This window comes from Xenopus tropicalis, chromosome 8 (genome assembly GCF_000004195.4).
Source record: "Xenopus tropicalis strain Nigerian chromosome 8, UCB_Xtro_10.0, whole genome shotgun sequence".
NCBI lineage: Eukaryota > Metazoa > Chordata > Amphibia > Anura > Pipidae > Xenopus > Xenopus tropicalis.
In genome coordinates, this window is record NC_030684.2 from 122089933 (window position 1) to 122162021 (window position 72089).

General features: G+C 39.0%; 5 protein-coding genes across 5 annotated transcripts in view; 3 read left to right on the forward strand and 2 right to left on the reverse strand.

Moving 5' to 3' along the window:
* LOC116406817 (vomeronasal type-2 receptor 26-like) overlaps positions 1-4614 on the forward strand; it is an 8956-nt gene extending 4342 nt beyond the window's left edge. Inside the window, exons 4-6 of the mRNA XM_031891731.1 lie at positions 1306-1527; positions 2839-2962; positions 3725-4614. Of these exons, the coding sequence (XP_031747591.1) occupies positions 1306-1527; positions 2839-2962; positions 3725-4614 (1236 nt within the window). The remainder of the gene's footprint in view (positions 1-1305; positions 1528-2838; positions 2963-3724) is intronic.
* Positions 4615-10167: 5553 nt separating this feature from the next.
* Positions 10168-11484, reverse strand: LOC100498180 (olfactory receptor 1020-like). The gene is given in 2 exon segments (XM_031891732.1): positions 10168-10234; positions 10595-11484. Coding segments are annotated over 2 exon segments (957 nt in total).
* Positions 11485-28910: 17426 nt separating this feature from the next.
* Positions 28911-43409, forward strand: LOC100490995 (vomeronasal type-2 receptor 26). The gene is made up of 7 exons (XM_031891733.1): positions 28911-29161; positions 30217-30359; positions 35823-35974; positions 37160-37972; positions 39780-40001; positions 41521-41644; positions 42407-43409. Exons 1-7 carry the CDS (start codon positions 28911-28913, stop codon positions 43294-43296), a joined length of 2595 nt encoding a protein of 864 aa, XP_031747593.1. The 3' UTR covers positions 43297-43409.
* Positions 43410-43429: 20 nt separating this feature from the next.
* Positions 43430-47558, reverse strand: LOC100491161 (olfactory receptor 1019-like). Its single transcript, XM_031891734.1, has 3 exons — positions 46648-47558; positions 44148-44181; positions 43430-43546 (listed from the first exon to the last, which is right to left on the reverse strand). The coding sequence occupies exons 1-3, from the start codon at positions 47556-47558 to the stop codon at positions 43430-43432; spliced, it is 1062 nt and encodes a 353-aa protein (XP_031747594.1).
* A 14417-nt stretch (positions 47559-61975) lies between these two features.
* LOC100491331 (vomeronasal type-2 receptor 26) overlaps positions 61976-72089 on the forward strand; it is a 16737-nt gene continuing 6623 nt past the window's right edge. The window contains 2 exon segments of the mRNA XM_031891735.1: positions 61976-62226; positions 66720-67011. Coding sequence (XP_031747595.1) covers positions 61976-62226; positions 66720-67011 — 543 coding nt within the window.

Consider the following 72089-nt stretch of genomic DNA (forward strand, 5'->3'; position numbering starts at 1 on the left):
TAGGTTTTGTGTATTATTTTTGATCATTTTTTTTCAATATCCACAAACGCCAAAGGCTTGAATACCATCACTAAACAATATTTGAAACTTAAAGCCAATAAAGCATTCAAATAAGATATCAGGCGAGCTAAAATAGAGATAGAAAGGGGTATTGCAAAGTAAAAAGGAATCCAAAATTATTTTTTAAATATGTAAATTATTAAAAAAAAATAGCAAGAAGGGGTGCAGGGGTCAGCTGGTTGATGAAACGTCGAAAAAGTAGAAATTCTGAACTGAATTCTGAGCAGACCCAAGAACATTTTTACTGGATAAACCACTTCTAAAGAGCAATCAATCTGCCCAGGCTTTAATCAACCAAATACTTACAGAAACCCACCTATCCATTGCAAGTGGAAAACACCCACTCCTCCTACCTTACGCAAATTAAAAGAAGGGCGAACAATAATATGATGTTTGAATGTCATGTTGCATGTTTGTATGTTCCATTGGCTTAATGTAAACTGAAAAAAAAAATACAAAAATATATATAATGAGAGTATACATTGAAATGATAAAAATAAATGTCAATGAACAATTAAATTAACTCAAACACTTTTATGCATTAAACTATGATATTGTATGTATGTATGTATGTATGTATGTATGTATGTATAACTTTATTTATAAAGCGCCACAAGGGTACGCAGCACTGTACAATCTTACAATATACAGAATTACACACAGGGAGGACAAGTGTTATAATAAATACAATAAATAAGTATAAATACACAGGGAGTAAGTGCCATTTGGTATGAGACACAGTAGGAAGGGGGTCCCTGCCCCGTAGAGCTTACAATCTAAGTGGTCGGGTAACATACAGGCACAAACTGGAAGGTAAGAGTGCATCAGGTATGGGCATTGGTCCTTAAGCGCAGGACTGGGCAAAATAATGTTTTAGTGCTCAAGAAGGTAACAGTTGAGTTTTATCTTAAAGAGAGTGGGTGATATTAATCTTTAGGGTACTGATACTAATAGTACATAAAAAAGTTCATAGGATGCACAGAAGCCAATGCAGCAAATACTTTAGAAGTGGACTGGGTATCTCAGAAGATTTACAATCTATTACAAGGCATGACTTTTCTTACACATTGGGATGCAAATGCACTGTTAGCTCACCTTGAGCAGTTTAATTGGAGGGCAGTATAGTGCCAGTATGCCACAGGGCACCAAGGGCCGTCTTTAACCATTTAAACCTTTTAAAAATGTACACTGACCCATAATTTCTAGAATAATGCATTCTTTCAGCATTACTATTTTGTATTGTAGTTAAACCAGCACCTCAAGAAAATCCATTTCAGAACAAACCCTGGGAATGAAATTTTCTTTAATGAGAAAGGAGAAGTTCTGGGGAATTTTGATATAATGAACTACAATGTTTTCCAAGATGTAACAGGGACTGCAACACATGTTGGGGCCTTCATTTCATCTCAGTCTCCAGGACTCACCATTGACAAAAAGGCCATCCTATGGGCTCCTCACTTTAATGGGGTACTGTATACATTTATATGGGATATGATAGGGATATAAATAACATAGACTTTGTAATATATTGGGCAAAAGAAGCATTAATAAATGTTTAAGATAGAGGGGGTTGTAGGGAGTGTGTGTGTGTTTGTATTCAAAATAGATGGAAACCTATACCGGCAATCTAATATATATGCAATATAGGAAATGTTGGAGGCTAATGACATACAGAAGTAGGACAATATGAAGGATCTATGATAAGGACACAGTTTAAATACATTTGCCAAGGGGTTGCATGTTAAGGGCAATATCACATGGAAAGATTTGTTGCCTTTGGTAAATCTGTTCTGCCGTGGGTGACAGAAAATGCCTTTGCCTAATATTTGGATCACCACAAGTAACATGTATTACTCACAGGGATCAGACTTGATCATGGGAAATTACCTTCTTTTGCATTTTCCCACAGTTAAACTGGGTCACAGCGAGTTTTACTAGCAGCAACCGAAATGTTAGGCAATGGCCGGGCAATTGTGGGAAGTGTTTGTGTCATTACTCCAGTTGTTTCTTAGAAAAACAATAGGAATAAAGTATAGCTGAGCGGCAAAACATCAAATCCATCAACACCTCTGCTACTGATCCTGTAAGGAGTGGTTTCACCTAGAAACTAAAAAAAAAAAGATTTTTCACCCTGTGCCTTAAGGAACAGTCTTTCTATTCTATTTATTTGAACCTGTACTCGCCTGTTTCTGTGCAGTTTGCTGAAACAAACAGAGTATAGCAAAATATAACGAGCCTGAAGATTATCAACACCCTAGGCAAACCAGTAAGCTGGCACTTGTATGTGTAGTATATTATACTGCTAAATCAGTAACTATTGCCGGCAGCAGTCAACTCTATTCCAGTTCAATTAAATTCATTTGTTTCTCTTTCTGCCTCTTCCATCGAGGAGTGTGGCTAGATAAACAGATATGGATAGATAGATCGATAGATAGATAGATAGATAGATAGAGATAGATAGATGATTGATAGATAGATAGATAGATGATTGATAGATAGATAGATAGATAGATAGATAGATAGATAGATAGATGATAGATAGATAGATAGATAGATAGATAGATGTTTGATAGATTGATAGATAGATAGATAGATAGATGATAGATAGATAGATAGATGATAGATTGATAGATAGATAGATAGATAGATGATAGATAGATAGATAGATAGATAGATAGAGGAGTACACTGTTAATCTGTATGATATTAAGGGTTATGGTTTTAAAACATGAAAACAGAAAATAAAAGTTTCAATAAAATATATTAATTAAATCTTTAGATTCCTACCTCAAATTGCAGTGCCAGCTGCCAGCCAGGCTATAGGAAAGCTTTTGCGGAAGGAAAACAAATTTGCTGTTATGAGTGTGTCCAGTGCTCAGAAGGAGAAATATCCCCATCGCCGGGTAGGTAATGGTGACTGGATATTGTGTTAGAAAGGAGCAATGGCTAGCAAAGCCCAATATAAATGATAAAGATTTGTATATATCTGCTGTACTGACCAGGACGTGTAAGAATCCATTAATGCTTCCAACTTTTATCCAGAAACTTTGATCTATAACTGGCTTTTGGGTCTTGCCTTGTTTTCAGCACTGGCTTTACCATTTTCCATAGCGTAGGTATTCCATAATTTTCACATCCAAGTCACACATAAGTAAAAGAAGAGGTACAGGGGAGAAGGGGAAACCCTATGAGTCCCCCTGTTCATTTCCATGAATACAGTGTTGCTGAATACAGGCAGTGCTACAGTATATGTTGGGGGATGTGCAGGGCCTTGTGCTCCATTGCTGCTCCTGTGGGTGCTATTGGACCTTGGCCTGCCAATGGTAACTGCCCCTTAAGTCTCCAATAGGGAACTGTAAGATTCTTTATGACTTTTTGCTGATGGGTAAGTGTCAGTTGAGGGGCTTGATGGGGAAAACTACATGTGACATTCCCTGAGTGCCAAGTGTGGTTTGGGGAGCACTGCATTGCTGATGCCTATTGCTAGTTATAGTCAGGGCTAATTTACTCACATGCAGTCATATCATATCCCATTCCATTCATTGTGAAAATAACATTGTAACAAGTACACCAACTTATGACTTTTAGAAAGATTTTAAAAATAACAGGTTGGACATCTGTATTGTTTGCTAACACATCATTATGACCATTTCTGTTTTTTTCAGATATGGAAAATTGTATAAGATGTCCTGAAGACCAATGGTCCAATGAGAGGAGAGATAAATGCATCATTAGACTTGTTGAGTTCCTTTCTTACAAGGAGCCTCTTGGTGTGGCCCTAACCACCACTGCTCTAGTTCTGTCTTTTTGCTCAGCTGCAGTTTTTTGCCTCTTTTTAAAATACAAGAAGAGCCCCATTGTGAAAGCCAATAACCAGGAGCTCAGTTACATTCTTCTTCTTTCCCTCATGCTATCCTTTCTTTGTTCCTTACTATTTATTAGAAGGCCTACAAAGGTCACCTGTTTGTTGAGACAAGCTGTGTTTGGGATCATCTTTGCTATTTGTATTTCTTCCATCTTGGGGAAAACCATTACTGTTATTATTGCCTTCACTGCCACTAGACCTGGAAGCCGGCTCAGGAACTATGTTGGTACCCGGGTCCCTAAATATATTCTTCTACTATGTACACTTCCTGAGGTTTTCATCTGTGCACTTTGGCTCATAATCCCCCCCCCATTCCCTGACTATGACACTCACTCTGCAACAGGAAAAATCATTTTGCAGTGCAATGAGGGATCACCTAGTGCATTCTACATAATGGTTGGTTACATTGCCTTGTTGGCTTTTGTGAGTTTCTTTGTTGCTTATCTTGCCCGTAAATTACCAGACATATTTAATGAAGCACAATACATAACCTTCAGCATGTTGCTGTTCTGCAGTGTATGGATCTCCTTCATCCTGGCCTATGTGAGCACCACAGGCAAATATTTAGCAGCGGTGGAGATATTTGCCATCCTTGTTTCCAGTGCAGGACTTCTTGGCCTTATATTTATCCCTAAGTGCTATATTATATTTTTTAAAACACCAGTAAGCACTAGAGCTCATTTAATATAGGAAAACATGAATTACATCAAAAATAAATAAATAAATAGGTATTGGGTAAAGAGCTAATTATTCAATTAAAAACTTATTTAGCAGACTCAGCTTTGGCACGTTCTGATTTGTTTTCACAGTGCATCCGTAACATACGCTACTCACCATGTTTTTCATCGTCAGTGCGGTCAACAGGGGGAGTTGCATGTAACGCAACTATACGCATTGTGAATTTAATTTCTCTGCAATGCATTTTCCCTGAATTGTTTGAATCCTGTCTGAAAAGAAGCCTTGTTAAATGGGAAACAGCTGAAATTGCTAGGAATTCAGCTGGATTCCTCCAAGCAATATTTAATTTTTAACATAAGGACTTATTTACAAATAAAGGACTATTTGCAAAAAAAAGTACCCAAATACTTTTCACAAAGTACTCCAGAAACAATTTTTTTTAGTCAGAAATTAATATACAAAATAACCATTGTCTACCACAATCTATAAATGAGCACGGAAACATCATGCTTGGTATCCAAGATCTAGTCACTATTATGGATATTCGACTAGTGATGAGTGAATATGTCCCATTTTGATTCGCTGAAACATTTGTGAAATGTGGCTACCGCACGACTTTTATGACGCATGCAACTTTTTTTATGTGACCGCTACTTTTTTGACATGACCGCGACTTGATGTGGCCATGACTTTTATTAATTTTTGCGGCAGTTTCGTGAAAAAAAAATTGCAAATGGTTTAATTTCACAGCGAATCCATGCCTGTCAAAAAAATTGGCTCATCACTATATTCGACAGGAAGCCTTCGGAACCGACCAATAGAAATGGTTTGAGATGGCCTTTGTACCCAAGAACATGTATGAGATGGCCTTTGTATCCAAGAACATGTATGAGATGGCCTTTGTACCCAAGAACATGCATGAGATGGCCTTTGTACCCAAGAACATGTATGAGATGGCCTTTGTAACCAAGAACATGTATGAGATGGCCTTTGTACCCAAGAACATGTATGAGATGGCCTTTGTACCCAAGAACATGTATGAGATGGCCTTTGTACCCAAGAACATGCAAGAGAAGGCCTTTGTACCCAAGAACATGTATGAGATGGCCTTTGTACCCAAGAACATGTATGAGATGGCCTTTGTACCCAAGAACATGTATGAGATGGCCTTTGTACCCAAGAACATGTATGAGATGGCCTTTGTACACAAGAACATGTATGAGATGGCCTTTGTACCCAAGAACATGTATGAGATGGCCTTTGTACCCAAGAACATGTATGAGATGGCCTTTGTACCCAAGAACATGTACGAGATGGCCTTTGTACCCAAGAACATGTACGAGATGGCCTTTGTACCCAAGAACATGTACGAGATGGCCTTTGTACCCAAGAACATGTACGAGATGGCCTTTGTACCCAAGAACATGTATGAGATGGCCTTTGTACCCAAGAACATGTATGAGATGGCTTTTGTACTCAAGAACATGTATGAGATGGCCTTTGTACCCAAGAACATGTATGAGATGGCCTTTGTACCCAAGAACATGTATAAGATGGCCTTTGTATCTATGAATATGTATGAGATGGCCTTTGTACCCAAGAACATGTATGAGATGGCCTTTGTACCCAAGAACATGTACGAGATGGCCTTTGTACCCAAGAACATGTATGAGATGACCTTTGTACCCAAGAAAATGTATGAGATGGCCTTTGTACCCAAGAACATGCAAGAGAAGGCCTTTGTACCCAAGAACATGTATGAGATGGCCTTTGTACCCAAGAACATGTATGAGATGGCCTTTGTACCCAAGAACATGTATGAGATGGCCTTTGTACCCAAGAACATGTATGAGATGGCCTTTGTACCCAAGAACATGTATGAGATGGCCTTTGTACCCAAGAACATGTATGAGATGGCCTTTGTACCCAAGAGCATGTACGAGATGGCCTTTGTACCCAAGAACATGTACGAGATGGCCTTTGTACCCAAGAACATGTACGAGATGGCCTTTGTACCCAAGAACATGTACGAGATGGCCTTTGTACCCAAGAACATGTATGAGATGGCCTTTGTACCCAAGAACATGTATGAGATGGCCTTTGTACCCAAGAACATGTATGAGATGGCCTTTGTACCCAAGAACATGTATAAGATGGCCTTTGTATCTATGAATATGTATGAGATGGCCTTTGTACCCAAGAACATGTATGAGATGGCCTTTGTACCCAAGAACATGTATGAGATGGCCTTTGTACTCAAGAACATGTATGAGATGGCCTTTGTACCCAAGAACATGTACGAGATGGCCTTTGTACCCAAGAACATGTACGAGATGGCCTTTGTACCCAAGAACATGTATGAGATGGCCTTTGTACCCAAGAACATGTATGAGATGGCCTTTGTACCCAAGAACATGTATGAGATGGCCTTTGTACCCAAGAACATGTATAAGATGGCCTTTGTATCTATGAATATGTATGAGATGGCCTTTGTACCCAAGAACATGTATGAGATGGCCTTTGTACCCAAGAACATGTACGAGATGGCCTTTGTAACCTAGAACATGTATGAGATGGCCTTTGTACCCAAGAAAATGTATGAGATGGCCTTTGTACCCAAGAACATGCAAGAGAAGGCCTTTGTACCCAAGAACATGTATGAGATGGCCTTTGTACTCAAGAACATGTATGAGATGGCCTTTGTACCCAAGAACATGTACGAGATGGCCTTTGTTCCCAAGAACATGTACGAGATGGCCTTTGTACCCAAGAACATGTATGAGATGGCCTTTGTACCCAAGAACATGTATGAGATGGCCTTTGTACCCAAGAACATGTATGAGATGGCCTTTGTACCCAAGAACATGTATAAGATGGCCTTTGTATCTATGAATATGTATGAGATGGCCTTTGTACCCAAGAACATGTATGAGATGGCCTTTGTACCCAAGAACATGTATGAGATGGCCTTTGTACCCAAGAACATGTATGAGATGGCCTTTGTACCCAAGAAAATGTATGAGATGGCCTTTGTACCCAAGAACATGCAAGAGAAGGCCTTTGTACCCAAGAACATGTATGAGATGGCCTTTGTACCCAAGAACATGTATGAGATGGCCTTTGTACCCAAGAACATGCATGAGATGGCCTTTGTACCCAAGAACATGCATGAGATGGCCTTTGTACCCAAGAACATGTATGAGATGGCCTTTGTACCCAAGAACATGTATGAGATGGCCTTTGTACCCAAGAACATGTATGAGATGGCCTTTGTACCCAAGAACATGTACGAGATGGCCTTTGTACCCAAGAACATGTACGAGATGGCCTTTGTACCCAAGAACATGTATGAGATGGCCTTTGTACCCAAGAACATGTATGAGATGGCCTTTGTACCCAAGAACATGTATGAGATGGCCTTTGTACCCAAGAACATGTATAAGATGGCCTTTGTATCTATGAATATGTATGAGATGGCCTTTGTACCCAAGAACATGTATGAGATGGCCTTTGTACCCAAGAACATGTATGAGATGGCCTTTGTACCCAAGAACATGTATAATGATAAAAAGGAGCGTCTTGCTCATTTTGATTAGCATGTGACCTTAACAAAACACATATGGTTTTCTGTGGTAAACGTACTAATATGGGCTTTTGTGGCACATAAATGGCAAACTGTTTATGTGAAAGTTGCAGCCTAATATATATGTATGCTATATATTTATTTTAAACTTATAGTTTAAACTATTAGGGGTCATTCACATGGGCATTTCACATTGCAGGAGAACTCCACCGCAGGGAAACCCAGGCAAAAAACCCATATATGAACCTGTGTATGAGCCCTTAGTATCTAGATTTATCAATGGCTTTTGCCAGTACAGGTATGGGACCTGTTATCCAGAATGCTTGGGGCCTGGGGTTTTCCGGATAAGCTATCTTTCTGTAATTTGGATCTCCACAACTTAAGTCTGCTAAAAATCATATTTGATATCAAAATTCTTGCTACAGACAATCCACTTTTTTTTCATTTTGCCTTGCAGTCTAAATTTGCTGCAGGTCTCTCTGCCCACCCTTTCAGAGCACAGAGACCTGTGGCTTCTTCAGAAATACCTTATTCACCTTATTCACCTTAGCTTTGACTCTCCATTAACTAATGTAAATATGAGAGAGAGAAGTAGTAATCTCTGCTGCATGCTGGATAATGCACGGAGCTTATCAGGTACATTAGGGGAGCTGCAAGCTATTGGGTCACTCGGGAGGAAAGAGAGACTTGAACATGTAAAGGTAAACAAAGGTCCAGGACTGGATGGGATTCATCCCAGGGTATTAAATGAGCTGAGCGCTGTGATTGCCAAACCTTTTAACTTAATTTTTCAGTATCCATTGAGGTCTGGCATGGTGCTGAGAGATTGGCGGATTGCTAATGTGGTGCCGTTATTTGAAAAGGGATCCCGTTCTCAGCCTGAAAACTATAGGCCTGTTAGTCTGACATCAGTAGTAGGAAAACTTTTGGAAGGGGTAATAAGGGATAGGGTACTTGAATACATTGCAGTTCACAATACTATTAGTTTGTGCCAGCATGGTTTTATGCGTAACAGATCTTGCCAGACTAATTTAGTCGCCTTTTATGAGGAGGTGAGCAGGAACCTTGATGCTGGAATGGCAGTTGATGTCTTCTACTTGGACTTTGCTAAAGTGTTTAAACCAGTACCTAACAGAAGGTTAATGATCAAATTGAGGAATATTGACCTAGAACATAATATTTGGATAGATATTTCTTTCTTTTTTTTTTCATACCTGAAGGTAGACTTTCTTGGGGATGGCAGCTAGCAACTCAGGGGTGATGTCTAAAAATAAAATAATACAATGCAAGTATGAGTGTAGTTCCCTTGCACAGAACACCACCCCCAAGAGCCAAAAACTTACAGGTAGGGCAGAGCAGACCCGATGAGCAGGGCAGACTGGTTGCAGGCTTGCTACTGGCAGCACCCACGCACCTGTTGTGTGCTTCCCTTTAAGCTGCCCTTAGCCAATCCACGCTCATCTGCTGCTCGTGTTTTCATGCCACTGCGCCTACCTGGAACCGGAAGTGACATGTGTTCTACCACCTTGCATTCCAACACCATCCACCCCTACCCGACGCTACTGGAGCACTAGGCTCACTGTACTCCTGTGCCACCGATCGCATTCCTGCAGACCGGGAAGACTCGTTAGGCAGGCAGGGAACAGATCCTTAACTGTGCCCGTTGCTAGTAAACTCGTATCTGATCTGTCATGTCTGAGGAAAAAAGGTCCCGTGACCAAAACCCATACCCTGGACCATCTTGCTGACAGATCCTGCTACCTTTCAGGATAAAAATTTACTCCTTCCAAAAGGAGTTGAGTGAGAAAAACCAAAAAGACGCAGGTATGGGTGACAGGTGGGATATTTACTGGTTGGGAGGGTTCTTCTTAATTGGAGTGGGAGGAGCTAAACCCAGATAGTGCTGACAGAGAGAGGACCAGGGAAATAGGATAGGATATTCAAACGTAAATGCTGCTCTGACCAATTCTAAATTGATGCCTCTATTTTCTCAAACCCAGAATTTTTTTCCTAAAAAGTTTTCGAATGGAATCCTTAACATCTTTGTTTCTTAAACTGTAAATCAAGGGATTTAACATTGGAGTTATCACATTGTGAAAAACAGAGAGCAAAAAAACCATATATGAACCTGTGTATGAGCCCTTAGTATCTAGATTTATCAATGGCTTTTGCCAGTACAGGTATGGGACCTGTTATCCAGAATGCTTGGGGCCTGGGGTTTTCCGGATAAGCTATCTTTCTGTAATTTGGATCTCCACAACTTAAGTCTGCTAAAAATCATATTTGATATCAAAATTCTTGCTACAGACAATCCACTTTTTTTTCATTTTGCCTTGCAGTCTAAATTTGCTGCAGGTCTCTCTGCCCACCCTTTCAGAGCACAGAGACCTGTGGCTTCTTCAGAAATACCTTTGTTTGTTTCTTAAACTGTAAATCAAGGGATTTAACATTGGAGTTATCACATTGTGAAAAACAGAGAGCATTTTATCATGCTGTAGTGAATGACTGGATTGAGGCCTAAGGTACATGAGGATGATTGTCCCATAGAAAATGGAGACGACGGTGAGGTGTGCCGCGCAGGTTGAGAAAGCTTTCTTCCTGCCCCGTGCAGAGCGGATTTTAAGAATAGCGGAAATAATTTAAATGTAAGATATAACAGTTAATAAAAATGATGCCCCAGCCACCACACCACCCAAAGATAGGATGACAATTTCATTTAATGTTGTATCTAAACAAGATATTTTTAATAGCGGGGGCATGTCACAGAAAAAATGACTGACTTCTCTAGAACGGCAAAATGATAAACTTGCAGTGAGTATGGTGTGTACAGAGGAGTAGATAATGCCAGTGATCCAACAGCTGGAAGCAAGACGGATACAAGCATTCTTGTTCATAATTTGTGGATAACGAAGAGGGTGACATATGGCCACATAGCGATCATATCCCATAATACTTAGCAGTAAACATTCAGCGCAACCTAAGAAGTGATAAAAATAAAGCTGAGTGAAACACCCATTATAGGAGATATGGCATCGCTCTGACAAGAGACCAACCAGCATCTTGGGGACAGTGACTGATGTAAACGTGATATCCAGGAGAGACAGGCAGCAAATGAACATGTACATTGGAGAATGCAATTCTCGTATCACACTTGTTAGTATGATCAGGGAACAGTTGCTTGTCAAAGTGGTGGAATAGACAAAACAGAAGAAAATTAAGAGAAATCTTTTTACTCTGGGGTTATTAGAAAGTCCTAATAAAATAAAGTCCTTTGGCACTGTTTGATTTTTTGAATCCATGGGGTTATTTGGTGAAAACAAAAACAATACATGCTATAGATACATCATTTTTAAAAATAGTAATACATTTATGTAATAATAATAGATATTATTTAAATAGGACCTTACTCAGACCTGTGCAGATATAATCCAGTAGCCTCACTGGGGTCATATAAGCATCAGAATGTATATTGTTAACAAACTAATTCCTGTTTAGCTTTAATACTAACCTCTGCTACCCATGCAAGCAGACCTAGGCAGCAGATCATTCCATGCAGGTCGGCTAATACTAAAACTGGAAATCAAAACTATGCATTGGCTAATGTCTCAATAATTCATTGTTAGCAAAGGATTTCATGTCGTTGGTTGGGCAACATTATTTTAACAGTATGTATATTAAAAAGTACATATTTAAAAAGTTTGTGAATGCAGAATTCATCTTCAATTAAGATTACTGTGACACGTATCTATATAGGGCTGTAAATGCACACAGTGCCTCCAAAATACATTACATGTGCATAATTTAAAAAGCAAACTTGAGGGGATTAACTACTGAATACCTATTAATATAACATATATGAGTATTTTCATACTCAGAACAGGTATCGGACCCCTTATCTGGAAACCCATTATCCAGAAAGTTCTGAATTATGGAAAGCCCATCTCCCATAGACTCCATTGTAATCAATTCACATTTTTAAAAATGATTTCCTTTTTCTCTGTAATAATAAAACAGTACCTGTACTTGAACCCAACTAAGATATAATTACCCCTTATTGGGGGCAGAACAGCCCTATTGGGTTTATTTAATGGTTAAATGATTCCCTTTTCTCTGTAATAATAAAACAGTACCTGTACTTGATCCCAACTAAGATATAATTACCCATTATTGGGGGCAGAACAGCCCTATTGGGTTTATTTAATGGTTAAATAATTCCCTTTTCTCTGTAATAATAAAACAGTACCTGTACTTGATCCCAACTAAGATATAATTACCCCTTATTGGGGGCAGAACAGCCCTATTGGGTTTATTTAATGGTTAAATGATTCCCTTTTCTCTGTAATAATAAAACAGTACCTGTACTTGATCCCAACTAAGATATAATTACCCCTTATTGGGGGCAGAACAGCCCTATTGGGTTTATTTAATGGTTAAATGATTCCCTTTTCTCTGTAATAATAAAACAGTACCTGTACTTGATCCCAACTAAGATATAATTACCCCTTATTGGGGGCAGAACAGCCCTATTGGGTTTATTTCATGGTTAAATGATTCCCTTTTCTCTGTAATAATAAAACAGTACCTGTACTTGATCCCAACTAAGATATAATTACCCCTTATTGGGGCAGAACAGTAGAGATGTAGCGAACCTCACAAAAAAAGTTCGCGAACCCGTTCGCGAACTTCTGCCAAAAAGTGCGAACTTTTGCGAACTTTGCGAACCCCATAGACTTCAATGGGAAGGCGAACTTTAAAAACTAGAAAAGCCATTTCTGGCCAGAAAACTGATTTTAAAGTTGTTTAAAGGGTGCCACGACCTGGACAGTGACATGCAGGAGGGGGATCAAGGGCAAAAATTTCTCTGAAAAATACGTTGTTGACACAGAGTTGCGTTTTGTGCTGTAAAGGGTAGAAATCACACTACATTTCTAAACTTGTGTAATAAACTTACAAGGACTATTGGGTTACAGCAGATGATCAGCAGGACAGCTGTCCCCAGCAGCTACATACAGAGCAGTAGAAAGTAGATTACTAGTCAGCAAAGCTACCTAAACTGTCCCTCAAATCCCTGCACAGCTCTCTCCCTATGCTAACTCATCAAGCACACACAGGCAGAATGTAAAATGGCAGCTGGGCTTTGGTTTATATATGGAAGGGAGTGGTCCGGGGGTGGTCCAGGAGGGAGAGCTGCCTGATTGGCTGCCATGTATCTGCTGGCTCTGGGGTGAGAGGTCAAAATTTGGCTCCAGCTAAGGCGAACCCAAAATTGCGAACATCGCTAAAAGTTCGCGAACTTGCGAACTTGCGAACACCCGATTTTCGTGCGAATTAGTTCGCCGGCGAACAGTTCGCTACATCTCTACAGAACAGTCCTATTGGGTTTATTTTATGGTTAAATGATTTCCTATTTCTCTGTAATAATAAAACAGTACCTGTACTTGATCCCAACTAAGATATACTTACCCCTTATTGGGGGCAGAACAGCCCTATTGGGTTTATTTAATGGTTAAATAATTCCCTTTTCTCTGTAATAATAAAACAGTACCTGTACTTGATCCCAACTAAGATATAATTACCCCTTATTGGGGGCAGAACAGCCCTATTGGGTTTATTTAATGGTTAAATGATTCCCTTTTCTCTGTAATAATAAAACAGTACCTGTACTTGATCCCAACTAAGATATAGTTAACACTTATTGGAGCCTAAACAATCCTGTTGGGTTTAATTACTGTTTAAACATTTTTTTTAGTAGACTTAAGGTAGGAGATCCAAATTACGGAAAGACCTCTTATCTGGAAAACTCCAAGTCCCATGCATTCTGGATAACGGGGCCCATACCTGTACAGAAGTATCACCAAGTGATATATGGAACCAGAACTATGTTGTAGTAACAAAGTAGCACCAATATACATTTTAAAAAGGTCAGTAAGTTATTATTAGATGAGTGAGTAGTTATATATTTTGCTGAGTAAAGAAGAAGAGTTTTGTAGAGAGCCCCGATCAAATGTGATGGCTTAGAATCAAGTACAAGTCGGGGGGGGGGATGGCAGTAATGGGGATTTTTAATTCTGTGCCAAAGTACAGTTGAATGGATTCCTCTATGGTTATAAAGTCAGTTGTTGAGTTCTTGGTTTTACAGACAAAGTTACAGACTGAAGCAGATATAGTTATGATGATATTTAGTTATAAGCCTTAATTTCTGTGAATTGGAAAATATACCGGTACCTTGTACTTAATCCCAACTGAGATATTATTAATCCTTATTGGAGACAAAACTAGTTTATTGAGTTTTTTCAATATTTAAATTATTTTTAGTGGACTTAAGTTATGGAGATCCAAATTACGGAAAGATCCCTAATCCGGAAAACCCAAGGTCCCGAGCATTCTGGATAACAGGTCCCATACCTGTATCATGTTACCTTACCTTTCTGTGAGTGATTTTTAAATGTAGCAAGTAATTTCTGCCTACTATAAATATCTTTTAAGAACATGGCTAAGTCTAATTAATTAATCTAAAAGCTTGTGGCATCAATTTGTGCTATTAAAGTGATGTAAAGTTAATGATTCAAGGTCTTTGCATTTCTTATGCATTTAGGCGCCTGAGTGTTGCTTCTTTTTTAAAATAAGGAAAAATGTGTGCTTTCTAAAGTTGTGAATTTATTTAAGTTTAAAGAAAAACCTTCTAAAATTATGCAAATCGGAATTTTGACTAATCTCCCCATAACATCTGATCAATCAAAATTCAAATGTATACAGGGGTTTTACTTTTTTGTTCAAAACTTGAAAAACATTTGAAAAACTTGAATGGAAAAGTCATGTAGAAGTCAATGGGAGTTGTACTGTATAAAGCCTCTGATCTATTGTGTTTTACTCCATTGTCCCCTAAGATTTTCCCATTAACATTACAGGTTTATACAAAGTCTAAGGTGGTGTCAAATAATGGCTTCCAATATGGCACTCAGACCACTTAAAAGTCATACAAGCCATACAAAGCCATACAGTGTAAACTCAAATGCCCTTGGAGTGGGATTTTGATTGCCCCCCCAATGGGCTTTTATTTTTCAAGACACCCTCATTAGGGCCAAAAAATTTGACTAGATTTATTGACACCCATCATAGGTAATCCTTAAATGCCTATCTGGGGGGATAGAGGCGTATTCATCAAATCTTAGGGGCCCATTTACTAAACAATTTTGAGATATTTTCGTATTTTTTCTAACTCATACAACCTTTCGGAATGTATGCGAAAAGTTAAAAATTTCCCAAGTTTTTTGTGGTTTTCAGTAAATTTCCACAAAAAAAATCGTATTTTGCACAAAGAATCGAACATTTCCGAATTCGTTAACGCTTTGGTTACACTTTCATCGGGATTATATTTTCCCCAGGTTTGATCTACCGAGTACCATTGAGTCCTATGGAAGGCTTCCAAAGCCGGACATGTAAGGCATCAAAGCCAGAAAGGTTTTCGTAGCGTTAACAAACTTTTCGGCACAAAAACTTTGTGACTTTCGGAACTCAATTATGATATTTTCATACGAAAGATAAAAGCATTGTCAAAACATTTTTCAGAAATTGAGAAATTATTGTGGTTACTTTGAATTTATACCAAGAAATGTTTATACAAACCCTTGGCCTTTCATAAAGGCTGTTGATGAGCGCTATTGTTGTATATGATACTGTATAATGATTTCATTTAGACAGGATACTATATGAACCATTTTATATATAAACTAACAATGCTTTTAGCCTTTTTAATAGCTTTATACAGGGGTTTTTAGTTACAAGTTTATGATCATAAAATTGCCAAGCCTCCATACCACATTAAGGGAAACCCCATTAACTCAATATACTTAAATTAAAAGTAAACAAAAATATACAAAAGAGAGGCTTAAAAAAGAGATTTTATGATCATAAAATTGCCAAGCCACCATACCACGTCAAGGTAAACCCCATATGGTGGAAAAATATATAAGGATATAATATATATCCTTTGGTGTCTGAAGGCAGTGATCCCCATTTTTTTTAATTGTGAGCCACACTCAGATGTAAAATGTTGGTGAGCCAAACAAGCATAAAAAAAAGTTGTTTGGGGATGCCAAGTAAGGACTGTAATTGGCTATTTGGTAGCCCCATATAGACTGCTAGCCTGCCGGAGTAGAACTTTGTTCTTCCAAAACTTGCCTTCAAAGCAGATTAAAATTGTGCATCTACTGTGAGGCCACTGGGAGCAACACTACAATGGGGTGGTGAGCAACAAGTTGCTCTGGTTGGGGATCACTGTCCTGGGGTCATAAATTTGATCATTTTCCAATCTAGATAATCTAGATATTGTGCAAAAGAAACAATTTCTTCTACTCTCCTATGTTAAAAGTATAAGGACTGTCTATGTGGAATGTTAAGGAGACAGCTGTAGGTAGACCTCTCCCATGAAGCAAGAGAACCCCTGTCAGCACTGGTCTTCACCGACGCCCTTTTGGGGCCCCGGAACTTTCTGCTGCAGTTCTGACAGGGGAACCTACAGGCTTCAGAGGCCAACCGGATAGGAAAGATATAGCCAATGGTGAGATGAATAGCGAAGCCAGCAACTGAATTGCCACTGGGCAAATTGTCTTTCTGTTCTGGAATCTGAAGTTTAGCTTTGTGCTCAGCAGGGACACTGGCATTTGATACACTTAATTAAATCTTTTAGGTTACAGAATTATTAGGCTTTGACTTCTGGGAAACATTCAACATTACTGCCTTCTGGTAGGCAATACATGGGCTATTCATGGTGTTTGACTGTGTGCACTGTGCAGACAATCATTTCCTCACAGAAGCAATGGTATTTGAATTTGTACTAATTTCTTCAGCTTGAGTTGAATAGAGTCTATATTTACCCCTCATACATTCATCTTTTTGAGCAGTAATGGAAATCCATCCCAATCTCCCATCCAACCTCCCATTCTATTGTGAGTAATGTGCCTTAAGTTTGTTTGCTACTGCTCATCAAGTAGTAGAATCCATCCATCTTTTCTATACAACTGTGCTCCAATTTTGGGTGGAAATAGATCATCTGATGCACAATCTTCTTTGTCTTTTGTACCTGCTGCGTTTCTGGCTTTGTCTCTCACAGATACCCAGAGCTGGTACAGTTTTCTTCTAACAGAAGCACCAGCCTGGGGTAAAACTTCAGCTTGACTTGAATAGAGTATATATTTACTCCTCACGCCTTCATCTTTTTGAGCAGTAATGGAAATCCATCCCAATCTCCCATCCAACCTCCCATTCTATTTCAAATAATTTGTCTTTTGCTTGTTTGCTACTGCTCATCTTAAGCACTCCATTATGGGTCTGGGTGGAATACTTATGTTTTGGTATAGAGTTGTGCTCATAAATCAAATACAGTGGTGAAAAAATGCCAATGTCAAAGCTATCAATTGTATTTCGTGTCTTTTGCTTTTCTTGTGCATTTCTTTAATGCTCTGTATAAGTATATTTAATTTGAAGGGAAATCATCTTTTTTTTCAGACTGCTCAGATTTTTTTTGCTCTTTCCTCTTTTTTTCTTCTTCCCTTGCCCTTAATCTTGCAATTATTACTGATCTGGGTTGAAATATATCATCTGATGTACATTCTTCTTTGCCTTGTACATTCTGTGTTTCTGGCTTTGTCTCTAGGGCTTTGGGACGTACCCTAGGTCCTCTGCCCAGTCTCAGCCTGAAACGCTTGGGGTTCCATAAAGCTACATCATCAGGGTAAGTGTCCAACTTTCTTTTCCGTGTTTCAGGAATTGGGTTCCTAAATAGAGGGGAATCTTCATATGGGCACTGTCTGAGATGTTCCATTTGTTGTTGTAGAGCAATCTGCTGCTGATGTGCTTGAATGGCACGTTCCCTATCACTTAGCTCTATATATTCATATATTCCCCTGGTTGTAGTAGAAGGATTCTGAGGGGCTGTGGCATTATTTTGAACATTGCACTGATTGGGTTGCATAATGTTACATTGCTGTTGACTAGAATTGTCTTTCTGGGCCACAGAAGAACTAATATTTGGATTTCTGGTTTCTGTTGCTGGTAATTGAATTCCAGCAATATTCCCAGTGTTAATGTTCTGCAGTTTAAATCCATCATCGATTCTCACCAAAGAGCTAGTACTTGGTATTGTGCTAGGATCTTTGGTGACAGTCATTACTGGTGAAACAAATGTCGGGCTAGTGACAGCGCTTGTGTTTGTTTCACTTTTTGATATTCCAAGAGCTTTGGCAACTGCATCCTGGAATAATTTGAAATCACTAATCTGCTGCCGCCTATATGGGCTGGGCTTTCTACCTTTGGTAGATTTCTTACAAGTTGGTCTGCTTGTGTTTGTGTCATTTTTATTAGGTGTATTGTCTTCCTCTTGCCTTTTCCTCTTTCCTGGCTGTTCCTCATTGGAAGAAACTCTTTTTCTCCCAGAGGAGCTGGTGCCTGGCATTGCCTCTGAACTGCTGGCCAGGCTTGTAGATGGCACAGGAGATGAGGCAACTTGTGTACCTGCTCTTGCAGTGCTGGTACTTGGCGTTGCCTCTGAATGGGAACGAGACCTTTTTCTCCCAGAGGAGCTGGTACTTGGCGTTGCCTCTGAACGGGAATGAGATCTTTTTCTCCCAGAGGAGCTGGTACTTGGCATTGCCTCTGAACTTCTGGCCAAGCTTGTAGATGGAACAGGAGATGAGGCAACTTGTGTACCTGCTCTTGCAGTGCTGGTACTTGGCGTTGCCTCTGAACGGGAACGAGATCTTTTTCTCCCAGAGGAGCTGGTACTTGGAGTTGCCTTTGAACTGCTGGCAACTTGTGTCTCTGCTCCTGACGTGCCAGTAGCCGATGAGATTCCAAGGGCTCTGGCAATTGCATCCTGGAAGACTTTACTAGCTTGTGCCTCCTGCTCTCTAATGCATCTTCTCATCTCCCTATGTTTCCTATTTTGTCTTTTTCGTCTTTTTCTGGCACTATGGGCCCGAGAAGAACCTCTTTGTTCTCTGTTTAAGTCTGAGGTGCTACCCTTACCGTCACGATCTTTTCTGTAACGTTTCTTACTGTCAGTCTGGTCCTCAGGAGAATATGCTCTTTTCCTTTTGGAAGAGCTGGTCCTTGGACCTGCACTGGAATTGCTGGGCAAATTAGCACTGGATGATTGACCAGTCACAATGCCAGCATTGGCTCCAACTGGAGCTGCAACAGGATTAGTACCTGATGAAATGCCAAGGGCTCTTGCAATGGCATTCTGAAAAACAGTCATTGCTGTTTGTTCAAAACAATTTCTTTTCCCCAAAGGGGAACTAGTGTTTTTGTTTGGATCCATATCACCTGGATCCATAACTCAGGAAAATGGATGGTCACTGTGTACTTAGCACTGAGTACTAAGAGGTGACCGCATCCGTCGATGTCTAGATGTCAAATGACAGCTGTGAAGCCATAAACTCTGTTCTTATCTGATTAACTGATAAGGTTGTCATGGTAACAGAGTGTTACCATGACAACCTTAGCAGGGGTTAAGAGACCTCTGATTGGTTGTCATGGTAACAGAGGTGGTGTGATGCTAATTAGCATAAATCTACGTGGGTGGTCTAACAGCTGTGAAACTTGACACCATGCAAAACCTCTGACCACTGATAAGGTTGTCATGGTAACAGAGGTGGTGTGATGCTAATTAGCATAAATCTACGTGGGTGGTCTAACAGCTGTGAAACTCAATAGTATAGCGATGGTTGATGACCACAAAATAATTAGTAAAAAATCATGATGACACTACAATTGTTACCATGACAACCTCACGATTGGTTAATAAAATTATGCAAAAACTGTGCTCACAGTCCCCAGTTTCACAGTTGTTTGGCCGCCCATACTGAGTTTATTTAATATTTGAATGGTTCTTAGTAGGCTTTCAGGGGAAGATTTATGTATAAGATTAGCGCTCATCCCAGAATAATGTACTCACTCTCTATTCATTCCTATGGGAAGTCTATTTATTAGTGATGAGCAAAACAGTAAAACAAATTTTTTTTTACGTGCCAACAATTTTTTGTCGCTCCCTAAATTTTTCCATGCCAAATTTTGTAGCCTTTTTCGTGAAAAAAAAACCACCAATAGCGAAACACGGGAAATTCCTCGCAAACCCATGCCTGGTGAATTATTTCGCCCATCAGTATTTATCAAATAGTAAACTCTAACTTTAATCATTGATAAATACAGTTCTAAAAATCCCATAGGAATGAATAGAGGGTGGGGGAATCTTTCTGTGGGGATTTCACACTGTGATAACTATGTCCCAAAGCCCTTAGCTTTCCTAATTATAAATAAACTCTGGATAAACCCCAGGTCCCAACCATTCTGGGTAATGGATCCCCTACCTGTATATATGAATTTTAACTGCTGCCATTCTCATACGTTTAATGTCAGGATCCCCAAACTTTGCAGAGTTTGTCAATGGGTGACTATGTTTCAAATTTAGAAAAGTGGGTGGAGCAAACAACAGCCAATCAGATTTCATCCATAGACTTCCATTGTTAAACTAATGCCGTTCCTTAAATATTAATAGCAGAGTCCCCAAACCTTGCAAGGCTAGAAAAAGTGGGTGGGGCCACCAACAGCCTATCATATTTCACCTATTGACTTTCAATGGGGAAAATGAACCTGCTGCCCTTCTCCCATTAACCCCAGGGCCTTCACAGTGTGTCACTAGGGGACTGTAATTTTAGCTTTCAAAAAGCGGGCACACCCACCAACAACTACGTATTAATAGTAATGGACGGAGCCACCAAAACCCAATCACATTTCTTTAATTGATTTCAGTGGGGAAATTTTAACTGCTGCCATTCTCACATGTTTAATGCCAGGGTCCCCAAACTTTTAACAGTTTGTCGCTGGGAGACTGAGGTTAAAGCATAGGAAAAGTGGGTGGAGCCACTAACAGCCAATCAAATTTTCTCACACTGTTTATGTCAGAGTGCCCAAAGTTTGCTCAGTTTCGAAAAGTGGGTTAGGCCACTAACAGCCAATCAGATTTTATCTATTGAATTTCATTGGTTTAAATTTAAAATGCTGTCATTATCACACTATTTATGCCAGGGTGTCCAAAGTTGGTCACTTGGGTACTGCAGTTTTAGGTTTGAAAAAGTAAACAGAGTCACCAACAGCCAATCAGATTTCACCTATTGAATTTTATTGGTTTAAATTTAAAGGTGGTCCTTTTGACCCAAGGCCCATAGGATTGTACCTTCCTGTACAGACTGCAGCTTATCAGGAACCTCTGTTAAACTACACCACCTGAACAAAGCCAAGTGCAAGTGTTTTAATGGTGTAGGGGACTGTTAAATGATGCCCCTTTATCACAGGCAGTCCCCTAGTTATTTAGATGGCTATAGGGGGTTCTCTATACAATGGGAAGGGAGTAGGGTTACTGCCGGCCCTGTTTCCCCACTTTGAGTTTCTCCACTCATTGAGTTTGAAGTAATAATAAAACAGTACCTGTACTTGATCCCAACTAAGATATAATTACCCCTTATTGGGGGCAGAACAGCCCTATTGGGTTTATTTCATGGTTAAATGATTCCCTTTTCTCTGTAATAATAAAACAGTACCTGTACTTGATCCCAACTAAGATATAATTACCCCTTATTGGGGCAGAACAGCCCTATTGGGTTTATTTATTATTTAAATTAATTTTAGCAGACTTAAGTTATAGCGATCCAAATTATGGAAAGATCCATTATCCGGGAAACCCCAGGTCCCAAGCATTCTGGATAACAGGTCCTATACCTGCAGTACATGTGTTTTAAGCCATAGTGTGTGGGTATTTATTGCTTTGACATATTCATTCAATTTGTGAACCTAAAAATGTCGGCAGTAGTGATGAGCAAATCTGTCCCATTTTGCTGAAAAAGTTGCAACACTGCAGAAAAATCCAAGAAATGGCGAAAAATTGGCAAAATGCGGGTACTTTTGCGGGTGACTTTTTTGATGTATGCACCTTTTTTGACGTAACTGCAAATTTTTTGTGGCAAAATGGTGAAATGCGGAATTTTGTTGCGAATCCAAACCTCACTCATCACTAGATCGGCAGGATTGAACTGATTGTTAATGGAAATAAATTAACAATCAGTTCAATCATTGCTTGCCTGTTTCTCATCAAACAGGCCTGCCCAATTGTACATTTGGCTTGTCTCAAAGTAGGCCTTACGACAGGCAAACCCTTGGAACGACTTTCAGCATTGCCTCCCCACTGTGCAGTGACCTGCTGCTGTTTGGGACGCCTTTTGCCTTTGCGGCCTGACGCAGTCGCAGTTAAACACTGGCAGATGCCAGAGTTTGTGCTCCAACATCAAATCCACACAGGCAAATACAGGTATACTGATACTGCATTTTCACTCACTGACTATGGCAAATGTAACATGGGTACCCGGGAATGCAAAACATGACAGACTAAAGTAAACCAACCAGGAAACATCTCTCAGTTTCATGAGTTTGGGTCACGTACACACTTCCACACAACGTTTCTCCCAAGAAACCTACATGACCCCTTTCTCCTACAGTATCCAAGCTCCACACTCCATGCCTTCTCCAAAGCCTCCTCCTTACAGTGCCCAAACATCACCATCTTTATACAGATCCTTTTCAATGGTGCTACCCTAATCCTACATATTTAAAACAATCACCACTGGAACTTTATCCCAATTACGAACTCCTCATGGGGACCCAAGCTGTCCTTACTAGCTAACTTGTCTAGCTCTCATTCCTAGAAATAGCTAGTGTCTCCTCTCTATCTATCCTAATAAGGTTTTGGGTAGCCACCTGGATCCAACTTAGTGACATTTGTCTCTCTGCATATCTTGTCAGGCCAAAGGAAAAAGTGCAAGGCTAATGTACTGCTTTATATAAGCTCTGCAACTTAATTTTTCAGGGTTCGTTGAGGCCTAACATGGTGCAAAGAGACTGGCGAATTGCTAATGTGGTGCCCTTATTCAAAAAGGCACCCCGTTCTCACCAAAAAACTATAGGCCTGTTAGTCTGATATCAGTGGTAGGAAAGCTTTTGGAAGGGGTAGTATAGGTTTGTGCCAGCATGGTTTTACGCGTAACAGATCATGGCAGACTAATTTAGTCGCCTATTATGAGGAGGTGAGCAGGAACCTCAGTGCTGGAATGGCAGTTGATGTCATCTACTTGCACTTTAGTAAAGCATAGAACATAATATTTGTGCTTGGACAAAGAACTGGCTGAAGGATAGATTACAAAGAGTGATGAGCGAATTTTTTTGCCAGGCATGGATTCTGCATTTCGCCATTTGCGGTTGTGTGAAAAAAAAGGGATTTGGGGATTTTTCACTTAATAAATTCAAGACATTTGAGTTTTTGAACCATAACTTGAATTTGAGTTTTTTAAGACCAAAAAAACTTGAATCGAGAAAAAAAATCAAACTCGACCATTATTAAACCCCCCCCCTAAATGGTAGTGAGTTAGGGGGGATCTTTAATTGGGAAGGATCTGGGGATTTTTCCTCAGTAGCTACAAAAGCAAATCAGGGCAGGGATTTGCAGAAAATTTTGCCATTGGGGGATTTTTTGACAAAATGGGCGCAAAAGTTCGCAGTAGAAAAATTCGGTGTGCAACAATTTTTTGTTGCTCACTGAATTTTTCCGCGTCAAACTTTTGCGTCCATTTTGCAGCAAAATTTTTTTTTTTAGACGCATGTCATTTTCTGCTTTTCACAAATGCTTCGCTGTTTCAGACAGATTCACTCATCTTTATTTATCATAAAACCTATGTATGCCCTTCCCTGGCTTCTGTTACTCTTTTGGCTATATTCCTTCTCGGCTATCAGATTCCCCTGTGTATGACCCAGCCTGGAGAATTACAGAATAAAATAAAATAAGTAAAAGCAGTGTCTATTTTCAGTCACAATCCTCTCCTTTCCAGACTATATAAATGAGCTCATTGTGCATTTAAAAAGAGAAATTTCAGTCTTGATCACTTTCCACAGAGCTGTATTTCATGATTAGCAATACAGAAATATTGGTTCATTGGATGAATGGAAGGATATGAAATGAAGGTGAACAATTCAATAGAACAGTTGATGTCTTGTGAGCCTGATTGCTCTTTCACAGGGATCTGTAAGTACCAGGCTGCACAGGAGGGAACAAATGATTGAGAAGCTGCAGATTTAATAGGTATACACAGATATAAAATGTGCAGAAGACTTAAAATAGAGCCTAGAGTAGAGCTTTCTTTTTGCTTCAGCATTTGTAAAGCTCCTATTAGCTCATAATGAGATACTAGATACATAAATAATGTTCATAAATTCAGCTCAACTCATATAAAGTGTTCAAAGAGTATCCAGATTATCCTGAATAATGTTCAGGCCTCCCTTCCACCATCCAATACTTGTGTGCCTATTGTTTGTGAATCTCTAATTACAAATGCTTATACTGAAGTCAGACCTGTCTTTTAACATATAATTTCAATATATCGCTTTGGTTACTTTTAATTAAATATGTGCATCTTACTGGATAAAGGATCCCAAGCAATGTTTTTGAATTAACTGAATATATATTTACATGCAGACATTTCCCCACACAATGTTTCCCTTTATAATGGATGTTGCTTGTGTTTCCGAAATGACTATTTCTTTTCTCTGAATAAAACTTCAGCAGGAGGAGCATCAACTTCATTCTGCTTTCTGGACTGGGGGTCATATACAGGTCTGAAGAAGGGATTTCAACATATTTTAGGACCATATTTTAATAGTAGGGACCCATTAAACAAGGTATGTTGTAAAGTAATCAAGTAATTACTCTGGATGGCAGTATTAGTGATGGGGTATGTGGGTTCCCCCTTCTTTCCTTTTGCAGCTCAGAATGAAGCAGTAGAAGGATCAGGTAAGGGTCTCAGCATTACACTTATGTTCTTTTAGACACAATGCAGGTTTGTTGGCTTCAAACTAACTGCTTTTCTCAATCAGAATCTGTCTAATTTTAGAAACTAGGTAACCAGTGTCCTGCAATGTTAACAATACTCTGTTCAGCCAGTAATGTATATTGGGATAGGGGCTAGCCTGGAAATGGCAGCCAGTTAGAATGTGTAGCACTGGGCTCTTTAGCAGAGTGTTCTTGGGCTTGCTTTATATATTAAATAAACTGAATACGTATGTTAAAACATTTCAGTGGGTCTGGTGTTAATGTAACAAGCAAACCTCAGTGCACAGGTTACACATCTCTTTGGTTCTGGTGTTGTTTAGTGAATCAACCAAACTGAATGTATGTGCTGAAACATTTCAGTGGGTCTGGGGCTGTGTAATGGAACAACTAAACCTGAATGTAAAGGGCAAATCATTTTCTGGTCCCGGCAATGGTTACTGTAACAACAAAATTAAATGTATATGGTAAAACCTGAATGTACAGTACATGTTAAACATCGATCTGGTTCTGGCGCTGGTTAATGTTACAACTAAACTGAATGTATATGCTTAACATCTCAGTGTGTTGGAAGCTTAAAGCAATATCCAGTGCTTGTGGTTATGCTGTTATGGGTCATATTTGCTAATATAGCTTCCAGGTTTGTATGTAAGTATGTGTAATACACATCACGGATCCAGTGTCATGTTTGCTTTACACTCAATTCAGTGTGAGAAGCAGAGAGAGAGAATCTGCAAGAGTGTTGTGTTTGGTGCAATTATCATCCCAGAGCCCCGGTCTGTAACCTGCCCCCCTGCATGAAGATGTTTAATAATGTGTGCCTGGTTCATCACAACCGTGTTACTTCTTGTAACTGGATAAAAAAAGAATGATGAACTGAACCTCAGTATCCAGACTAAGACTGTTTTGCAGAGGAGCCATGGTTTAGCCATATGGCAGGGCACTGAATTAGAGCCTAACCAATAAGGTTCTGTATAGTCAAAAATGATAATCATTGTCTCTTAGTCTGGATACTGAGGGTCAGTTCATCATTCTTTTAGTCCAGTAGTAAATGTGCACATGGGTTTAAGCAACCATTTGTATATATTAATTAAGTATAGTTTTCTGTTTAGGCACTGGGGTTATACTGCAACTGTTGCATTTTAAGGCCTTGCTTTTAGGTAAGACTATAGCACAGGCTGTCCAGGTTTTTTCATGCACAATATGGGGCTGGTTAGCTTGTGACAGGGCTACCTGTGGCTGGCAGACACCATTACTGTCAAATGCCTGTACATGGCCTTTACTACAAGAAGTAAGCATCTTCACATGGTTGTGATGAACCAGGTACACGTTATTAAACATCTTCATGCAGGGGGGCAGTCTCTGTGAACATTATTGATAGAATAACGGGTGGTACACATTCAGCTGGCCATGATAAAAATCATTGGCTGTATTGCTTGCCCATATATTGTACTCCCTTTGTCTGTCCATTTATTGTTTTCAGTATTTCCCTATATAGTTATTTCCAGGTAGGCCCAAGTTGTTTTGCTGTCCAACAAGGTTTTCTCTATGTGGGTACTCTTGAATTCCCTTACAGTGTTCTTGTTTAGAATCCTGAGTAGAGGGTGTATGTAACTTCTGTACTGGGGGTTCCCTCCTTAGCTAGTAGCTTTCTCCACGTTATCTCTTGCATGGTGCATGGGGTTTTGGTACAGGAAGTACAATGTTTTTTTTATTTATTCTGTTGATTTGAGTGTTGGAGAGACACATTTATCCATGTTATACAGATGCATACGTATTTGAAGGTGGGAATAGGATGGCTATCTGCAATAGTTCATACAGGTCTTGTACAGGTAGAATGTTAGTGACTGTATGGTTTCGTTTCCCTGCTAAGTCTTCTCTTGCAGCTGCCCATTACTTAAGTTGTTTCCAGTAGTGATCCTTTAGTAGGAGCACATTTATTATAGGTGTGCTGTGTATACTTTATTATTGACTCTACTATCCTCTTTCAGTGAAGTTATTAGTTATTTCCCTCTAGGCGAGAGTGCCAGGCTGGTTATATACTCAGTGGCATTACTTTGGTGTGAAATTTGTCTTAAAAGAGACCTTTTCCTTACTCTGGCTATTAGCACTGGTCGTGTCCTCTCTTTTGGTTCATTCCAGGTTTTTTCTGCAGAAATAGAGTTCTCAGGTTTGCACAATATGTTTGTTTCTAGGCTCCCCTGTGAAGGTTTTGGATTTATCTGAAATAGTTTTACATTCTGGGATTTAGATTTCAGGAAAATCACACTAAGGGGCACATTTACTAACCCACGAATCCGAATTGGAAAAATTCCGATTGGAAAACGAACATTTTGCGACTTTTTCGTATTTTTTGCGATTTTTTCGGCGCCTTTTTTTACGACTTTTCGGAAATTGTCGTGACTTTTTCATTACCAATATGATTTGCGCGAAAAAACATGAGTTTTTCGTAGCCATTACGACTTGCGCAAAAAAACACGCCTTTTTCGTTGCCATTCCGAAAGTTGCGCAAAATCTGGTGATTTTTTTCGTAGCGTTAAAACTTAAAAGGCGCAACTTTTCGTGCAAGTTTTAACGCTACGAAAAAATCGCAACATTTTGCGCAACTTTCGGAATGGCTACGAAAAAGGCGCGACTTTTCCCGCAAGTTTTAACGATACGAAAAAATCGGCAGATTTTGCGAAACTTTCGGAATGGCAACGAAAAAGTCGCGACAATTTTCCAAAAAAATCACAAAATGCCGATCATTACGAAAAAAACGCAATCGGATGCATTCGGCCCGTTCGTGGGTTAGTAAATGTGCCCCTAAGTATGATATCATTTTTCTTTATCTCACTGTTTATTGGATTCTATGGAAAAAAAACTGTAATTGAATTAGGAGAAAAGTTTTTTTCTCTTTCTTCTTTCACGTAATAAACCATAAAATAAAGTTTTCTCAAATAAGGTTTTGTTATCAGATTATGGGTCAGATTCAATAAATAAGAACATGTTATTTTATGGTTTATCAAAACTCATGGGCGAAACCTTTTATTTCAGTGTCAAATGGCTTAGACCATGTGTGCTCAGGGGAAAGTTTTATAATTAGACTGTATCAGGAGATTACTCCTTGTGGTGGGCAGGTGTGGTCTTTAAAGGGGTGGTTCACCTCTAACTCAGTATGTTATAGAATGGCCAGTTCTAAGCAATGTTTCAATTGGCCTTCATTATTTATTTGTAATAGTTTTTGAATTATTTGTCTTCTTCTTCCAACTCTGCAGTTTCTAAATGGGGGCAGCCAAACAACTATTGCTCTGTGAGGCTACAGTTTCATTCTTATTATTACTTTTTGTAACTTTCTTTTCTATCCAGGCCCTCTTCTATTCATATACCGATCTTTCATCCAAACCACTCCCTGGTTACTAATGTAACTTGCACCCTAGCAACCGAATAGCTGCTGAAACTCCAGACTGGAGAGCTCCTGAACAGAAAATGAAATAACTAAAAAAAACTACATGGAATAAAAAAAGAACAATTGCAAATTGGCTCAGAATATCAATCTCTATATCATACTCAAAGGTTACTACCCCGTTAAGGATATATACCAAATTCCACAATAGAAAAGGAAAGTGTCAGTACCACTTTAAGTGAGAATAACTGCATTGGTTAGCTCTTGAATTAAAACTACAAAATATATATAAATGTTGATGCTGCTATTCATTTTTCAAGTTCACATGATTTTGATTTTTTTTACATAATTCACTATAGGAGCAGAATAATGAGCACACACTGACCAGTTATCACGGTTGGATAGTGAGTATAATGAATATACTGAATGTATCAATGAAAGCTACAGTCGGCCTTGCTGTTACTTGGATGTTAGTAGCAATAACCTGCAGTGCAATGATTAACCCCAATCTCCCTGCCTGCTCACTGAATGGGGGATATGAGGAAAGCTACCTGCAGGAAGGGGACATCATGCTTGGTATTCTTGTTGATATATTTGGTTTATTGAAAAATGCCCAGGAAACCTTTGAAGAGCGCCCTAAGAACACTTTTTTAAGTTTTTCTAGGTGAGTATTGCCAGTCTCAGGTTACTATTATTTGTAACATTAGTGTTTTATTCCCTCCTCTCCTGCCAGGTAGAAAGAGAAGAGCTATTTTGCTGCTGGATTTCAGTATATCTAGTAAAAGTACATACTTATATTGAATTGGACTCTTTAAAGGAGATTAGATTAGATTCGCCACATTAGTGCAAGCTAGAATGCTATATTTATTCTGTAGAAAGCTTAACCATACCTAAGTAACCAGCCCTAGAAGCTGCCTCTGTTTGATTAAGTAAGATAGCAGCTGCCATTTTAGCTTGATCTCTGTAGATTCTGTGCTGCAGCTCTAGATACTGGTAGCTCAGATTACACAGAGTTAGGAGAGGGAGCAAATTCTTATGGGAGGGGGAGAAGGGAGGGGAAGAGGCAGGGGCGGATTTAACTTTGCGGCGCCCCGAGGCCGCCCCGCCCCCCCCCCCGAGTGCGCATGCGCAATGGCGCGGCGCCCTCTCCCCCTGAGTGCGCATGCGCAATCGCACATTTAAACTCCCATACGGAGCAGTGGGGAGAGGTCCCGACTGCTCCGTATGGGAGCCAAATTTTAAAATTATGTTGCGGCGGGGCGGCATGCCGCCCCTAAACTTGTGCCGCCCTAGGCCCGGGCCTTTGTGGCCTTTCCACAAATCCGGGCCTGGGAAGAGGCAGAGAGAAGAGAACTGCGCAGACTCGTGCCATGCCCTGAAGAATTTTTCTGAGAACAGGAAGTCTGATACCAAAGAAGAAAATGAAATCCTGTGTTTCTTTTGAAAGAGGACTCAGTGCAGTCTTTCTGTGAGTGCTTATGGCTGTACTTACATAGACCTACTTATATTACTTACTAAGCTTACTTAGTTTTTACCTTTCCATCCTTCTCATTTAACAAATTTTGGTTTGGAAGCCGGAATATTTCATGCCTCTTGTGTATTAAAACCATATATAATTTGTAGCTGCCCACATAACAAGGACAACAAAGTTAAATTATAAAAATTAAATATGTAAAAACTGTAAATATTCTTACAGTTTTGTAATTTTTTTTGTTCCAGTTCCTCCTTCCAATATTATCGTCACTTTCTGGCTGCCATTTTTGCCATTGAGGAAATCAACCAGGACCAGAACATTCTGCCTAATGTGACCTTGGGATTCCATATCCATGATTCCCGAGCCAATGAGAGAAAAGCCATTAGCAGTACATTTAGTATGCTGACAGGGAGCAGTGATTATGTGCCTAACTACAAGTGCACCCAGAACAGGATTCCCAGTGCATTCATAGGGCACCTACTGTCTTCTGTATCTAATGTCATGTATCAGATCACTAGCATCTATGGCTTTCCACAAGTATGCAAAATAATGATACATCTTTAGTGTTAGTATATTCAAAATCCCCTTCTCTTTACACATGTCAACCTTCAGGTACAGCAAATTCAAAGCCACATTATTACCGTCCAGATCTACTGACAAGTTTTATACATTGGGGCTGTAGACTGGAAAGTCATGATATATGGTAAAATGTGGTTGGTCTTAACTAGATCTCTTTTCCCAGTTTGCTTTGCTAATGGCGCAATATATGTTTGGGTTTGCTATGCTTGGATGCTGATGTGCCGCAGACACAACTGGATTTACACAGCGCCGGCTCTCAGACAGATGAGTACCACAGAGCAACTGAAATGGGGCTGGAAATAATGGACACGCTGCAGCAACAAATGCCAAGAATTGGGTCTACGGAGCCCTTATTTATTTTTTTTTTTTTTAAAAAATTACTATTTTCTATTTTAAATAAACATGTTTTTTGCTCATTGGTTACTAAAGCAATTACTCTTAATTTTGTCTCAAATATATAGGAACTTTAAAATGTTGACAATAGAAGTTAAATAGAAGACAAGTTTTGGAGCTATTCTCCATTTAACTACAATGTACATGAAGGTGGTGAAAAAACTTCTGATTATTAACCCCACCGTGACTATTCATGGAACATAAAACTATTTCTGATTTAATAGGTTTAGCACACAAATATATGGCTCATTCATTTTAATGTCTGTAAACTATAAAAGGTACATTTTTGTTGAAAAGGAAAACACTAACAACCAAATACAAAACTAAACACCAATGCCATTTGTGTAAGAAATTGCCAACATGGGAACAATATATATATATTTTTATAAATAACATCTTTAGCATAGTGGAAAGGAACTTAACCGCTATCATTTTTTTCTTTTCCCTTTTCTACATCTTTATATGTCTGCTAATAATGTTTATGGTTTTACAACATAAAAAAAAGAAGAAACCTCAACCAAATTTCTTGATTAAATTCTTATAGCCCTATCTAATGGTGAATTGCCAGCCCACCAGGCTGTAGGAAAGGAAAACAAGTCTGCTGTTATAAGTGTATTAAGAAATATCCCCATCACCAGGTAGGTAATGCTGCCTGACAAATGTTTACAATTGACAATGGCCAGTAAAGTTGGCTTTATCAACTAGGAGGTGTAAGAGTAACAGGAGAAATGTATGCTTAATGTTAGCTCCCAATACCAGGTAACAACTGTATAAAGGTCTTAAAAATATTCTTTATGTTTGCTGCCTAGTAACTGTGTTTTGGACACTACAGGTGGCATTATGTATGTGGGTAGGTGACAAAAGGGATGTAAGTGCTAAAGCACTAAAAAAGGGAAAATTATGTGCATGTTCAGGAAACAGCTGGTGGTCAACAGGCCGTCTTGCCTTTACCATTGTGCATCTGAATGAATATACGGTATAGATAAGGGGCAGAAAGGGAGAGCTCATGTGGTTTCCTTCACTCAACCTTGAATTCAGGCACCAGAATGGATGCCCCTGTGACGGCTGGAAGGACCTACTTCTTCAGCATCTACAACCCCAACTTGGCCAGTCTTTCTTCATAACTGAGACTTTCCATACCCTTTACCAGCTTAGTTGCCCTTCTCTGGACCCTCTCTAACTCAGTAATGTCCCGTTTGAGCACTGGAGACCAAAACTGAACAGCATATTCTAGATGGGGCCTTACCAGCGCTCTGTAAAGGGGAAGAATAACCCCCTCCTCCCGTGAATCTATACCCCTTTTAATACAGCTCAAAACCTTGTTTGCCCTTGCAGCTGCTGCCTGGCATTGCTTGCTACAGCCAAGTTTATTATCTACAAGGACTCCAAGGTCCTTCTCCATTATGGATTTGCCTAGTGCAGTCCCATTAAGGGTATACGGGGCTTGCATATTTTTACATCCCAGGTGCATGACCTTACATTTATCCACATTGTTGGTATGTGTCTAAGGGTGTGTGCTGGGGCTCACTTGGCAGGGTTAAACTTAATGGACTTTGGTCTTTTTAGCCCAACCTAACTATCCAACTATAACTTTTTCACTAGCATTTTAAAATAAAATGTAGTTTATTCGAACTGAAAACACCTCTACAATTCACAAACTGGAATGTTTGCTTGTTTATTAAAAAATTCACATTTAAAACATTAATTGAATGAAACTGTGGAAAAATGTTCTGACTGTATCAAGTTTGTGTCCTCCCAATCATTTGTAATGGGTTTACATACTCTCAAAAAAGTTTTGAGGTTTTAAACCATAATCTGAATTTGGGAGTTTTCATGCAAAAAATTTTGGAAACATTGTGGAAAAAATTTGAATATTGATAAATCCACCCTTTAGTATGCTGCAGATGGATACAATCCAATAAATTCTGTAGTTTGTGTTCCTTTTTGTCTGTTAGGATTCTCCTAAATGATGAATGATTCCAATTAGTTGACAGCAGACAAGAAGCATTGCTTCTAAGTGTTGAGGGTTGGGCCCCTGTTTTACCAAAGTTACAAGAGTAACCTATCTGGCTTAGTCTAATGGTAAACGTTTGAAATTGTTTATAATTCTTTGTTGTTAATTAGAAATCCATATGTCAGCCACTTGCTTAACTGTATTTCCCATCATTTAAGCTGGTACCCTAAAACTAATACTCTGTTCCATTGTTCTCATAAAAATAGCTATTGGAATTGTTTGACTGCTATGTTTTCTTTTGAAAAGAAGTAGCCTGAGACAACTGCCTTGTGACTGCAGAAGAGCAGATTTATCACAGGCGGCTAATAACCATGTGTGCCAAAGGCCTAAAGGAGAGTCTGTTATATAGTATATTAGGGCAAATGCTGACACTATGGGAAACAAGTTTTTGGGCCCAAACTAGTCAGTTGTCTCACATAGCAAAGTCCTTTCTATGCCTGAAAAGGGAGTGGAAGACACCTTCAAACCAAATTGTTACTTTAGTATCCTCTGGGTTCCTCAAAAGAATTCCTATGCTAAATAGCATTTAAATTAGTGAAATATATGCCAAAAATATCACCAAACATTCTATGTATGAAAATAACTACAGTACATAAAAAAGAAAAAGAACAAAAGAAGAAGTGGCTATAATGCATTCTTCAGCAAATACTATTGTCTATTGGAGAGTCTATTGTGTAGTACACATGTTAAAATAGAGACCTAGTACTATGGCAAGATATAGATGGGCGAAACCACTATTCTTTTCAGCGAACTAGATGAATGATACCAACACACCACATCTCAGTGTCCTCCCTGTCCCTCAAATGAATTCCAATGACTACTGAAGGAAAGACAGCACTTGACTTAAATATTGCCCAGACAAACCAGACTTTATGAAAGGATAGCAAAGAAAGACCACCTGACCCACATTTCATCCTTTGTAATACATGAGTGAAGCTCACACTCAATTTTGTTTGCTTTACCAGCTCTGGGCCCATCATTTACTATTACAGTTATTGATATATTTTTTGAGGACAACAGAGTTGAAACTCTAAACAGGGAAAGCCTCTTTAAAGTCATAGGAATGGACAAAAATTGGAGATCTAAACTGAATGAAAAATAATACTATGCACATAGGCCAAAAACATAAAGACAACAACAAGAGATCCTCTGCACTCACCCATTATCAATATATAGAACATTAAGACATTCGGTGCATTAAGCTACTAAGAAATGCCCTCCCCTTTAAGCAAAACAGGGATTGTTTGTCCATATATTGCAATATACTTCAAGCTGGCCAACTGCGTCAGAGTCATCCCTTCTGGCCAGTCCTACACTGACTTAAGCGATTCATTATGAATTCTACTGCTTCAATATACGTTTAGCCAAGGGACTGAGTTTTACCTGGAACATGCTTGCTTTCAAGGTTAAAACCCCCAAATGGCTGCCCTTTTATTGGCTCCACTGGGATCACCCGACTGCAGCTGGGAAGGGTGGGAGCTACAACATGGAGCTGGCCACTGCTCCTGTATAAGCTATAGCAACAAAGGGAAAGTTGTTCCCAACCACTAAATTTGAAACCATTAGGCGGGGTGCAATGAGGTTGTGACCACAAAATACATATAGACAACAACAAGAGATCCTCTGCACTCACCCATTATCAGTATATATAGGACATAACCTCTGTAACTGAAATTCATCCTCATCATTAATGTTTTAATAAATATGAATGATTTTATTGATGTTGCTTGAGTTCCATTAAAATATTGCGATTCCAGTATAGTGTTATTTTTTTTTATTACATCAATAAGGACTTTGACATTGCAAAAGACAGAAACAATTTGAATGTTCTTAAATATGTACTTCTAAAATTAATGTAGACTGATGAAATTTGTCAAGGTAGTTAATACTACAACTTTTTGCTATAGAAACAAAACAGATTCCCATGTTGTCAATTTCTTCCAAACCTGCCCCAAAAGCTACTTAGATAGATGGGGGCTGGAGAAGGCCCTGATCCCATTGGGTCAACATTCCCAAAAATGTTTGCTGATCCCTAGTGATAGTGAATTAAGGGACAAATAGAAAAGGCAGGCAGGGATGTTTGTAAAAGTAGTATGCCCCTTAATGGAATAATAAGGAATAGTAGTAATGTGGTTTAACCTTGACCCTTCTTATCTAACAGAAATGAAAGTGCAACTCATTCCTAGGCTTGACTTTTTTGTCAATAAAGGGCCAGATTCCAATTAATAAGAAAATGTTATTTCATGGTTTATTATGTGAATACTTATAGGTGGGATTCAGTTTCAGTTTTCCAATAGACTCAGATTTTCATGTGATAAAGAACGCGATAAGTTTTTCTCATTAAATAGCTATTGGAAAAAATCTGTAATTAAATTAGGAAATAAGCTTTTCTCATGAAATTGAATTTTACCCTAAGGGGCAGATTTACTAATCCACGAACGGTCCGAAGGCATCCGAATGCGGTTTTTTCATAATGACCGGTATTTTTGCGACTTTTTCTTCGCTGTCGCAACTTTTCCGTATGTTCTGCGACTTTTCCGTCGGTGTCGCAACTTTTTCTTATATGTTCTGCAACTTTTTCGTCGCCATCGCGAAAAAATCGGATTGGTTTTTCTGCCGTTTACAATGGCTCAATATGAAAAAATGATAAAATAGTCACGCAAAATACGATGAAGTTGCGGCGTCAACAAAAAGTCGCGACAAATACAAACAAGTCGCAACGGCGACGAAAAAACGGCGAAATTTTCGTTTCCAATCCGAATTTTTCCATTTCGGGATTCGTTTTCGTGGATTAGTAAATCTCCCCCTTAGTGTGCAGTTAGTACGTCTTATCAAACTTATTTGATAATTGAAATTACATTGCAGTGAATATTAGACCCGACATTCACTCTTCATTTTATGATGTTCTACGTCTTTCAAAAGAATTTGAGAAAACAGCCAGCACGGGTCTTCAAGAAGCGGAATTGACTTATCGAATTGGACTATTTTTAACAAAGTTATATTTCCCACTTTTTGGGGTATGTTAAATGTTCACCACGTGATTAAGGGCACTATAAATTAATTTTTAACATAGTGGTGTGTATGTCTGATGAAGGGGCCCACCCTTGAAACGTCAATAATTGAAATAAAGATGCAGGGTTAATCCCGCTGCTTAAAGATACGTTGTGCCGGCTGTTTTTTCAAATTTTCTTGATTACAAAGGGGTGCTGTCCCCTGTCATACTTGGAGAGGCCAGGAGTGCTGGTAATTTCTTCTACGTTCTACATCTTTCTTCATGTTTTGTTAGAATCTTACTTTAATGAGCTGGGAAGGAATTTTACAATATGCGTCTACCTTAATATATAAGCCACTTATTAAAGGAACAGTAACACCAAAAAATAAAAGAGCTTTAAAGTAATAAAAATATAATGCACTGTTAAAACCCTGCACTGGTAAAACTGGTGTGTTTGCTACAGTAACACTACTATAGTTTATATAATAAGCTGCTGTGTAGCCACGGGGGCAGCCATTCAAGCTGGAAAAAAGGAGAAAAGGCACAGGTTACATAACAGATAACAGATAAGTTCTGTAGAATACAATAGTGTTTTATCTGTTATCTGCTATGTGCCTGTGCCTTTTCTCCTTTGAATGGCTGCCTTCATGGCTACATAGCAGCTTATTTATATAAATTATAGTAGATTTTCTGAAGTAAACACACAACTTTTACCAGTGCAGGGCAGCAGCACATTATATTTTAGTTATTTTTATACACTTTCATTTTTTGGTGTTACTGTTCCTTTAAATGGCTGTAATTGTTTATCATCTATAACCATCTACAGCAGTGCTGTCAAAAAACTCTTGTGGTGTAAGGGAAATCCCTTACATTATAAAACAATAACAACACTACAAGAGTTGGAGTTTTGGGAAGATGGCATTTTAAAACTCAAATCCAACCCATGGAGTTTGAATAGGATGTCCCAGATATAGATATTTGTGATAACTGATAACAACAAATAATACTGAGAATAACAATTCAAATAGCATGCATTAATCACAGGTTTACTAATAATGTGGAGCTGATTAGTATTAACATATTAGCAAATAAAAGGCAAAATAATATGCATATCTGGCATCTCAGTAAGATCAAATATTTCATTATCAGGCAATTAGTGTGGAGGGGCAGTAAGGAAGAGGTAAACCACCTTTTTATCATTTTTACCCAGGTGAGTTATGGGGCTATAGATGCCTCATTTGGTGACAGAATCCGCTTCCCATTATTCTATCGAACAGTGCCAAGTGAAACTGCCCAGTACCAAGTAATCATCCAACTTTTTAAGACATTTAAATGGAACTGGGTAGGGATGATATCCTCTGATGATGAGACGCACCAGAAAGCCAGTGAAGAGATGCAGAATGAGATTAAAAAGAATGGAATCTGTGTAGCTTTTCTTCTTCGAATTGGTGGAAAGGACGTTAGAAATTATCATCGTGCTTTGGAAAAAATAAGACAGTCAAATGCCAGTGCTATCCTATTTTATAGCAGCTTGGACATTGTTATGGAATTTCTTTTCGATGTGACTTTGAAAAACTCATCAGTTCATGCGGTGTGGATAATGCTGTCTCCTCTGTCATCAGGTTCAGGAAGACTATATATTGATGCAATTAATGGATCCCTTGTTTTACTTTTTCATCATGAAAACATACCAGGTCTAAAAGACTTTCTTTACAAGGCGAATCCTTTAGGGTTTCCAAAAGATCCATTTACTGCTGCAGTTTGGTTACGGCTGTTTGATTGCTACTTTGAACAAGCTTCTCCTAAGCCATCATCCAACTTCTACCATATATGTAATGCCAATTATACACTAAAGGAATATGAGAATTTTGGGTACGATGTGAATAACTTCAGAGTAACTTATAGTATGTACATTGCTGTATATTCTGTGGCACATTCCCTTCATGCTATGTATACTGGTAAAGCCAATGGCACAAATACTTTTTATTCTGATAAAGTAACAGATGGCTTGACACCAACAGAGGTAAGAAGTTGCTTATGAATATTTTTGCATTTTTTTATTCCAATAAAATTGATTAGAAGATTTAAAGACAATGGACCAGATTCATTTTTTATGAGAAAATTCTATTTTATAGTTTATCATGTAAAAACTTATGGACCAGATTTAATTCACGGAGAAAAAAAGTTTCCCCTAATTCAGTTCCAGTTTTCCCATGAACTTCAAAAGAGTTTTTATCTAATAAACAATGAGATAAGTTTTTCTTATTGGACTGAATCTGGTTTGGCTTTAGGGGCTCCAGGGTCCTTGGTTACTCCAATGGGCGGGCACAGGGGTTATTCAAAACTATTCCCATCTCTTAATTTTGTCATATTTGGCGGTGAGAGTTGAGAGCTAGTGATAAGCAAATCGGTCACATTTTGGTTTGCTGAGAAATTAGTGAAAAGGCGAAAAAATTTACAAATGCGACTTCTTTGTCGCATGCAACTTTTTTTGGCGCAACATTTTTTTGATGCGCAACAAAGTTTTCGCATCATTTTAGGTTTTGTGTATTATTTTTGATAATTTTTTTTCAATATCCACAAGCGCCAAAGGCTTGAATACCATCACTAAACAATATTTGGAACTTAAAGAAAAGCCAATAAAGCATGCAAATAAGATATCAGGTGAGCTAAAATAGAGATTGAAAGGGGTATTGCAAAGTAAAAAGGAATCCAAAATTATTTTTTAAATATGTAAATTATTAAAAAAAATAGCAAGAAGGGGTGCGGGGGTCAGCTGGTTGATGAAACGTCGAAAAAGTAGAAATTCTGAACTGAATTCTGAGCAGACCCAAGAACATTTTTACTGGATAAACCCCTTCTAAAGAGCAATCAATCTGCCCAGGCTTTAATCAACCAAATACTTACAGCCACCCACCTATCCATTGCAAGTGGAAAACACCCACTCCTCCTACCTTACTCAAATTAAAAGAAGGGCAAACAATAATATGATGTTTGAATGTCATGTTGCATGTTTGTATGTTCCATTGGCTTTATGTAAACTGAAAACAAAATACAAAAAATATATATAATGAGAGTATACATTGAAATGATAAAAATAAATGTCAATGAACAATTAAATTAACTCAAACACTTTTATGCATTAAACTATGATATTGTATGTATGTATGTATGTATGTATGTATGTATAACTTTATTTATAAAGCAGCACAAGGGTATGCAGTGCTGTACAGTCTTACAATATACACAATTACACACAGGGAGGATATTATAATGTTATAATAAATACAATAAATAAGTATAAATACACAGGGAATAAGTGCCATGAGGTATGAGACACAGTAGGAAGGAGGTCCCTGCCCCGTAGAGCTTACAATCTAGGTGGTTGGGTAACATACAGGCACAAACTGGAAGGTAAGAGTGCACCAGGTATGGGCATTTGCCCTTAAGTGCAGGACTAGGCAAAATAATGTCTTAGTGCTTGAGAAGGTAACAGTTTTATCTTAAAGAGAGAAGGTGATATTAATCTTTAGGGTACTGATACTAATAGTACATAAGGATGCACAGAAGCTAATGCAGCAAATACTTTAGAACTGGACTGGGTATCTCAGAAGATTTAAACCCCATTACAAGGCATGACTTTTCTTACACATTGGGATGCGAGTGCACTGTTAGTTCAGCTTGAGCAGTTTAATTGGAGGGCAGTATAGTGTCAGTATGCCACAGGGCACCAAGGGCCATCTTTAACCATTTAAACCTTTTAAAAATGTACACTGACCCATAATTTCTAGAATAATGCATTCTTTGAGCATTATTATTTTGTATTGTAGTTAAACCAGCACCTCAAGAAAATCCATTTCAGAACAAACCCTGGGAATGAAATTTTCTTTAATGAGAAAGGAGAAGTTCTGGGGAATTTTGATATAATGAACTACAATGTTTTCCAAGATGTAACAGGGACTGCAACACATGTTGGGACCTTCATTTCATCTCAGTCTCCAGGACTCACCATTGACAAAAAGGCCATTCTATGGGCTCCTCACTTTAATGGGGTACTGTATACATTTATATGGGATATGATAGGGATATAAATAACATAGACTTTGTAATATATTGGGCAAAAGAAGCATTAATAAATGTTTAAGATAGAGGGGGTTGTAGGGAGTGTGTGTGTTTGTATTCAAAATAGATGGAAACCTATACCGGCAATCTAATATATATGCAATATAGGAAATGTTGGAGGCTAATGACATACAGAAGTAGGACAATATGAAGGATCTATGATAAGGACACAGTTTAAATACATTTGCCAAGGGGTTGCATGTTAAGGGCAATATCACATGGAAAGATTTGTTGCCTTTGGTAAATCTGTTCTGCCGTGGGTGACAGAAAATGCCTTTGCCTAATATTTGGATCACCACAAGTAACATGTATTACTCACAGGGATCAGGCTTGATCATGGGAAATTACCTTCTTTTGCATTTTCCCACAGTTAAACTGGGTCACAGCGAGTTTTACTAGCAGCAACCGAAATGTTAGGCAATGGCCGGGCAATTGTGGGAAGTGTTTGTGTCATTACTCCAGTTGTTTTTTTAGAAAAACAATAGGAATAAAGTATAGCTGAGCGGCAAAACATCAAATCCATCAACACCTCTGCTACTGATCCTGTAAGGAGTGGTTTCACCTAGAAACTAAAAAAAAAAAGATTTTTCACTCTGTGCCTTAAGGAACAGTCTTTCTATTCTATTTATTTGAACCTGGACTCGCCTGTTTCTGTGCAGTTTGCTGAAACAAACAGAGTATAGCAAAATATAACGAGCCTGAAGATTATCAACCCCCTAGGCAAACCAGTAAGCTGGCACTTGTATGTGTAGTATATTATACTGCTAAATCAGTAACTATTGCTGGCAGCAGTCAACTCTATTCCAGTTCAATTAAATTCATTTGTTTCTCTTTCTGCCTCTACCATCGAGGAGTGTGGCTAGATAAACAGACATGGATAGATGATAGATAGATAGATAGATAGATAGATAGATAGATAGATAGATATATAGATAGATAGATGATTGATAGATAGATAGATAGATGATTGATAGATAGATAGATAGATGATTGATAGATAGATAGATAGATAGATAGATAGATCGATAGATCGATAGATAGAGATAGATAGATGATAGATAGATAGATAGATAGATAGATAGATAGATAGATAGATCGATAGATAGAGATAGATAGATGATAGATAGATAGATAGATAGATAGATAGATAGATAGATAGATAGATGATTGATAGATTGATAGATAGATAGATAGATGATAGATAGATAGATAGATTGATTGATAGATAGATGATAGATAGATAGATAGATGATAGATTGATAGATAGATAGATGATAGATAGATAGATAGATAGATAGATAGATAGATAGATAGATGATAGATAGATAGATAGATAGATAGATAGATAGAGGAGTACACTGTTAATCTGTATGATATTAATGGTTATGGTTTTAAAACATGAAAACAGAAAATAAAAGTTTCAATAAAATATATTAATTAAATCTTTAGATCCCTACCTCAAATTGCAGTGCCAGCTGCCAGCCAGGCTATAGGAAAGCTTTTGCGGAAGGAAAACAAATTTGCTGTTATGAGTGTGTCCAGTGCTCAGAAGGAGAAATATCCCCATCGCCGGGTAGGTAATGGTGACTGGATATTGTGTTAGAAAGGAGCAATGGCTAGCAAAGCCCAATATAAATGATAAAGATTTGTATATATCTGCTGTACTGACCAGGACGTGTAAGAATCCATTAATGCTTCCAACTTTTATCCAGAAACTTTGATCTATAACTGGCTTTTGGGTCTTGCCTTGTTTTCAGCACTGGCTTTACCATTTTCCATAGCGTAGGTATTCCATAATTTTCACATCCAAGTCACACATAAGTAAAAGAAGAGGTACAGGGGAGAAGGGGAAACCCTATGAGTCCCCCTGTTCATTTCCATGAATACAGTGCTGCTGAATACAGGCAGTGCTACAGTATATGTTGGGGGATGTGCAGGGCCTTGTGCTCCATTGCTGCTCTTGTGGGTGCTATTGGACCTTGGCCTGCCAATGGTAACTGCCCCTTAAGTCTCCAATAGGGAACTGTAAGATTCTTTATGACTTTTTGCTGATGGGTAAGTGTCAGTTGAGGGGCTTGATGGGGAAAACTACATGTGACATTCCCTGAGTGCCAAGTGTGGTTTGGGGAGCACTGCATTGCTGATGCCTATTGCTAGTTATAGTCAGGGCTAATTTACTCACATGCAGTCATATCATATCCCATTCCATTCATTGTGAAAATAACATTGTAACAAGTACACCAACTTAGGACTTTTAGAAAGATTTTAAAAATAACAGGTTGGACATCTGTATTGTTTGCTAACACATCATTATGACCATTTCTGTTTTTTTCAGATATGGAAAATTGTATAAGATGTCCTGAAGACCAATGGTCCAATGAGAGGAGAGATAAATGCATCATGAGACTTGTTGAGTTCCTTTCTTACAAGGAGCCTCTTGGTGTGGCCCTAACCACCACTGCTCTAGTTCTGTCTTTTTGCTCAGCTGCAGTTTTTTGCCTCTTTTTAAAACACAAGAAGAGCCCCATTGTGAAAGCCAATAACCAGGAGCTCAGTTACATTCTTCTTCTTTCCCTCATGCTATCCTTTCTTTGTTCCTTACTATTTATTGGAAGGCCTACAAAGGCCACCTGTTTGTTGAGACAAGCTGTGTTTGGGATCATCTTTGCTATTTGTATTTCTTCCATTTTGGGGAAAACCATTACTGTTATTATTGCCTTCACTGCCACTAGACCTGGAAGCCGGCTCAGGAACTATGTTGGTACCCGGGTCCCTAAATACATTCTTCTACTATGTACACTTCCTGAGGTTTTCATCTGTGCACTTTGGCTCATAATCTCCCCCCCATTCCCTGACTATGACACTCACTCTGCAACAGGAAAGATCATTTTGCAGTGCAATGAGGGATCACCTAGTGCATTCTACATAATGGTTGGTTACATTGCCTTGTTGGCTTTTGTGAGTTTCTTTGTTGCTTATCTTGCCCGTAAATTACCAGACATATTTAATGAAGCACAATACATAACCTTCAGCATGTTGCTGTTCTGCAGTGTATGGATCTCCTTCATCCTGGCCTATGTGAGCACCACAGGCAAATATTTAGCAGCGGTGGAGATATTTGCCATCTTTGTTTCCAGTGCAGGACTTCTTGGCCTTATATTTGTCCCTAAGTGCTATATTATATTTTTTAAAACACCAGTGAGCACTAGAGCTCATTTAATATAGGGAAAACATGAATTACATCAAAAATAAATTAATAGGTATTGGGTAAAGAGCTAATTATTCAATTAAAAACTTATTTAGCAGACTCAGCTTTGGCACGTTCTGATTTGTTTTCACAGTGCATCCGTAACATACGCTACTCACCATGTTTTTCATCGTCAGTGCGGTCAACAGGGGGAGTTGCATGTAACGCAACTATACGCATTGTGAATTTAATTTCTCTGCAATGCATTTTCCCTGAATTGTTTGAATCCTGTCTGAAAAGAAGCCTTGTTAAATGGGAAACAGCTGAAATTGCTAGGAATTCTGCTGGATTCCTCCAAGCAATATTTAATTTTTAACATAAGGACTTATTTACAAATAAAGGACTATTTGCAAAAAAAGTACCCAAATACTTTTCACAAAGTTCTCCAGAAACAATTTTTTTTAGTGAAAATTAATATACAAAATAACCATTGTCTACCACTATCTATAAATGAGCACGGAAACATCATGCTTGGTATCCTAGATCTAGTCACTATTATGGATATTCGACTAGTGATGAGTGAATATGTCCCATTTTGATTCGCTGAAACATTTGTGAAATGTGGCTACCGCACGACTTTTATGACGCATGCAACTTTTTTTATGTGACCGCTACTTTTTTGACATGACCGCGACTTGATGTGGCCATGACTTTTTTAAATTTTTGCGGCAGTTTCGTGAAAAAAAAATTGCAAATGGTTTAATTTCACAGCGAATCCATGCCTGTCAAAAAAATTGGCTCATCACTATATTCGACAGGAAGCCTTTGGAACCGACCAATAGAAATGGTTTGAGATGGCCTTTGTACCCAAAAACATGTATGAGATGGCCTTTGTATCCAAGAACATGTATGAGATGGCCTTTGTACCCAAGAACATGCATGAGATGGCCTTTGTACCCAAGAACATGTATGAGATGGCCTTTGTACCCAAGAACATGTATGAGATGGCCTTTGTACCCAAGAACATGTATGAGATGGCCTTTGTACCCAAGAACATGTATGAGATGGCCTTTTTACCCAAGAACATGCAAGAGATGGCCTTTGTACCCAAGAACATGTATGAGATGGCCTTTGTACCCAAGAACATGTATGAGATGGCCTTTGTACCCAAGAACATGTATGAGATGGCCTTTGTACCCAAGAACATGCATGAGATGGCCTTTGTACCCAAGAACATGTATGAGATGGCCTTTGTACCCAAGAACATGTATGAGATGGCCTTTGTACCCAAGAACATGTACGAGATGGCCTTTGTACCCAAGAACATGTACGAGATGGCCTTTGTACCCAAGAACATGTATGAGATGGCCTTTGTACCCAAGAACATGCAAGAGATGGCCTTTGTACCCAAGAACATGTATGAGATGGCCTTTGTACCCAAGAACATGTATGAGATGGCCTTTGTACCCAAGAACATGTATGAGATGGCCTTTGTACCCAAGAACATGTATAAGATGGCCTTTGTATCTATGAATATGTATGAGATGGCCTTTGTACCCAAGAACATGTATGAGATGGCCTTTGTACCCAAGAACATGTATGAGATGGCCTTTGTACCCAAGAACATGTATGAGATGGCCTTTGTACCCAAGAACATGTATGAGATGGCCTTTGTACCCAAGAACATGTATAAGATGGCCTTTGTACCCAAGAACATGTATGAGATGGCCTTTGTACCCAAGAACATGTATGAGATGGCCTTTGTACCCAAGAACATGTATGAGATGGCCTTTGTACCCAAGAACATGTATAAGATGGCCTTTGTACCCAAGAACATGTATGAGATGGCCTTTGTACCCAAGAACATGTATGAGATGGCCTTTGTACCCAAGAACATGTATGAGATGGCCTTTGTACCCAAGAACATGTATAAGATGGCCTTTGTATCTATGAATATGTATGAGATGGCCTTTGTACCCAAGAACATGTATGAGATGGCCTTTGTACCCAAGAACATGTATGAGATGGCCTTTGTACCCAAGAACATGTATAAGATGGCCTTTGTACCCAAGAACATGTATGAGATGGCCTTTGTACCCAAGAACATGTATAATGATAAAAAGGAGCGTCTTGCTCATTTTGATTAGCATGTGACCTTAACAAAACACATATGGTTTTCTGTGGTAAACGTACTAATATGGGCTTTTGTGGCACATAAATGGTAAACTGTTTATGTGAAAGTTGCAGCCTAAAAAAATATATATATGCTATATATTTATTTTAAACTTATAGTTTAAACTATTAGGGGTCATTCACATGGGTATTTCACATTGCAGGAGAACTCCACCGCAGGGAAACCCAGGCAAAAAACCCATATATGAACCTGTGTATGAGCCCTTAGTATCTAGATTTATCAATGGCTTTTGCCAGTACAGGTATGGGACCTGTTATCCAGAATGCTTGGGGCCTGGGGTTTTCCGGATAAGCTATCTTTCTGTAATTTGGATCTCCACAACTTAAGTCTGCTAAAAATCATATTTGATATCAAAATTCTTGCTACAGACAATCCACTTTTTTTTCATACCTGAAGGTAGACTTTCTTGGGGATGGCAGCTAGCAACTCAGGGGTGATGTCTAAAAATAAAATAATAATACAATGCAAGTATGAGTGTAGTTCCCTTGCACAGAACACCACCCCCAAGAGCCAAAAACTTACAGGTAGGGCAGAGCAGACCCGATGAGCAGGGCAGACTGGTTGCAGGCTTGCTACTGGCAGCACCCACGCACCTGTTGTGTGCTTCCCTTTATGCTGCCCTTAGCCAATCCACGCTCATCTGCTGCTCGTGTTTTCATTGCGCTGCGCCTACCTGGAACCGGAAGTGACATACATTCTACCACCTTGCATTCCAACACCATCCACCCCTAACCGACGCTACTGGAGCACTAGGCTCACTGTACTCCTGTGCCACCGATCGCATTCCTGCAGACCGGGAAGACTCGTTAGGCAGGCAGGGAACAGATCCTTAACTGTGCCCGTTGCTAGTAAACTCGTATCTGATCTGTCATGTCTGAGGAAAAAAGGTCCCGTGACCAAAACCCATACCCTGGACCATCTTGCTGACAGATCCTGCTACCTTTCAGGATAAAAATTTACTCCTTCCAAAAGGAGTTGAGTGAGAAAAACCAAAAAGACGCAGGTATGGGTGACAGGTGGGATATTTACTGGTTGGGAGGGTTCTTCTTAATTGGAGTGGGAGGAGCTAAACCCAGATAGTGCTGACAGGGAGAGGACCAGGGAAATAGGATAGGATATTCAAACGTAAATGCTGATCTGACCAATTCTAAATTGATGCCTCTATTTTCTCAAACCCAGAATTTTTTTCCTAAAAAGTTTTCGAATGGAATCCTTAACATCTTTGTTTCTTAAACTGTAAATCAAGGGATTTAACATTGGAGTTATCACATTGTGAAAAACAGAGAGCATTTTATCATGCTGTAGTGAATGGCTGGATTGAGGCCTAAGGTACATGATGATGATTGTCCCATAGAAAATGGAGACGACGGTAAGGTGTGCCGCGCAGGTTGAGAAAGCTTTCTTCCTGCCCCGTGCAGAGCGGATTTTTAGAATAGCGGAAATAATATAAATGTAGGATATAACAGTCAATAAAAATGATGCCCCAGCCACCACACCACCCAAAGATAGGATGACAATTTCATTTATTGTTGTATCTGAACAAGATATTTTTAATAGCGGGGGCATGTCACAGAAAAAATGACTGACTTCTCTAGAACGGCAAAATGATAAACTTGCAGTGAGTATGGTGTGTACAGAGGAGTAGATAATGCCAGTGATCCAACAGCTGGAAGCAAGGCGGATACAAGCATTCTTGTTCATAATTTGTGGATAATGAAGAGGGTGACATATGGCCACATAGCGATCATATCCCATAATACTTAGCAGTAAACATTCAGCGCAACCTAAGAAGTGATAAAAATAAAGCTGAGTGAAACACCCATTATAGGAAATATGGCATCGCTCTGACAAGAGACCAACCAGCATCTTGGGGACGGTGACTGATGTAAACGTGATATCCAGGAGAGACAGGCAGCAAATGAACATGTACATTGGAGAGTGCAATTCTTGTATAACACTTGTTAGTATGATCAGGGAACAGTTGCTTGTCAAAGTGGTGGAATAGACAAAACAAAAGAAAATTAAGAGAAATCTTTTTACTCTGGGGTTATTAGAAAGTCCTAATAAAATAAAGTCCTTTGGAACTGTTTGATTGTTTGAATCCATGGTTATATTTGCTGAAAACAAAAACAATACATGCTATAGATATGTATAGTTTTTAATAATAGTAATATATTTATATAATAATAGCAGACATTATTTAAATAGGACTTTAATCAGACCTGTGCAGATATAATCCAGTAGCCTCACTGGGGTCATATATGTATCAGAATTTAAATTGTTAACATACTAACTCCTGTTTTACTAACCTCTGCTACCCATGCAAGCAGACCTAGGCAGCAGATCATTCCATGCAGGTCGGCTAATACTAAAACTGGAAATCAAAACTATGCATTGGCTAATTATTTTACATTACATTAACATTTATTTATAAAGCGCCAACATATTCCGCAGCGCTGTACAATAAGTGGGTTACATACATTGGACATACAGAGTAACATATAAAGCAATCAGTAACCGATACAAGAGGTGAAGAGGGCCCTGCCCAAAAGAGCTTACAATCTGCAATAATTCATTGTTAGCAAAGGATTTCATGTCGTTGGTTGGGCAACATTATTTTAACAGTATGTATATTAAAAAGTACATATTTAAAAAGTTTGTGAATGCAGAATTCATCTTCAATTAAGATTACTGTGACACGTATCTATATAGGGCTGTAAATGCACACAGTGCCTCCAAAATACATTACATGTGCATAATTTAAAAAGCAAACTTGAGGGGATTAACTACTGAATACCTATTAATATAACATATATGAGTATTTTCATACTCAGTACAGGTATCGGACCCCTTATATGGAAACCCATTATCCAGAAAGTTCTGAATTACGGAAAGCCCATCTCCCATAGACTCCATTGTAATCAATTCACATTTTTAAAAATGATTTCCTTTTTCTCTGTAATAATAAAACAGTACCTTGTACTTGATCCCAACTAAGATATAATTACCCCTTATTGGGGGCAGAACAGCCCTATTGGGTTTATTTAATGCTTAAATGATTCCCTTTTCTCTGTAATAATAAAACAGTACCTGTACTTGATCCCAACTAAGATATAATTACCCCTTATTGGGGGCAGAACAGCCCTATTGGGTTTATTTCATGGTTAAATGATTCCCTTTTCTCTGTAATAATAAAACAGTACCCGTACTTGATCCCAACTAAGATATAATTACCCCTTATTGGGGGCAGAACAGCCCTATTGGGTTTATTTAATGGTTAAATGATTCCCTTTTCTCTGTAATAATAAAACAGTACCTGTACTTGATCCCAACTAAGATATAATTACCCCTTATTGGGGGCAGAACAGCCCTATTGGGTTTATTTCATGTTTAAATGATTCCCTTTTCTCTGTAATTATAAAACAGTACCTGTACTTGAACCCAACTAAGATATAATTACCCCTTATTGGGGGCAGAACAGCCCTATTGGGTTTATTTCATGGTTAAATGATTCCCTTTTCTCTGTAATAATAAAACAATACCTGTACTTGATCCCAACTAAGATATAATTACCCCTTATTGGGGGCAGAACAGCCCTATTGGGTTTATTTAATGGTTAAATGATTCCCTTTTCTCTGTAATAATAAAACAGTACCTGTACTTGATCCCAACTAAGATATAATTACCCCTTATTGGGGGCAGAACAGCCCTATTGGGTTTATTTAATGGTTAAATGATTCCCTTTTCTCTGTAATAATAAAACAGTACCTGTACTTGATCCCAACTGAGATATAATTACCCCTTATTAGAGACAAAACTAGTTTATTGGGTTTTTTCAATATTTAAATGATTTTTAGTAGGCTTAAGTTATGGAGAAAGTAGGCTTAAGTTATAGGGAAAGATCCCTAATCCGGAAAACCCCAGGTCCCGATCATTCTGGATAACAGGTCCCATACCTGTATCATGTTACCTTACCTTTCTGTGAGAGATTTTTAAATGTAGCAAGTAATTTCTGCCTACTATAAATATCTTTTAAGAACATGGATAAGTCTAATTAATTAGTCCTTGGGGTTATGAACCACATTTCCCTAAGCTTAAAATAACTAACGTGTAGGAAAATTAGATTTAACTGTTTTCTGAGAACTCTTCTTTACTTATACAACCCCCATATGCAATATATATAGGCATTATGGTTGAAGTTTATGGACGTGTGTCTTTTTTTAACCTAACCTACTATGTTACTGTGTATTAGTAATAAATACACCATGAAAAAGGGAGAGAATGTCGCTGTTTTTTGTTTATAAAAGTCATTTATTTCCCCGTTGCCCTGATGCAATTCAACAGTGTCATATAATTGTTTCCAACAATTTCTAAGGTGGGACATAAATAAAAAGCACCAATACATCATTCAAGAATAGTGATGAGCGAATCTGTCCCGTTTCGCTTCGTCGAAAAATTTGCGAATTTTTCAAAAGATTCAGGAAATGGCAATAAATTTGTGAAACGGCGAAAATGTCGTGTGACTATTATTTTGACGCGGCTAGTATTTATTTTGACGCCGCGACTATTCTTTGACACCCGCGACTATTCTTTTGACGCGTGACTATTTATTTTGACGCCGCGACTAATCTTTGACACCCGCGACTATTCTTTTGACACGCGACTATTTATTTTGACGCCGCAACTATTCTATGACGCCAGCGACTATTCTTTTGGCATGCAACTATTTATTTTGACGCCGCAATTATTCTTTGACGCCACTATTCTTTTGGCGCGCGACTATTTATTTTGACGCTGTGACTACTCTTTGACGCCCGCGACTATTCTTTTGACACTAAACTATTTATTTTGACGCCACGACTATTCTTTGATGCCCGCGACTATTCTTTTGGCGCACGACTATTAATTTTGACGGCGCAACTATTCTTTGACCCCACAACTATTCTTTGACGCCTGTGACTATTCTTTGATGTCTGCGACTATTCTTTTAACACACGACTATTTATTTTGACACCGCGACAATTTATTTTGATGCGCAACAATTCTTTTGACGCCCGCGACAATTTTTGGACACAAATCAATGCCTGGAAAAACATTTCACCCTTCACTACTTAAGAACAATGAGTGAGAAGCAGAACAAAGAGAAGCACCTAACTCAGTGCTGTTGAACTCCTTCCCTATATATTTACTATATATATATTTATGTTTATTTATGTATGTATATTTATATATATATATATATATATATCTATATTTATATTCAATCTTCTTACATGTTGCCATTAGGGATGTAGCGAACCTCAAAAAAAAAGTTCGCGAACCTGTTCGCGAACTTCCGCCGAAAATTGCGAATATTCGCGAACTTTGCGAACCCCATAGACTTCAATGGGAAGGCGAACTTTAAAACCTAGAAAAGCCATTTCTGGCCAGAAAACTGATTTTAAAGTTGTTTAAAGGGTGCCACGACCTGGACAGTGGCATGCAGGAGGGGGATCAAGGGCAAAAACCTCTGAAAAATTGACACATGCCGTTTTTCGAAATGATCGGTAATTTTGCGACTTTTTCGTATTTTCCGGCGCTTTCGTAAAGTTATCGTAAGTTTTGCGAATTTTTCGGAGCTTTCGTACCGTTATCGTAAGTTTTGCGACTTTTTCGGATCTTTCGTAACGTTATCGTAAGTTTTGCGACTTTTTCGGAGCATTCGTACCGTTATCGTAAGTTTTGCGACTTTTTCGGAGCATTCGTACCGTTATCATAAGTTTTGCGACTTTTTCGGAGCTTTCGTACCGTTATCGTAAGTTTTGCGACTTTTTCGGATCTTTCGTAACGTTATCGTAAGTTTTGCGACTTTTTCGGAGCATTCGTACCGTTATCGTAAGTTTTGCGACTTTTTCGGAGCATTCGTACCGTTATCGTAAGTTTTGCGACTTTTTCGGAGCATTCGTACCGTTATCGTAAGTTTTGCGATTTTTTCGGTGCCGGCGAACCCAAATTGCGAACATCACGAAAAGTTCGCGAATTTGCGGACTTGCGAACACCCGATGTTCGCGCGAATTAGTTCGCCGGCGAACAGTTTGCTACATCTCTAGTTGCCATGTAGTAAAGGTTTAAGTGCAGTAAAGGTTGAAGTTTCAACCAGAAATGCTGGCTTTTAGGGGCAGATTTGTCAAAGGTTGCTTTTTTCTGGATTTTTTTCACTAAACATATTTTTCCAATTTAAAAACCATGAAATTTTCTTTATTTATTATGCATCAAAACAACAAAAACCCAAATGGAAAAAAACACCATCTAAAAGCTTGGGGCAGCAATTTGTGCTATTAAAGTGATGTAAAGTTAATGATTCAAGGTCTTTGCATTTTTTAGGTTTAAAAAAAACCTTCTAAAATTATGCAAATCGGAATTTTGATTAATCTTCCTCTAAACATCTGATCAATCAAAATTCAAATGTATACAGGGATTTTACTTTTTTTTCAAAACTTGAAAAACATTTTAAAAACTTGAATGGAAAAGTCATGTAGAAGTCAATGGGAGTTGTACTGTATAAATGCCCCAAGTTTTTTGTGTTTTTCAGTAAATTTCCACCAAAAAATTGTATTTTGCGCAAAGAATCGAACATCCACACTGCTGTTTAAAAAATCATTCTTTATTCAGTCTCCTTAAAAACATATTGTGCTTATACAGAAAAAGACCATGGTATCACACCACTTTCTCAAAAGCTGCATGGTACATCTTTTTCTGTATAAGCACAATATGTTTTTAAGGAGACTGAATAAAGAATGATTTTTTAAACAGCAGTGTGGATGTTGCTCCGTACAAAGTTTTCTGATGGAAGGCATCAAAGCCAGAAAGGTTTTCGTAGCGTTAACAAACTTTTCGGCACAAAAACTTTGTGACTTTCGGAACTCAATTACGATATTTTCATACGAACGATAAAAGCATTGTCAAAACATTTCTGAACTTGAGAAATTATCGTGGTTACTTTGAATTTATACCAAGAAAGAAACGTTTATAGAAACCCTTGTACGCTGATAAAGGCTGTTGATGAGCGCTATTGTTGTATATGGTGCTGTATAATGATTTCATTTAGACAGGATACTATATGAACCATTTTATATATAAACTAACAATGTTTTTAGCCTTTTTAATAGCTTTATACAGGGGTTTTTAGTTACAAGTTTATGATCATAAAATTGCCAAGCCTCCATACCACATTAAGGGAAACCCCATTAACTCAATATACTTAAATTAAAAGTAAAAAAAAATATACAAAAGAGAGGCAAAAAAAAAAAAAGAGTGTTTATGATCATAAAATTGCCAAGCCACCATACCACGTCAAGGTAAACCCCATATGGTGGAAAAATATATGGCTCTGGTGATATTTGTTTAAGTGTAAACAATACAGATTGTTGGTAAAATATACAATATACAAACGCCCATTCCAGTACCATGGCTGGAATTGGACCTAAGACCCTCTGTAAGGCAGCAGTGCTAACCACTGATCTGTTCTTCTTTTACATCTTCTCTGCCTTATTTTCTGCTGCTGCTCTTTATTTTTACTGGCCTGTAATGGGAAAATACTCAAATTTAGTGCATACATAGACAATTACTTCTCCATAAATATATAATATACAAATTGTGATAATCTTGTGGCAATAAATAGTTCACCTATCAATACTGCACTAAAATAGCATAAATAAGTGATATTGAATCTCACCATAAGACTCGTGTGTGTGTATATATATATATATATGCTTACAGTTTCGATAGAGAGACATCTGTATATTTGATGTCCATCCATCATTGTTTAGGTCATAAATTGTGTTCAGAAATGAAATGCCTTATTTCCTTATTTTACTGCTTTTCATTTTTCTGGTCTAGAAATGTAAAATAAAATTTCAAGCTTATTTTTATCTTTGTGACCCCGGGGCCTGCACTTGCAGAGTAGAATGAAAAAGCTGCAGTTTTCTCCTAACAGGAGCACCAGCTGGGGTAAAATGTAAGCGTAATTGCAATCATTGGGGGGTGTCTAACAATTGGCACTGTCCAGTGATTTTTTAACTTTCCTTCTCCTTCAAGCTCATTGACTTTAGCAGAAAATATATATCCTTTGGTGTCTGAAGGCAGTGATCCCCATTTTTTTTAATTGTGAGCCACACTCAGATGTAAAATGTTGGTGAGCCAAACAAGCATAAAAAAAAGTTGTTTGGGGATGCCAAATAAGGACTGTAATTGGCTATTTGGTAGCCCCATATTGACTGCTAGCCTGCCGGAGTAGAACTTTGTTCTTCCAAAACTTGCCTTCAAAGCAGATTTGTGCATCTACTGTGAGGCCACTGGGAGCAACACTACAATGGGGTGGTGAGCAACAAGTTGCTCTGGTTGGGGATCACTGTCCTGGGGTCATAAATTTTAAAAGCTAGTTTCCTCTTATTTCAGTCTGTGATCATTTTCCAATCTAGATAATCTAGATATTGTGCAAAAGAAACAATTTCTTCTACTCTCCTATGTTAAAAGTATAAGGACTGTCTATGTGGAATGTTAAGGAGACAGCTGTAGGTAGACCTCTCCCATGAAGCAAGAGAACCCCTGTCAGCACTGGTCTTCACCGACGCCCTTTTGGGGCCCCGGAACTTTCTGCTGCAGTTCTGACAGGGGACCTACAGGCTTCAGAGGTCACCTGGATAGGAAAGATATAGCCAATGGTGAGATGAATATCGAAGCCAGCAACTGTATTGTCAGTGGGCAAATTGTCTTTCTGTTCTGGAATCTGAAGTTTAGCTTTGTGCTCAGCAGTGACACTGGCATTTGATACACTTAATTAAATCTTTTAGGTTACAGAATTATTAGGCTTTGACTTCTGGGAAACATTCAACATTACTGCCTTCTGGTAGGCAATACATGGGCTATTCATGGTGTTTGACTGTGTGCACTGTGCAGACAATCATTTCCTCACAGAAGCAATGGTATTTGAATTTGTACTAATTTCTTCAGCTTGAGTTGAATAGAGTATATATTTACCCCTCATACATTCATCTTTTTGAGCATTAATGGAAATCCATCCCAATCTCCCATCCAACCTCCCATTCTATTGTGAGTAATGTGCCTTAAGTTTGTTTGCTACTGCTCATCAAGTAGTAGAATCCATCCATCTTTTCTATTGGTCTACAACTGTGCTCCAATTTTGGGTGGAAATAGATCATCTGATGCACAATCTTCTTTGTCTTTTGTACCTGCTGCGTTTCTGGCTTTGTCTCTCACAGATACCCAGAGCTGGTACAGTTTTCTTCTAACAGAAGCACCAGCCTGGGGTAAAACTTCAGCTTGACTTGAATAGAGTATATATTTACTCCTCACGCCTTCATCTTTTTGAGCAGTAATGGAAATCCATCCCAATCTCCCATCCAACCTCCCATTCTATTTCAAATAATTTGTCTTTTGCTTGTTTGCTACTGCTCATCTTAAGCATTCCATTATGGGTCTGGGTGGAATACTTTTTTGGTATAGAATTGTGCTCATAAATCAAATACAGTGGTGAAAAAATGCCAATGTCAAAGCTATCAATTGTATTTCGTGTCTTTTGCTTTTCTTGTGCATTTCTTTAATGCTCTGTATAAGTATATTTAATTTGAAGGGAAATCATCTTTTTTTTCAGACTGCTCAGATTTCTTTTGCTCTTTCCTCTTTATTTCTTCTGCCCTTGCCCTTAATCTTGCAATTATTACTGATCTGGGTTGAAATATATCATCTGATGTACATTCTTCTGTGCCTTGTACATTTTGTGTGTCTGGCTTTCTCTCTAGGGCTTTGGGACGTACCCTAGGTCCTCTGCCCAGTCTCAGCCTGAAACGCTTGGGGTTCCATAAAGCTACATCATCAGGGTAAGTGTCCAACTTTCTTTTCCGTGTTTCAGGAATTGGGTTCCTAAATAGAGGGGAATCTTCATATGGGCACTGTCTGAGATGTTCCATTTGTTGTTGTAGAGCAATCTGTTGCTGATGTGCTTGAATGGCACGTTCCCTATCACTTAGCTCTATATATTCATATATTCCCCTGGTTGTAGTAGAAGGATTCTGAGGGGCTGTGGCATTATTTTGAACATTGCACTGATTGGGTTGTATAATGTTACATTGCTGTTGTTTAGAATTGTCTTTCTGGGCCACAGAAGAACTAATATTTGGATTTCTGGTTTCTGTTGCTGGTAATTGAATTCCAGCAATATTCCCAGTGTTAATGTTCTGCAGTTTAAATCCATCATCGATTCTCACCAAAGAGCTAGTACTTGGTATTGTGCTAGGATCTTTGGTGACAGTCATTACTGGTGGAACAAATGTCGGGCTAGTGACAGCGCTTGTGTTTGTTTCACTTTTTGATATTCCAAGAGCTTTGGCAACTGCATCCTGGAATAATTTGAAATCACTAATCTGCTGCCGCCTATATGGGCTGGGCTTTCTACCTTTGGTAGATTTCTTACAAGTTGGTCTGCTTGTGTTTGTGTCATTTTTATTAGGTGTATTGTCTTCCTCTTGCCTTTTCCTCTTTCCTGGCTGTTCCTCATTGGAAGAAACTCTTTTTCTCCCAGAGGAGCTGGTACCTGGCATTGCCTCTGAACTGCTGGCCAGGCTTGTAGATGGCACAGGAGATGAGGCAACTTGTGTATCTGCTCTTGCAGTGCTGGTACTTGGCGTTGCCTCTGAATGGGAACGAGACCTTTTTCTCCCAGAGGAGCTGGTACTTGGCGTTGCCTCTGAACGGGAATGAGATCTTTTTCTCCCAGAGGAGCTGGTACTTGGCATTGCCTCTGAACTTCTGGCCAAGCTTGTAGATGGAACAGGAGATGAGGCAACTTGTGAATCTGCTCTTGCAGTGCTGGTACTTGGCGTTGCCTCTGAACGGGAACGAGATCTTTTTCTCCCAGAGGAGCTGGTACTTGGCATTGCCTCTGAACTTCTGGCCAAGCTTGTAGATGGAACAGGAGATGAGGCAACTTGTGTACCTGCTCTTGCAGTGCTGGTACTTGGCGTTGCCTCTGAACGGGAACGAGATCTTTTTCTCCCAGAGGAGCTGGTACTTGGAGTTGCCTCTGAACTGCTGGCAACTTGTGTCTCTGCTCCTGACGTGCCAGTAGCCGATGAGATTCCAAGGGCTCTGGCAATTGCATCCTGGAAGACTTTACTAGCTTGTGCCTCCTGCTCTCTAATGCATCTTCTCATCTCCCTATGTTTCCTATTTTGTCTTTTTCGTCTTTTTCTGGCACTATGGGCCCGAGAAGAACCTCTTTGTTCTCTGTTTAAGTCTGAGGTGCTACCCTTACCGTCACGATCTTTTCTGTAACGTTTCTTACTGTCAGTCTGGTCCTCAGGAGAATATGCTCTTTTCCTTTTGGAAGAGCTGGTCCTTGGACCTGCACTGGAATTGCTGGGCAAATTTGCACTGGATGATTGACCAGTCACAATGCCAGCATTGGCTCCAACTGGAGCTGCAACAGGATTAGTACCTGATGAAATGCCAAGGGCTCTTGCAATGGCATTCTGAAAAACAGTCATTGCTGTTTGTTCAAAACAATTTCTTTTCCCCAAAGGGGAACTAGTGTTTTTGTTTGGATCCATATCACCTGGATCCATAACTCAGGAAAATGGATGGTCACTGTGTACTTAGCACTGAGTACTAAGAGGTGACTGCATCCGTCGATGTCTAGATGTCAAATGACAGCTGTGAAGCCATAAACTCTGTTCTTATCTGATTAACTGATAAGGTTGTCATGGTAACAGAGTGTTACCATGACAACCTTAGCAGGGGTTAAGAGACCTCTGATTGGTTGTCATGGTAACAGAGGTGGTGTGATGCTAATTAGCATAAATCTACGTGGGTGGTCTAACAGCTGTGAAACTTGACACCATGCAAAACCTCTGACCACTGATAGGTCAGTGTGGGTCTGTATGTGAGTGGATAGATAGGTCAGTGTGGGTCTGTATGTGAGTGGATAGATAGGTCAGTGTGGGTCTGTATGTGAGTGGATAGATAGGTCAGTGTGGGTCTGTATGTGAGTGGATAGATAGGTCAGTATGGGTCTGTATGTGAGTGGATAGATAGGTCAGTGTGGGTCTGTATGTGAGTGGATAGATAGGTCAGTGTGGGTCTGTATGTGAGTGTATAGATAGGTCAGTATGGGTCTGTATGTGAGTGGATAGATAGGTCAGTGTGGGTCTGTATGTGAGTGGATAGATAGGTCAGTGTGGGTCTGTATGTGAGTGGATAGATAGGTCAGTGTGGGTCTGTATGTGAGTGGATATATAGGTCAGTGTGGGTCTGTATGTGAGTGGATAGATAGGTCAGTATGGGTCTGTATGTGAGTGGATAGATAGGTCAGTGTGGGTCTGTATGTGAGGGGATAGATAGGTCAGTGTGGGTCTGTATGTGAGGGGATAGATAGGTCAGTATGGGTCTGTATGTGAGTGGATAGATAGGTCAGTGTGGGTCTGTATGTGAGTGGATAGATAGGTCAGTATGGGTCTGTATGTGAGGGGATAGATAGGTCAGTGTGGGTCTGTATGTGAGTGGATAGATTGGTCAGTGTGGGTCTGTATGTGAGTGGATAGATAGGTCAGTGTGGGTCTGTATGTGAGTGGATAGATAGGTCAGTATGGGTCTGTATGTGAGTGGATAGATAGGTCAGTGTGGGTCTGTATGTGAGTGGATAGATAGGTCAGTGTGGGTCTGTATGTGAGTGGATAGATAGGTCAGTATGGGTCTGTATGTGAGTGTATAGATAGTTCAGTATGGGTCTGTATGTGAGTGTATAGATAGTTCAGTATGGGTCTGTATGTGAGTGTATAGATAGGTCAGTATGGGTCTGTATGTGAGGGGATAGATAGGTCAGTGCGGGTCTGTATGTGAGTGGATAGATAGGTCAGTGTGGGTCTGTATGTGAGGGGATAGATAGGTCAGTGCGGGTCTGTATGTGAGTGTATAGATAGGTCAGTGTGGGTCTGTATGTGAGTGTATAGATAGGTCAGTATGGGTCTGTATGTGAGTGTATAGATAGGTCAGTATGGGTCTGTATGTGAGTGTATAGATAGGTCAGTATGGGTCTGTATGTGAGTGGATAGATAGGTCAGTATGGGTCTGTATGTGAGTGGATAGATAGGTCAGTATGGGTCTGTATGTGAGTTGATAGATAGGTCAGTGTGGGTCTGTATGTGAGTGGATAGATAGGTCAGTATGGGTCTGTATGTGAGTGGATAGATAGGTCAGTATGGGTCTGTATGTGAGTGGATAGATAGGTCAGTATGGGTCTGTATGTGAGTGGATAGATAGGTCAGTATGGGTCTGTATGTGAGTGGATAGATAGGTCAGTATGGGTCTGTATGTGAGTGGATAGATAGGTCAGTATGGGTCTGTATGTGAGTGGATAGATAGGTCAGTATGGGTCTGTATGTGAGTGGATAGATAGGTCAGTATGGGTCTGTATGTGAGTGGATAGATAGGTCAGTGTGGGTCTGTATGTGAGTGGATAGATAGGTCAGTATGGGTCTGTATGTGAGTGGATAGATAGGTCAGTATGGGTCTGTATGTGAGTGGATAGATAGGTCAGTATGGGTCTGTATGTGAGTGGATAGATAGGTCAGTGTGGGTCTGTATGTGAGTGGATAGATAGGTCAGTATGGGTCTGTATGTGAGTGGATAGATAGGTCAGTGTGGGTCTGTATGTGAGTGGATAGATAGGTCAGTGTGGGTCTGTATGTGAGTGTATAGATAGGTCAGTGTGGGTCTGTATGTGAGTGGATAGATAGGTCAGTGTGGGTCTGTATGTGAGTGGATAGACAGGTCAGCATGGGTTATGCGTAGTGGGGTTTACTTGAAGGTGTTGAACTTGATGAACCTGGTCTTTGGTCTAATTTACACCCAACTATGTAACTATGTAAGTGGACTAGGCATCACCTGCTGTCACTGCATATAGCTTCAACTACTCACACCAAAATAATTTTTTTATTTTCCCACTTTACAAGGGTGTTCCTGAAATCTTTGAGGGTTTGTGTTTAAAAACTGGTTTGTCTGACTGTAAATTTGAGAAATCCTGTCGTGTTGCATTTATCACAAAACCAATGTATGCCCTGGCCTGGCTTCTGCTCCTCTTTTGGCTATATTCATTCTTGGCTATCAGATTCCCCTGTGTATGACCCAGCCTGGAGGATTTCAGAATAAAATAAAATAATAAGTAAAGACAGTGTCTATTTTCAGTCACAATCCTCTCCTTTCCAGACTATATAAATGAGACATTCAGTCTTGGCTTCACTTTCCACAGAGCTGTAGTTCATGATTTTCAATACAGAAATATTGGTTCATTGGATGAATGGAAGGATAGGAACTGATGGAGAACAATTCAGTAGAACAGTTGGTGTCTGATTGCTCTTTCACAGGGATCTGTAAGTACCAGGCTGCACAGGAGGGAACAAATGATTGAGAAGCCACAGATTTAATATGTATACACAGGTTTTAAATGTATATTATATTTTGTGCATTACTGAGATAAGCTTGTGCAGAAGAAGGTAGGTATTTAAAGACTTAGAACATTTGCCTTGACGTTTTTAAATGAGAGCTTATAGTAGGGCTTTATGGGGGATTCAGTCTATGCTTTTTGCTTCAGCATTTGTATGTATGTATGTATAACTTTATTTATTTGTAAAGCTCCTATTAGCTCAGAATGAGATTTTAAATACATAAATTATATGTATAAATTCAGCTCAGTTCATATAAAGTATTCAAAGTGTATCCAGAATTGCAAATCAGCATCCATCCCAATCTTATCCTGAAAAATGCTGAAAAATGACATCTAATCTGGTGCCTTTTGTCCTTCTGTTCCTTTTTGTTTTGCTCCTACTGGAGGCAAGTTTTCTTTGCTTTTTTTTTGTGGGGTGAGGGGATACAATTAGGGCTGTCGATAAGCACCCTAGGGGCTGCGGTTTTGATCTAAGTGCTATGGCCTTTACACCCCTTATGGTTTTCATGTATGCAAGGGAGATGTGGTAGTAAACTGAGCTTTAGAGGCTTCAGCTGCTGCTTAGAGGTAATGCAATGCCTATTGGAGCAGGCACCAACTCAAGGTAATCAGGTAATTACTCTGGATGGCAGTATTGAGCTGTAGGTAATGGGGTTGGTGGGTTCCTTTCTTTGCAGCTCAGAATGAAGCAGTAGAAGGATCAGGTAAGGGTCTCTGTGTTACACTTATGTTCTTTTAGTCACAATGCAGGTTTGTTGGCTTCAAACTAACGTACTTTACTTACTCTGCTTTTCTTAATTGAAATCTGTCCAATTCTAAGGAACCGGTGTCCTGCAATGTTAACAATACTCTGTTTAACCAGTAATGTATATTGGGATAGGGACTCACCTGGAAATGGCAGCCAGTTAGAATGTGTAGCACTGGGCTCTTTAGCAGAGTGTTCTAGGGCTTGCTTTATATATTAAATAAACTGAATATGTATGTTAAAACATTTCAGTGGGTCTGGTGCTCATGTAACAAGCAAACCTCAGTATCCAGACTAGAGACAATGATTGTTATAATTTTCAACTATACAGAACCTTATTGGTTAGGCTCTAATTCAGTGCCCTGCCATATGGCTAAACCATGGTTCATCTGCAATAGTTTTAGTCTGGATACTGAGGTTCAGTTCATCATTCTTTCTTTAGTCCAGTTGTCTTTCCTTACTCGGGCTCTGGCTATTAACACTGGTCGTGTCCCCTCTTTTATTTCCCTCCAGGTTTCTTTTGCAGCAATAGAGATCTTAGGTTTGCACAAGAAGGTTTGAGATTTATCTGGAATAATTTTATATTCTGGGATTCAGATTTCCCTCTTTGGAACTGTTACTCTCCCAGTTGGGTATGTTGGCTTGTTAGGTCCCAGTAGTAGAGTTGGACAGGAAGAATGGAAAATTATATTATACTTACTGTGATTTTTCTTTCCTAGAAAAATCTATTTCATCAGGTTCCCATCTCTTTTTGGGACTTTCTAGAAGCTTGTCACTAGATTGGGGAAAGTGTTAGGTTTTTGAAGTTTTGGAGAGGACCATTCTGATGGGAGTAGTGAGGGGAAGGCTATACCCAGTAAGTATGAAGTGGGGTTGTCCAGAAAAGTAAAAACTCGAAGTATATGGAAAACAAAAACTGGAACTGAAGTAGGAAAAAAAGTGTTTTTCTCTTTGAATTGAATCTTGCACACGAGTTTTCGCATGATGAACCATGAAATAAAGTTTTCTCATTGATTTTCTCATTGATTTATCTCATAAAATAAAAATAGAAGCCTTGGAGCAAAGTTGTAAAAGAATTAGGAGATACAGTAAGTTCAATAAGTAACATGTTATTTTATGGTTGATCATGTCAAAACAAAACTGCAAAATATATATAAATGTTGATGCTGCTGTTCATTTTTCAAGTTCATGTGATTTTTTTTTTTTTTTTTACATAATTCACTATAGGAGCAGAATAATGAGCACACACTGACCAGTTATCACGGTTGGATAGGGAGTATAATGAATATACTGAATGTATCAATGAAAGCTACAGTCGGCCTTGCTGTTACTTGGATGTTAGTAGCAATAACCTGCAGTGCAATGATTAACCCCAATCTCCCTGCCTGCTCACTGAATGGGGGATATGAGGAAAGCTACCTGCAGGAAGGGGACATCATGCTTGGTATTCTTGTTGATATATTTGGTTTATTGAAAAATGCCCAGGAAACCTTTGAAGAGCGCCCTAAGAACACTTTTTTGAGCTTATCTAGGTGAGTATCACCAGTTTCAGGTACATTTTCATGTCCTGTAGAATTGTGGATTCTCGGCCTTCATTCTTACAGAAGAGTTGACAGGTTTCAGGATTGTACCCAAGGCTGGAACTAGGGGTATGCAGAAAAGGCACGTGCCTCTGGGCCAAATGCTGGGGGGCACTGGGCTAATACCTATTTGCCTGGCTTCCCCAAGTTTTGGCCTATCTGAATCTCCCAGTCACGATGCCTGCAGTATGGGAGTGGGGGGAGCTTGTTGGGGCAGATGCTTGCCCTGAGGGCCCTCAACCTTATGCCTGAAACTGATTGTACCAAGTACTTTAATGAAGATTTTATCTTCAGGCACACTTACAGTAGGTAGAAAAGGAGGATTAAAAGGAATATTCATTTTTCTAGTAACATTTAGTATGTTGCAGATGGACCCAATCCAAGGAAAGCTTTAGTTAATATCTCTATTTGTCTGTTGTGAATCTCCTAATTGATTTATACTTCCCACTTAGCAGATAAGTGTTGCTGGTTGGTCCTTTGTTTCACCAAAGTTTAAGTGAAGTTTTAGTTTAGTTACATCATTAGGGTTTGAATAATATATTGTAATTTTAGAAAAATGCGTTATTACTATGAATCTGTAAGTAAAAGCACTAAGGGAGGCATTTACTAATGTACATATATTTTTCATAACTGTGTGGTTTTTTTGCACTAAAACTCAATTTTTCATGGGAAAAAAAGTTTTGTTTTTTTTTGCCATTTATTAAGCATAAAAACAACTTCAGGTAAAGGACCTGTTATCCAGAATGCTCGGGACTTCCGGATAAGGGAACCTCCCATACCTTCTTCATACCTAAAGTCTGCTAAAAATCATTTAAATAATGAATAAACCCAATAGGGCTGTTCTGCCCCCAATAAGGGGTAATTATATCTTAGTTGGGATCAAGTACAGGTACTGTTTTATTATTACAGAGAAAAGGGAATCATTTAACCATGAAATAAACCCAATAGGGCTGTTCTGCCCCCAATAAGGGGTAATTATATCTTAGTTGGGATCAAGTACAGGTACTGTTTTATTATTACAGAGAAAAGGGAATCATTTAACCATTAAATAAACCCAATAGGGCTGTTCTGCCCCCAATAAGGGGTAATTATATCTTAGTTGGGATCAAGTACAGGTACTGTTTTATTATTACAGAGAAAAGGGAATCATTTAACCATGAAATAAACCCAATAGGGCTGTTCTGCCCCAATAAGGGGTAATTATATCTTAGTTGGGATCAAGTACAGGTACTGTTTTATTATTACAGAGAAAAGGGAATCATTTAACCATTAAATAAACCCAATAGGGCTGTTCTGCCCCCAATAAGGGGTAATTATATCTTAGTTGGGATCAAGTACAGGTACTGTTTTATTATTACAGAGAAAAGGGAATCATTTAACCATTAAATAAACCCAATAGGGCTGTTCTGCCCCAATAAGGGGTAATTATATCTTAGTTGGGATCAAGTATAGGTACTGTTTTATTATTACAGAGAAAAGGGGATCATTTTTAAAAATTAGAATTATTTGATTAAAATGGATGTGCAATGGCCTTTCCGGATAAGGGATCCCATACCCGCAATACAAAACTTCACTATCTAAAAGCTGTTGAGGTTATGTAGAAGTCAGTAGGAGTTGTCCTAGGCAAATTTCAACCATATTTATATAAACTGCAGTGATAAACGAATCTGTCCTGTTTTGGTTCGCTGAAAAATTTAGGAAACGTATTGAGGTCATTGGGCGTTTTTTTTTCTCACTCCAAATGCATTAAAGTCAATGGGCATTTTTTAGTGTCGTCTTTTTTGTCTTACCAACATTTTTTCACAGTGAATGTTTGTGAAAAAAATTCGCTGATGGTAAAATATGAAATTTCACTGCGAATCCAAGCCTGGCAAAAACATTCACTTGCCACTAATAATTTGTGCTTTTAGTGGTTTATAATGTCAAAACCATTTGTGGCTTTAAACGCCACTGCGTGAAGCTGACAGATCTTCTAATTATAGTATAACTGTTATTGGCACCAATGTGAAACCAGCACCATATATTATTCATCATTGCCTACAAAATTAGGGGTTTTTCCATGTTGTATCCAATATGTCTCCTTTAAAGTCATCGAAAAATATTATATGTTTATATGTAAGGCTGATAAAGGAGGAGCCATTGTAATAATATCTAGTAGAATTAAGTCTAAAACAACTGGACTTTTCTGAGTTTTTCTTGAAAACGTTTCACCACTCATCCGAGTGGCTTCTTCAGTTCAAATGACTGGTAGGGAATTCCCCGGTATTTAAACTCTTGATGGTAGTAGAGTCACAGACATCCAATCACAATGGTTCCATTGAACTTGTTCAGTTAGGTGTTAGCTGAAACTGACAGGTGTAAGAAGGTATGATCCAATCACAATGGTAGAAAAGAAAAAGGTCACTCTTTTGAGGACAGTAACGTGCATATTTTGGACCGAGAGGACAGATGGTTTGAAAGAGGTGTGAAAGAGGCCATTTATGCCAACCTGGAAAAACCATCCCTGAACAGAGGAGGGGGCCTGAGACACCGCTTGTCACCTACATACAATGGCGCGTTGACATCCTTACCCCGGCAGTTTCACAACAGTTCACACTTCCAGTCATGTACTTTGAAGGATTAACACCTTCATCAATGAGAATGTTGGTACCATTGTGACTGGATCATACCTTCTTACACCTGTCAGTTTCAGCTAACACCTAACTGAACAAGTTCAATGGAACCATTGTGATTGGATGTCTGTGACTCTACTACCATCAAGAGTTTAAATACCGGGGAATTCCCTACCAGTCATTTGAACTGAAGAAGCCACTCGGATGAGTGGTGAAACGTTTTCAAGAAAAACTCAGAAAAGTCCAGTTGTTTTAGACTTAATTCTACTAGATACTGTATATCATGACCTGGATGAATGAGAATCTTCATAGACACATTGTAATAATGCTAAACAGGCATATACAGAGGGGGCACACAGATTAATATCAAAAGAGACTAAACTGGTGATGCAGGCACATGAATATGGGATTATATTTCTATGTGTGCAAGATTTTTTATGTGTTGCATATCCACCTGTCCCAGTATTGTATTTGTTACCTAAAATATTTAAACCCTTTGTGAACCTATCCAGCAAATTTTTTCTGTACATGGTTACATACTGGAACCTCTGTCTATATTGGTTGCTAAGGTGGTTTCTTGCAGCCTCAGATCTTCTGAATAAAACCGGCTTCACATGTAGAGGGCCCAACGTTGCTAGCAAGCCCGCACCTGGAAGAGCCTCCCCTGCACTGCGTATCCCCGCCCCCCTGCCACGTCTCCCATAGTGCGTCTCCCGTTGCTATGGCAAAGAAAATGCAATTGTGGGAGCCTGCACCTGAAAGAGCCAACTTCCACAGGTTAAAGAGCCACTTGTGGCTTGCTTTCCTTAGTTATTATTCAAAAAACCCTTGGCTCAAGGGTCATTCTATAACTGAAAGGTCTGAATGACGCAAAACTTAAGGGGTGGGTAGACTTGGTGGCACCCAAGTAGTGGAGGCTCCACCCCAAGCCAAAGGTGACTGTTATAGGCAGATGTGTGAGCTGTGACTGGGACCTTGGCAATTGTTCTGGGTTTTGCGTTATTGATTGTAATTTGTTCCTTCAACAGGTATTGTCACAATGATAGGTATATTAGGGCTTTCTGTGTTTAATGGGACTCTTTAAAGCAGATGAAAAGGCATTTTGGCATTTTACTGCCAATAGATTAGCCACATTAGTGCAAGCTATAATGCTATATTTATTCAACAGAAAGCATTACCATACCTCAATAAAAAGCCCTAGAAGCTCCCTCTGTTTTGTTAGGATAGCAGCTGCCATATTAGCTTGGCCTCAGTAGCTTCCATGCCGCAGCTTTAGATGCTGGTGTCTCAGATTACAGAGTTGGGAGCAAATTCTTATGGGATGGGGAGCAGGAGAAGGGACAGGAAGAGGCAAAGAGAAGAGAGCTGCACAGACCCATGCTGTGCCCTGAAGGAGTTTTCTGAGAGCAGGAAGACTAATACCGAAGATCATGTTTACGAACAAGAAGAAAAAGAAATCCTGAGTTTCTTTTGATAGAGGTGCAGCATTTCTGTGAGTGCTTATAACTGTATTTACATAGACCTTTCTGATAAAGTCTGTCTTTGTACCCCTCTATTCTGTAAAGCGCTGCATAAATTGATGGCGCTATATAAATAATAATAATAATAATAATAAAGCTTACTTAGTTTTTACCTTTCCTTCTCCTTTTGACAAATTTTGGTTTGGAAGCTGATGTTCCTCTTTAACAGAATATTCATGCCTCTTTTGTATTAAAACCATATATAATGTGTAGCTGCCCACATAACATGGACGACAAAGTGCAATTATGAAAATTAAATATGTAAAAACTGCAAATATTCTTTTTTACAATTTTTAATTCTTTTTTGTTCCAGTTCCTCCCTCCGGTATTATCGTCACTTTCTGGCTGCCATTTTTGCCATTGAGGAAATCAACCAGGACCAGAACCTTCTGCCTAATGTGACCTTGGGATTCCATATCCATGATTCCTGGGCCAGTGAGAGAAAAGCCATTAGCAGTACATTTAGTATGCTGACAGGGAGCAGTGATTATGTGCCTAACTACAAGTGCACCCAGAACAGGATTCCCAGTGCATTCATAGGGCACCTACTGTCTTCTGTATCTAATGTCATGTATCAGATCACTAGCATCTATGGCTTTCCACAAGTATGGAATGTTCCGAAATAATGATACGTCTTTAGTGTTAGTTCATATTTAAGTATAGAGGATGAATTTAAAAATATATTCAAAATCCCCTTCTCTTTACACATGTCAACCTTTAGGTACAGCAAATTCAAAGCCACATTATTACCGTCCACTACTACTGACAATTTTTTTACATTGGGGCTGTAGACTGGTAACATATGGATATATGGTAAACTGTGATTGGTCTTAATTAGTTTGCTTTGCTAATGGCCCAATATATGTTTGGGTTTGCTATGCTTGGATGCTGAGAGCGCCGGCTCTCAGACAGATGAGTACCACGGATTAACAGAGATGGGGCTGGAAATAATGGACACGCTGCAGCAACAAATGCCAAGAACGCAGTACTGTCTAATGAACCCTTAGTTTTTTTTTTTTTTAATAATTACTATTATCTATTTCAAATAAAGACATGTTTATTTGCTTATTGTTTATATTTGTGAAGAAACCACTTGTAATCAATTTTGTTTGCATCTATATCTATAGAGGTAGAAGTAAAAGACAAGTTTTGGAGCTATTCTCCATTTAACTACAATGTACATGAAGGTGGTGAATAAACTGATTATTAACCCCATCGTGACTATTCATGGAACATAAAACTATATCTGATTTAATAGGTTTAGCACACAAATATATGGCTCATTCATTTCAATGGCTGTAAACTATAAAAGTTAGATTTTTGTTGAATAGGAAAACATTAACCACCAAAAACAAAACTAAATGATCAATATGATTTGTGTAAGAAATTGCCAACATGGGAACAATCTTTTTTTTATTTTTATAAATTGTGGAAAAGAACTTCCCTAACAATGTATATGCTATTTCTGAGCAAAAAAAATGCCTTAATCTCTATAATTGTTTTCCTTTTCCCTTTTCACTGTGTTAGTATAGTCACAGAGTTACATAGGGTTGAAAAATGTGTCCATCAACGGGGAAAAAGCTGAAATTTTGAACTCTTATTTTTCATCTGTCTATACATCTGAGGAGCCAGATAATGAAGGCTTCCCTTTTAATATACCCAGTGCTAGTAATTTAGCTACTGACGCATGGGTCACTCGGGAGGAAATTCAAAAGAGACTTGAACATGTAAAGGTAAACAAAGGTCCAGGGCCGGATGGGATTCATCCCAGGGTATTAAATGAGCTGAGCGCTGTGATTGCCAAACCTCTTCACTTAATTTTTCGGTCTGGCATGGTGCCGAGAGACTGGCGGATTGCTAATGTGGTGCCGTTATTTAAAAAGGGATCCCGTTCTCAGCCTGAAAACTATAGGCCTGTTAGTCTGACATCAGTAGTAGGAAAGCTTTTGGAATGGGTAATAAGGGATAGGGTACTTGAATACATTGCAGTTCACAATACTATTAGTTTGTGCCAGCATGGTTTTATGCGTAACAGATCTTGCCAGACTAATTTAGTCGCCTTTTATGAGGAGGTGAGCAGGAACCTTGATGCTGGAATGGCAGTTGATGTCATCTACTTGGACTTTGCTAAAGCGTTTGATACAGTACCTCACAGAAGGTTAATGATCAAATTAAGGAATATTGGCCTAGAACATAATATTTGTAATTGGATAGAGAACTGGCTGAAGGATAGAGTACAAAGAGTGGGGGTAAATGGAACATTTTCTAATTGGACCAGTGTGGTTAGTGGAGTACCGCAGGGGTCAGTCCTTGGTCCTTTGCTTTTTAACTTGTTTATTAATGACCTGGAGGAGGGCATAGACAGTACTGTTTCTATTTTTGCTGATGACACTAAATTGTGCAAAACTATAAGTTCCATGCAGGATGCTGCCGCTTTGCAGAGCGATTTGACAAAATTGGAAAACTGGGCAGCAAACTGGAAAATGAGGTTCAATGTTGATAAGTGCAAAGTTATGCATTTTGGTAGAAATAATATAAACGCGAACTATCTACTGAATGGTAGTGTGTTGGGGGTTTCCTTAATGGAGAAGGATCTAGGGGTTTTTGTTGATAACAAATGTCTAATGCCAGGCAGTGTCATTCTGTGGCTACTAAAGCAAATAAAGTGCTGTCTTGTATAAAAAAGGGCATTGACTCAAGGGATGAGAACATAATTTTGCCCCTTTATAGGTCCCTGGTAAGGCCTCACCGTGAGTATGCAGTGCAGTTTTGGGCTCCAGTCCTTAAGAAGGATATTAATGAGCTGGAGAGAGTGCAGAGACTGCAACTAAACTGGTAAAGGGGATGGAAGGGTTAAACTATGAGGTTAGACTGTCGAGGTTGGGGTTGTTTTCTCTGGAAAAGAGGCGCTTGCGAGGGGACATGATTACTCTGTACAAGTACATTAGAGGGGATTATAGGCAGTTGGGGGATGTTCTTTTTTCCCATAAAAACAATCAACGCACCAGAGGTCACCCCTTTAGATTATAGGAACGGAGCTTCCATTTGAAGCAGCGTAGGGGGTTCCTCACGGTGAGGGCAGTGAGGTTGGGGAATGCCCTTCCTAGTGATGTGGTAATGGCAGATTCTGTTAATGCCTTTAAGAGGGGCCTGGATGAGTTCTTGAACAATCAGAATATCCAAGGCTATTGTGATACTATTAACTACAGTTAGTACTAGTGGTTGTATATATAGTTTATGTATGTGAGTGTATAGATTGGTAGGTGTGGGTTGGGTGTGCTGGGTTTACTTGGATGGGTTGAACTTGATGGACACTGGTCTTTTTTCAACCCTATGTAACTATGTAACTAACTATGTAACTATCAAGTTCAACTCTTCCAAGTAAACCCAGCACACACAAACCCATACTCGGGGCCAGATTTATAAGCCGGGCACCCCGAGGCCGCCCCCTGTCCGGGCACCCCCCCCCCCCGTGCGTGTGCATGCGCAACCGGCGCACGCACCACCCCCTCCGCGCATGCACAGTCTTTTCAATCGCATACGGAGCAGTGGGGGAGAGGTCCCCATTGCTCCGTATACGACAAAAATATTTTAATATTTTGGTGCGGCGGGGCGGCATGCCGCCCCCCAATTTGTGCTGCCCTAGGCCCGGGCCCCTACTTAACTCATACAGAATGTTTTCCATCATTACATTGCAGTTAGAGATGAGTTCAAGGCCTTGCTTCAACTGCACATGCTCTTTGTCAACTGTCACAAAAAGGGCACCTAAAGCAATGCTAGGTGGTGTCTGACATATCCACTTCTAGAGAGGGGTTGGAGGTGGACAAGATATTAACCAGGCTTTTATTCTTCTTTTATGAAGACCTGAGTTTGAGAAGAGATACATATCTGGGTCACACTTACATACTGAAAATATTAAATCAGGTCATAGTCATGGTTTTAGTTTCAGTGGTAGCAGTATAACAACAAGATATTAATGGAAGAACAGAACCTTAATGTTCACCTGTGAAGAAAGAGGCCATTGGGGCACCATGTAATTGAAGGATAAATTAAATGGATCAGTCAGTGCTTCTGAGAAAAAAGTAATTTAAAAGTTGCAGCATTAAAGGACATGTAAAGCCTACATTTGCCTACAATGTATATCAGTTGGGCAAGTCTCCCCCACCCAAACTGCATCATTTGTACTGCAAATATCCCCTCCGCTTGCAGCAACATCACATTTTCCTAAAGCAAATTGCAGCTTTCACCCGGTGGCCATTTTTCTTCTGATACATAATCAGATACATTAACAGCATACACACACACAGACCCTTATTCAGCATACATTTAATCAAGAATACAGGCTCACACAGGCACAACAATTTCTGCTTTGTTTGAGCTGAGCTCAGGAGAGGAGGTTAGGAGAAAAAAATTGAAGCAGACAGCTAGAGCTGTGTTTCTATGGGAACCAGCAATGCCATCTCTTCACTGGCTGCTAGACTGGGGGGTGTGTTTAGTAATCTGAGCTTAGAACAACTGAGCATGCCCACAAGCCAACAGCCAAAGCAAATTCTTGAGGGGGGGGAGGGGGTTACAGGAGGAGAAGCAAATCTAACTGATTAAGGAGATGTTGCAGCCTTACTATTAACCTCTGGACAACCAGTGTGACAGGTATTGAAAGATTTCAAAGAGGCTGTTCTTTGACACGCTTTGGTTTTTAACGTGCAAATCAACGGAATGACACACGAGTTAAAAAAAAACCTATGCATGTGTCAAAAGCCGACGTGCGCGTCATAGAAAGCAAATCATTTCACCCATCCCTAATAGCCAACCAATCAAGAGGAAGAATTTTCTGGCCACCAGTTTTAAAGCAAACATCTTATTGATTGCCATTCACTTTCATAGCTGCATCAGTAAGGACCTTGACATTGCAAACGTTTTGACAGAAACAATTTACATTTTGCTAAATATGTACTATACTTCTAGAATTAATGTAGACTGATGAAATGTGTCAAAGTAGTTGTTACTACAACATTGATATAGAATAAATAGAGTCTTGTGTATTTGTGCTAATGTTAGTGAATAGCAAACTTGTGGTGTTTTCGTTTGCTGAACATTTTCTGGAAACTGTGAAATTTTACTGAAATGCATTGGGGTCAATGGGAAGGTGAAATGACATTGCAATGAAGGTGCTTTTAGCCGGCAGTAGCATATCTATTGCCCTACATTGTTAGAGAATCTACTAGTCACTATGCTACAACTTTTTGTTATAGAAACAAAAGAGATTCCCATGTTGTCAAACCTGCCCCAAAAGCTACTTAGATAGATAGGGGCTGGAGAAGGCCCTGATCCCATTGGGTGATTTTTTTTCTGGTGCAACAGACCACATTTTATTCCTGGTGAAATGGATTCTATGGCAAAATTCTATTGTGTAGTCACAAAAATGTTGTCCCTGTAAAAACAACACATTTAGCAACAAAACCAACATTAATAAAAATTGTTTGCTGATCCCTACTGCTAGTGAATTAAGGGACAAACAGAAAAGGCAGGCAGGGATGTTTGTAATTTTAGTATGCCCCTTGATGGAATAATGTAGTAGTAATGTGGTTTAACCGTGACCCTTCTTATCTAACAGAAATGAAAGTGCAACTCATTCCTAGGCTTGACTTTTTTGTCAATAAAGGGCCAGATTCCAATTAATAAG

Excerpts from the sequence above, each read along its gene's own strand:
- LOC100490995 (XM_031891733.1), top strand. The coding sequence starts at position 28,911 with ATGAATATACTGAATGTATCAATGAAAGCTACAGTCGGCCTTGCTGTT. Across the intron at positions 37,973-39,779 it reads ATGGCTTGACACCAACAGAG|TTAAACCAGCACCTCAAGAA; the intron begins GTAAGAAGTTGC and ends TTTGTATTGTAG. Across the intron at positions 41,645-42,406 it reads AGAAATATCCCCATCGCCGG|ATATGGAAAATTGTATAAGA; the intron begins GTAGGTAATGGT and ends TGTTTTTTTCAG.
- LOC100491161 (XM_031891734.1), bottom strand. The coding sequence starts at position 47,558 with ATGGATTCAAACAATCAAACAGTTCCAAAGGACTTTATTTTATTAGGA. Across the intron at positions 44,182-46,647 it reads AAGGATTCCATTCGAAAACT|AAAGGCCATCTCATACATGT; the intron begins TTTTAGGAAAAA and ends GTTCTTGGGTAC. Across the intron at positions 43,547-44,147 it reads ACATGTTCTTGGATACAAAG|GATTCAAACAATTCAGGGAA; the intron begins GCCATCTCATAC and ends CTTTTCAGACAG.